Genomic DNA, 72,089 nt, shown 5'->3' on the forward strand with positions numbered 1-72,089 from the left:
TCCTCGTGGGGGAACACGTCCTCAAAGTATGAGGTTGCGAAACAGAAAGGAGGGGTCAGGCTTAGCTCGGGCTTCCTAGTTTCTAGGGTCATTACAACTCGGGTGTAACGTTTTCAGCTAGATGCTGAGGTCCCTCCTCCAAAGAATCCACCGACAATCATATTGAAATCTCACAGGATTGGCACCTCGTGATTTTTATCTTCCACCACGCCCCTTTTCTTTTCTTTTTCCCTTTCCTCGACGATATACCTAGTCAGGAATCCCTCGCTTATCAACTTTGTCAACTGGTAGGATAATGTGAGGCACTGCTTAGTATCATGGGCTCGAAGGCGATGGAATTCATACCAGTCATCTTTTCGCCCACCCAATATTCGGTTTGTCTTCTTCGGGAAACACAATATTTTCTCCACATTTTCTTTGGTGATGAACGATTTGTACAAGACTTAGAACTTGGGATTGGGCACTGTCTATGGCAAGTGCACCGTGTTGTCAGAAGTAATAATTTTTCCCTACGGACGGATATCGATCTCACAAGGAACAACGAATTATCAAGTAAAATGTTTGTTAAATATAAACAACACAATAAAAAGGGTGTTGATGGTGATTGTGTTGGCATTGATTAATAAGAAAACAAACAAAGAATTGGTTGCTTCAAGTTCAAAAAATAGGGATTAGGTTTCATCTTCCTCACTCCTATGTATTTTGATTAGCATGTTAATATTAAGTTCTTTGATTGAAATTGATGCCTATAGAAAATTCATTTATATCGATCTCTCAAATACTTATAAAAACAACATAGAATCACACTTAAATGTTAATGGGAATTAACATTTCAAGTCTATCTCTAGCACTCAAATATCTTATGTATTGTTGTTTAGGTAAAAACCCTAAAAATACCTGTCGATCAGATTTAAGATGCCCAATTTGTCACAAAAATTTAGAAATAAAACAACAATACCAATAATCAATCAAGAACATAATATTATAACATATTAAATATCACCTCAACTCATAAGAGTTTGAGCAGATTACTCTTAATCCCAAAGGGTAGAATTAGCCACGCATACTTCTAGCACCTTCCATTCTCCCAATTGGGTTACAATTCACTCAATGGTGTTTTCCACTCAATCTTGCACACTACGGTTGTGCCTCTAGCCCCCTATTTAACCTAATTTACTAGGGTTAGGTGACTTCCTGCGTCGCACTAATGGACTAAGTGATATAACATAAAAAAAGACCAATATGTCTAACGCATTCTCGTAATGGCAATGATTCTCTTGCTTGAGCGAGAAAGGCGTCGATTTTTTAAAATAGTCCTGAAGCATTATCGCTCAACCGAGAATATCTCGCTCAACCGAGAATATCTCGCTTGAGCGAGATAATTCTGTTGCAAAATTGGCTTTTCAGCGTTTTTCTCTATTTTGGGATTGCCAAACTTTATCTTTTTAGCTCAAATAATTCTTCTTTATTCCAAATCTTCAATATTCCTTAGAAACTTGCAATTAACACCAAATTTGGAAATAAAATGCTCTTATTCAAATAAGGAATCATCAATGGAGACAAAGCCTTCCAAAATGATGAACCAAACTCAATAAGAGTGTTATCTCTTTGTGAACAACAATTAGAACAACAATTACCGAACAGAATTCAAAGACAAACACAATTGACCGAACATAATTGAAGAAAAACAAAAGCTACCAATTGAAATGACTATGGAAGATGAAAGAAGATGAAACTTATGTGGTTGTAGCTTGGTTTGGGAATGAAAATGCCACTTGGATGGTGAAGCTCCAAGATAAGTGTTGGTAAGCCGCCACTTGAATGCTCCTAATGCATCACAAGATGAGACCAAGAAGAGGAGAACAAATCTCACACTAAACACTCACAATTTGAGCATAGTTTCTTTACTTCAAAATTCAACTTGTATTTACAAAGACCAAGCACCTCTATTTATAGCTTTAGAGGGCTGAAATGAAAGTGAAAAAAATTCAGAATTCCCTCCCAAATGTAATTCAAATTCGGCACCTAGCTAGACATGAGGAAGGTGTGACCAATTTTCTATTTTTGGCACCTCCTTAACTACTCCTACACCATCTCCTTAAGTCACATGGACAATGTGACTTTATTTTGTACATTAATAGTCTTTATTTAATATCCACACCTCCCTAAAACTATACAAGAGTAATTACAAATAAAGACATCCAATGATGCTCATTTATTTAATGCTTGGCCTTGCCCCTCATGGGTTGGACTTGAGCTTTTTGGGCTTGGCCTTCTTGGGCTTGGGCTTTGGGCTTGGGCCTCCATATTAAGAATACTAATAAGAAGAAATTCAAGTATTTTGGTCCTTGACCATTCCTCCTATTAATAGCATCTTTTTTATTCTCATCACTGTGGGACCCGGTAAAACCGATCCCACTAACTACTAACTCAAGATCCTCAAAGCCAACACACGAGATGAGAAAAACGAGGCAAGGAGCTCAGGTTCCTGACGGAGACGAGGTTCCCATCTTGCAAAAAATTATGGAGACGATGAGAGCCCTCCAACAAGCTAATGCGGATCATCTGCGGCAACAAGATCGCCTTCGGGAAGAAGCCCGAACTGAGCAAGAGTGTCTCCAAGAAGAGGCCCGAGCCGAACATGATCAACTTTGAGTGGAAGATTGTTCTCGCCAGTTGACTTGATTGTCGGTTGACTCGAACGGCAGCTTCAGGCCCTACCTATCTCCTCCTTCAGTCGAACTTCCTTGGGTCGAAGAACACTTTCCTGTAAAGACAAAAGGGCGCCCTTACGGCCGTTTTCACTCCGACGCTCAAGTCAATTAGGGCTAAAGAAACAGTAATGTGTGTAAAGCAGTTTCAGTCTTAGAAACGACGTACCTTGTTAGGGTTCTTACCACCCTCTTTATAGGTTGTATCTAGGGTTACTTCTGTGATCCTCCCACGTCTCTTAGTGGGCTTAGGGTTCCAGAGAGAATGTCCTTGTCCCGCTATTACACAATCTTAGCGTAATCTGGCACATAGGACTTCCCTTTTCTGGAGTGCATAGACCTAACAGTGTAGCCGCCAAGGTACCTACTCACGTACCAGCGCTGCGGCATCATCTATTTTATAAGTGCCCTAAGTATTCATGTGCCATGCATGCAGTCATTCCCTGGAAACCCTAACCCTAACGGGCCTTAGCGCCTCCAAGGAACACTTGCTTGTGTCGTACCCGAATGTACCATATGTTGATCAAGAGTGATCATGTGTTGTGAAAGAATCCAAATCCAAGGTGTTTGATGAAAGGCTGGTGTTGCTGCTGTGTTTGGGTGGGATCTGGGTAGAGTAAAGTGTTATCCACTCTTTTGTTGAATCTAAAACTCATGTGATTTAAAACCTTTTTGAAATCAAGTGTTTTTCCGACTAAGTGAAAAACAACCCCTTGTTTTGTCGAATCAACCGGTTGTTTTGCTTTTAGGAGTTTTGATAAAGGATGAAAACTGTTTTGGTTTGGTAAAGGTTGTTTCGTGGTTTCAACCGATTGTTTCTTTGAAAATCCTAACAGAATTCAATTTTGAATGGTGAATCTGTTTTAAATGCTTTCTAACTGAATACGCTCCTTCATTAATTGCTTTGACCAATCTTTGGAAAATATAAATGGTTTGTTTATGTTTTCAAATATGTAAGAAACAGTTTTGAGAAATTCAATTTGACAGATTTGATTCTAAGATTTCAAGATTCACATCAAGCTTTGGATTTTCAAGAGAGAGTGGAATAGGATTGCAATTGTATTCAATTCAAACTGTATTGTGATCAGGTGTAATCCTTTCTAAACCTACTGTATTTCTGGTGTTGTGTTGCCAAGGAGTGTTGTGTGTTCTTGAGGTGTTCAAGATCAATACTCTTGGTGTGGTTTGCCAAAGGTAGTGTGTTTCTTGAAGGGTTCAAGGTCACTACTTTGGTGGTTTGTGTTTTGTAATCTAGTTTAATTGCTTAGTGGATTACCCAGTGGTTTTTTGGGGACTGGATGTAGCTCTTGGCTTAAGAGTGAACCAGTATAAACTGTTTGTGTATTTCTCTCTTACCCTGAACTCTTTTAAATTTTGTTTTAAGCTTAACTGATATAAACAACCGATTGTTTCGAAGAAATAACTGATTGTTTTTCTGTGTATTGCTGTATAACTGCTTGAGTTCTTGGCTAACTTGATTCCTGTTCTGGATTTATACAAAGAATTTCATTAAACCTGAAAAACTTTTCAAAAACCCCTCTTAAACAATTCACACCCTCTTGTTTAAGGTCATATATTCTAACACCATACACACCCCATGCATGATTCTCTCGTGACTTAAGTCTTATTATGGTATCTGGCTATTAACATTATGTTAACTCATACTGTTTGTGGGACCCAGCTTACGTGGTGCCTCATTACTATCAGACCACCAATGTTCGGTGTCTTTCTCTCAGACTGATGACCGAGGTCTGGCCTGTACAAAGATCGAGCCAAACAGACACAGTTGAGGGAAGAAGCTCGAGCCGAGCAGGAACGACAGAGAGAGAAAGCCCGAGCCCACCAAGAGCACCTCCTGAGGGAAGTAGAAGCTTCTCGCAAAGGATGGAAGAGGCTACACGGATAAATGATGAGTTACAAAAAACTAATGAAGAGATGCGCAGAACCATGTACAGACAACAACAGCGTACCATCCGGGTTCTTTCCCAGGATCTGTCCTCAAGGGACAACCCTCAGCCTTTCTCTCGAAAAATCATGGATGAGCCCATCCCACTGCATTTTCTCACCCCAAAGATAACTCCTTTCTAAGGAGTGGAGGACCGTGAGAGTCACCTAAAGGGGTTTAGGGCCCAGATGATCATCTCAGCTAAATCGGATGTTATTCGCTGCAAAATGCTCAGGGGAACGTTAACGAGAACGACCCTTCATTGGTTTAGCATAATCTCAGATAGGCATATACCATCATTCCAACAGTTGTCCAAAATCTTCAAGGAGCAATTCTCAGCCAACAAGGTTGACCCTCCTCGCCTTCCTGGCCTTTTTGATGTCAGATAGAAGGAGAGAGAATCATTGAAAGATTATGTAAATCGCTATTGCGCATTCTCGTTCAGGCTCCCAACGCCCAACGAGGAGATGGTTGTTATCACGTTCGTAAAAGGTATATGGGCAAGTCTTTTTAGTGACTCACTCATTCGATATAGAGCCGAGTCCATGGCCGAGGTCAGAGAACAACCAATCGCCCATATAGAAGTAGAGGAGGCCATAGTAGTGAAGAATGGCAACTCACAGCCTTATGTAGCCAAAAAAGATGACACTAAAGGAGGACCGGAGGAAGAGGTGCCTGATAAGTACCTAATTTCAGTAATATTTCATATTAAATATAGGCACTTAGGAGGATTTATTACTAATTTACATATATAATAATTCTTAAGTTATGAATTTTTACTTTTTTACATTTTTGTGATCTTTATTTGAATAAGAGCATTTTATTTCCAAATTTGGTGTTAATTGCAAGTTTCTAAGGAATATTGAAGATTTGGAATAAAGAAGAATTATTTGAGCTAAAAATGAGACACACGTGCAAATAGCAATGGCAATGACAGTCACACACGCATGTAGCAATAACCGTTTGATCGAGCGAACGAGCAAGACGGAGACAAAACACAGAGAAGAGAGTGAAACGTGAGGAAGAGGAACGACGTGAGGAAGAGGAACGACACTGAGAGAGTGAGGAAGAGGAACGTGAGAGATTGAGATTGAGAGAGTGAAGAAGAGGAACGTGAGAGATTGAGATTGACAGAGTGAGGAATCAGAGCGCAACAGAGAGAGTCAGTGACTTAAAAGAAAACAAGATAACGACATTAACTTAGAACAAACAAGATTGAGATTGAGAAAGGAAAAAACGAGTGTGAGAGAATGAGTTGAAATTGAAAGAATAATTTTTATAAATTAAGATTATGTATAATATTTAAAATTTTTATTAAGTTGAAAAATTTAAAAGATAATACTAGTTTAAATTTACTAATTATAATATTTATTTATAAAATATTATTGTTTATTTTGTTTATAGTGATATTTATATAAAAATTGTTACTATAGTAATTAAAATTTATGTTTATTTTATTTATAGTCATTTATGTAAAAAAATGTTACTATAGTAATTAAAATTGATATATTTAAAATTGATATATTGTAACATTTTAAATAAATGTTACTATAAATACAAAATGGTATAGTGTATGGTTCTTGCATTCTTAGGTTTTTGTTTCTAATTAGATATTTATACTTTCATTGTTATAACAAGAACAAATGAGACAAATGATCTGTTAAACTATGGTTGATAGAAAGTCTGAACTTTAGAAAAAGTTAGTAAAATCAATTTTGTTTTGAACTTAGGTTGCTTTAATAGAATTTTACACTCATACGTTGCTTAATAGTCTAGCATAGTTTTATTTGAACTCTTTAATAGATACTTTATTTTAGTTTCATCACTGCAACACTTTTATATACCCATTTTAGTTTCAACTTTTGAATCATTTTATGCTTGAATTTCATTTGTATAGTTTTCATGAACATAATCAAGTTGTTCCGTTGAAATTAATTTATTCCTTTATGCAAGTCTAGGTTGTTTTAGATTTTTTATTTTTCTCAAATTAAAAATCTTAAGATGTTATTAATTGAAGCAAAAAGAATCCATAGTTTGTATTTGTTTTTAGTTGAATAAAATTCTAATATTTTTTATTGAAAACAGTTATAATAAAGATTAAGTGAAATGATAGATATTTAATGACCTAATAACAGCTAATGCTACAGACTTCAGAGGATGAACCCTGTGGAGACCTGGTCGACCTCAGCAGCGACATTGATATGTTCACACAAGTCCATCAATTTAGAACCTAATTTGATATTTTTGTCATGACGTGAGGTATGGGTATTGAAACGTAACAATATCGTGAAGAGCAAACAACTTTAAGGTCAAAGACTTATCTTTCATAGTATAGCGTAATGACACGGTTTTATCGGTGGGATTCGGACAAATTTTTGGGACATGCAGAAGATTTCCTTCCACTCTTTTCTAGGGTTTATCTGGCTAATTTTAGTCAATAGTTCAATAGAAATCTTATGTATCCAATCGGATTCCAATTTGCAGAAAATGCTAAGAGGGTGAGATATATATAACCACACAAATTGTAAGGCAGTAATGTTCAACTTAGTCTTCCATATGGAGCTTTATAGGAAGAAATGGTGGTTGGTGTTGTTGTTGAGTGCAATAGTTTTTGGTGATGTGTTGTGCACAAATGGTTGTTTCCAAGAAGAGAAGAGGGCACTGTTAGATTTCAAAGCTAGTTATGGCAATGAGTCACATTTGCTACCTTCGTGGTTGAATGACCCAAAGAGCAATTGTTGTGCCTGGGAAAGAGTCACATGCAATTCCTCTTCTGGCCACATCATTCATCTGGCACTTGGGAATCTTCATAGAATTAATGAAATTACTGAAACGGTAATCGGGCCCATTTGTTTAAATCCCACACGTAGCTTAAACTGGTCATTCTTCCTTCCCTTGAGGGAATTAAGAAGTCTTGGTTTGTCCAATTATTGTTTTCTGGAAATCATTTGGAATGCAGGTACAATCTGTCCTAATATTCTCTCGTTATTTACTTTTATATTCTTTATTTTTAGCAATTGTTATAAGGTTTCTTAACTGGATATATGGAAAGATTGGGTATATATATAATTTAGGAGATATGCATTTAGTGACATATATAGAAAGTTCTGACCTTACATCTAAAAATGGCATGTGGAAGTAAACTTCAGATCAATTTTTTTATACAAATAATAGTATAAATAATAGACAAAGCAATATTTGAACCAAATGGGAAACAGAGAAATCAGCATACACCGAAATTTTAATGTGAAAAAATCTCTAGTAAGGAAAAAATCTAGTAGACTTAATCTAGTAAAAACTTCGAGTAATAATAATTAATGGATAAACTACAAATTCTCTTAGAAATATTCAATTATCCACATAAAATACTCTTTTCACCAACAAGCTAGATAACAATACAAGAAAATAGTATCTAGTTAGACAATATAGAGAACCAAGTATATGTGATAATTGACATAAAACTTTTTCTTCAAGCTAGTTTCTCTCTACAAATTTGTCAAAAATACACTAATATATGCTACAAGAAAATCATTAAATACAAACTAATGTTAGAGACAAAAAGTAATTAGTTATTATCACTAGAAGAAAATCATTAAATAGAGACTAATTCTAGAGACAAAAACTAATTACTTATTATATTAACAAAATTAGATATTATTTTAGAAACTTAGAAAAATTACTGGTATCTAAAGTAGTTTTTATTAAAAATTTATAAAATAATTTTTAAATTGGTATCTAATCAATTAGCTAATTGTATACCAATCTAAAAACTAGTTTATAAAATATCTTGACGACCATGAGGTATAAAATTACCTTGGGTGCTTTGCTCAACCAATGAATCCTGCAAGAATCCAAAATTATATAAGTTTTTCATATAATTAATACTTTAAAATAGATGCAAAAGTAGTGAAAATAACTTACAATTTTTTTAGACTATCCGTGATTGCTCAAAACTATACGTATCCAATTTTTTCTTCTGGACCATCTTCCATTTTTGGCGGCGGGTAGGTGGAGATGGAGGTTCATTGGGTATCATTTTCAGAAGTAATTGTCTATCTTGATTTCTCCTTCTTATTTACCAAAGATTGTTCAAGCTTACGATACCCCACACAAGACAGTAGGTGCGGGGTCACATTATTGGATGCTATGTTTTGAGGTTTTTCCCTAACACCCTATGAGAAATGGAATAAACAAAGTAAACCAAATAATATTAAATAATTAGTACTATGATCACTGAATAAAATAATTAAGTAATTTCACTTGCCATCCACTGCTCAACTTCACAGCTTTCAATGAAATTACGCCACGTCTCCTCATCAATATTAAAGTACCTTAAACAGGATTTTGGCCTTTATAAGGTCCAAAAACATATTTTGACGTTAGTTGTGACTTAAACTAACGAAATTTAATGGTGACCGAAGATAGAACCTTCGATCTCATACTCTCCACGTTAGGGATATCAAAATGTGTCTGCAAAAAAATTCCATGAACTTAAAATTGATCAATTAATATTAAAAAGAAATATATGATAACAATAATAATGTATACATTACCACGATATCCTCCCAGATCATGGTCCGGTCGACCTCAGGCACATGATCTCACAAAGGTATCAATATGGAGATCCTCTAACGAGCACCGACTCCAGGATAGTTGTTGAACATATCAGCATTAGGACCAAAAGCCACCCCGGTGCTTACGTCAATGGTTATTGATCTCTTGTCGCCACTAGCACGTCTATATGAGAGACACCTAAGTCTAGTAGGTACTTTGGTGGATCTGCCGAAAGGGTGGTCAAAAGAAATCATAGTCTGATCGTCAGTCATATCTATGTTAAAAAAATAGGTAACAAACATCAGTTAAATTGCATCGAAGAAGTTCATATAAAACAAATGCATAAAATATTACCACAAATATTACTAAATTGCATAGTGGGTTTAATGTTCATATGTATATTTTCTCATTGTGGTCTTTACGGGTTGCATGTACATCATCAACCACATCGTCATCTTTATCCATTACATTGGTGTGAAAGAACAAGCGTCACCATTTTCAATATTAGATAAGTCATCATCAATAGTCTCCCTTTGTTTTTTCCCGTGTAAAACAACATACAAATGTTCTGAAGTAGGATCTTTGACATAGAAAACCGGAGATGCTTGCACTGGTGCAGAAAAGCAAAACGAGTGCGGCTATTTTACATTTATAAGGGTGGTTATATAACCGCATTTGATGAGCACACATTTGTAAATCGAAGAGATAAGAAGGCGGCTATATAGCCGCATTTGTAAATTCAATTTATAAATGTGGCTATTTACATAGCCTCATTTATAAATCGCATTTACGATAGGCGTTTAGGGTTTTCTTTTCTTTTTCGCTGTTGATTAGGTTTCTAATCAAAGTTCTCAACTTTGATATTTTCCAAAGAATATGGTCATTATTTTAGCATTTTTTTATCTCTTGGTGCATCCATATCATACCTCTTCGTCTCTCATCCCAATGGAATTCCAAAAAACGCAAATAAAAATTCCTCAATGAAACGCAAATATATGACAAAGCAAGGTGGCAACAACGACGAGGAAGGGACAGCAGAAAGCAAACAAAAACCTTCCGAATGAAGCATGACCTTAGCAATGGCATAAGACAAAACATAAGAGAAACGCAAAACATACAAAAATCAATGGTGAAGAAGAAGAGAGGAAGACAATGCTTACCAATGGCACGAACACAATGCTTAGAAGAGAGGAAAAAAAGAGGAAACACAGTTAATGGAGGAAGCACATAAAAGAAACGAAGCGCGAGCGAAAGGAGAGTATCAAGAAGGCGGCTACTTGTAAAGCCACAATCGTAAATCAAGAGTTTTGATTTACAAGGGCGGCTGTACAAATAGTCGCCCTTGTAAATCCAAACGCTTGATTTACAAGTGTGGCTTTACTAATAGCCGCACTTGTAAATGAACTTAATTACAAAACTGTCACCGCATTTTTAACGAAAGCGTTTGAGCGCAAAGCCGCACTAAATAAACCGTACTTGTTTATACATTTTGCACTAGTGTTGTTGAACCATTATAAATGGCTCATCCCGATAACCTATCTTTCGAAAGTCCACTAATGTGAATCCCGATCCATCGATAAAAAAACTTAGTATAATCAACTTCTCGTATCTCTTATATAACATCATGGTATGCCATTGATCCAACTACAAGATTTGTATGTGGAAAATTGCATTGAATCGGCTTCAAGACGATTGTTCACTTTGTAAATTGTACAAGAAATGGCATCAAACTTCAATCCAACAACCAACTAGGTCAAGGTCTTCGATTTCGTTGAATCCTTTAACACCTCATCTTTAAACCAAGGCATGGAAGTTGTATTATGTTCCATCAAGACCCATTTCTTTGGTTGTCTTGGGTTATTTTCCTTTACAATGGTTTTGTGAGCATATATGGAAGGTATAACTTCCTCAGTGTTTTAATATATATAAATGTGATTACAAGACTTCTGATAGAGATTTGCTTACCACATGTACACTATGTAAACATTTACTTATAAACGCATGTGGTGCCATGAGTTGGTTGGAAGACCTATTGGATTTGCGTTTCACACGTACTCTAAACAAAATTCAATTCAGTTATGTACCTTTCAATCATCGAAGCATCTGGACAAATGTTTTTTGACATACCATTTCAAAAATTTCATATACCGTTCAACATGATACATCCATCTTAAGTACAATTGTCCACACAATTTAACCTCTCTTTACCAGATGCACAACTAGATGAGCCATGATGTAAAAAAAAGATGGAGGAAAAACATCTCCAATTCACACAAGATAACAACAATTTCATCTTCAAGTTCATCTAACTTTTCTGGATCAATGACTTTACAACAGATGGATGAGAAGAATGAGCACAAATGAATTATGGTATGTCCAACATTTTTTGGTAAAATCTCGGGAATAGCTATCGGCAACAACTGTTGCATCAAGATGTGACAATCAGGAGACTTCAACCCAATTAGCTTCAAATCTTGCATTGATACTAGGCTCTTCACATTTGATGAATGTCCTTGTGGCACTTTCACACTCTTTAGACATTGGCAAAAATGTATTTTTTTTCATCTTTTGACATGGTGTAACAGGCTGGGGGCAAATATGTACACTTATCCACCTGTATTAGAGCCAACTCACCTCATACGTTCATTTCAATCAAATCTAAAAGAGCATTTATATCATCCTTCATCTTCCCGTTAATGTTAAGAAGTGTGCCAATTAAACTATCACACACATTCTTCTCAACATGCATTACATCAATAAAATATGACTTTTAACATCAATTAGGTGACTTAGATAAACACCTATGTCATTTCCTGACTGTCTTGGACCGAATATCATCATAGAGAACATCATGTATTTTCGCTTCATGCACAACCAGGAGGTAAATTGTAAATAACTAGTAAAACAGGCCATGAATTATGATTCATACTCATATTACCAAACAAATTCATTCTGTCTGTAGCTAAATTAAGTCGGATATTTCTTGACTCTTTGCCGAACTTAGGAAACTCATCATCAAATTTCTTCCATTGAATAGAATCAGCTGAATGGTGGTACATGCCATCACATTTTCCCTCATCTACATGTCATCTAAGATTCTTAACATCATTTGGGTTTGCAAACAAACGCTTCATCATTGGAATGATGGTAAGATACCACACAACTTTCATTAGGGGTCTATTCATTTTGGTCTGTTCAATAATATTATCGTCTTTTTGATTCAACTTATAACGTGATAACCCGTACCTCGAACAATTTTTCAACAATTTAAAATCCTTTCTATATAATATAAAATCATTAAGACATGCATGTATCTTTTTATACTCCATACCCATCGGAAAAAGAATCTTTTTGGCCTCATAATTACAATTAGGTAATGTATTTCCCTCTCGAAACATCTCCTTCAATAACTCAAGCAATGTCGTGAAGCTTTTACCAGTTCATCCATTTATTGCCTTCAAATTTATCAATCTTAACACCGCTGACAACTGTGTAAAGTTAGTTGATCCAAGATACAATGGAGTCTCCGCATCGGTTGACATACTTCCATATCCATGTGCTTCCGCAAAAGACTCAGCTCCAACATCACGAATCATGTCCTCCAATCGATCATCATGTACTTCATCATTTACTGCATCATCCATGGTGGATTGGACATATTCTTGGGATACGAACACTCTTGGTAAATTTAATAATTCACCATGCCATGTCCAAGTTGTATAAGATCATAAAAACCATGATTTTGTTAACATCCAATCTCCTCCCATCCAAATAATTAACGCACGGATACCTAAACTTTACTCCATCATGACCACTATTGTTGGAGTTACGTTGCACAAATTGTATAAATTCTTCTACTCCTCTTTCGTACTCATCACTTATGCGAATTGAGTTGATCAAATCTCGATCCATATGTATGTTTTGTAATGGTCATTGAGGTGTTCACTAATGCGTGTGAAAACTCACATTTTTATTATGGGTATGAACCTATCCCATTCGAGAAGATTCACTTTTATTATAACTCAATAGTACATACACTTTAATCAACATTCCTTATATTTAACAAAATCTCGACAACACTTTGCATTGTTTTCAGGTAACACGAAATGAAAATGGTACATGAAATCTCCACAATCAAATATGCACGTGAAGAACAACACGAAATATTATGAACCAAAATTACGTAAAATATATGACATGTTAATTAAGTTACGTACTAATGAACTAATAAAAAGTGATTACTTTTCTCAAACTGTCCACCTGGAAAATTCAAGACTCGATACAATTATTGTCACTACAACCTCCTCTGTTTTTAAAAAATGTTTAAAAGAAATTTACAATTGGAGGAGGAGTAGACAAATACATGTATTATATCTCAAACGAGAAACTAAGGGTCTCTCAAACGGTAAACAATTGTCGAGACGATGGGGGCAAAAAAACGATGAAACGGAGATGACGATAAAACACAATAACGACGAGCAAAATGCGTGGCGGAAAAGCAATGAAGGGAAAACAGAATGATGAGAACCTTAAAAAAAACCAAAAAAATTAGGAAAAGAAGCAATGAGTGTGGAGGAACAATAACCAATGGTGGAAGAACTTACGTTGGCGAAGAACAAGTGCAAGGAAGACGAAGAGTGCAACGCGAGAGTGGGAAGCAAAGAGGGCAAGGAAGAGTGCATAACACAAAAGTGAATGAAAGTTGAAGCGTAAGTATGGCGGGCTCAAAATTAGGGTAAATAAAAAGCTCATAGACGATAATTCTTACTCATAAACATCGTCTATGACTAAATTTGCAAACATAGACAGCAGTTTTATTAAAACCTATATGATGCTCATATAAGGTGGTTCCTACCAAGAACCGCCATTTGAGTGCAGTCATTGAATTATATGGAGAGTACCATGAATCGTCATCAATATGTTCGTTTTAGTTTAAAAATGGCCACCACGTCTTAATGGACAACATTTGGCACTTAACCAGTGTGTATAGGACATGTAAATTTTCTAGACTAGTATGACTTCTTTTCTTTTCTTATAACACTCAAAATCTCTATCATTTTATATTCCTACAAAAATCTTGATAAAAAAATACATTCTTTTAATTGCATAATGGGTTGTTATTCCATAAAGAAAATCACCTCCTTTTATTTTTCTTAATTAAGTCCCAGCATTAACATAGTAAGTCAGTGACCCACCTAAGATATATGTCAATGTTTTGAACTTTAAAAGGGTTAAAACAAAAACTAAAAAGTAAGTTTATAACAAACACATAATAAAACTTACCCTTAATTAGTTAAGCCTATTTAACACAAAGATGAAGTAATACAGTGAATGGTTATAGTGAATGATGACGAAGTGATATATCTTTCAGATGATAGCAAGTCAATGTTAAAGAAGTTAGAGACATTAGATCTGAGTTTCAATAATCTCAATGAGAGCATACTGGAATTTGTGGGTGCTCTTCCATCTATCAAGAATTTAAATCTTTCTGCTAATTTTATTCGTGGACCCTTTATGAAAGGTATGAATGCGACTATGTAAGTACTTATATGTTTCACACTTGGAAATCATGAACGTTCTAATTTGCTTTATTTTTTTCTTCAAAGAATTATCACATTTACCAAACTTGGAAGTGCTGAACTTGAGCATGAATTTTATTGGCCATGGAAGCTTTCTTGCATCTCAAGGTACATGTGTGTGTGTTGCATTGCTTTTGGTATCATTTCATTGTGTGAAACCAGTGGTTAACGAAGTGATGAACACATGAGAAGTAAGACTTCTACCAAAAACAGAAATTATTATTTGAGGTGATTAAGAAACTAGGTTAGAGAAGTGTTCAAATCTTGGATTTAAACTGCTTTACTAAACTTTTCTATTGATATGAATGATGTTTCTTGTTTTATTTTCAAAATAAAAAAACTTAAAAGAAGTGCTTAATTATAAATATGAAAAGATTAAACTATTATCTAAGTCTATACGCAATAATTTAATTAAGAAGATTGTGTTTATATTTATATATGTTCTTAGAAGAGGTTGCGGAGATGAGGATGAAATTGAAACTAATTTAAAAGGATATAATATATTAGTATTTTTTTTTTATTACTTATCAATCATTGAAGTGAATTTTAAAATCTTTCAGATTATCAAAGCAAATCAAGATTGAAAAAGTTGGGGACATTAGATCTGAGTTTCAATTCACTGAATGAGAGCATAATGGAACTGGTTGGTGCTCTTCCATCCATCAAGAATTTGACTATGACTAATAATCAAATTGGTGGACCCTTTCCTATGAAAGGTATGAAACACAAGACGTAAGCAATTATTAATTATTGCATGTTTAACATTTTGGAGACCTTCTGAACATTCTGATTTGTTTTATTTTTTCTTCTTCCAAGAATTGACACTTTTACCAAACTTGGAAATGTTGGATTTGAGTGGGAATCGTTTTGTTAGCCACGTTCCAACCCAAGGTATGTACGTGCGTGTCGCTGCTAAGGGTATTATTTGTTGATCATTGTTTGATGAGCCATTTTCAAGTTTTACAAGTTAAACTTAATATTTCTTTTCTCTTAAAAAAAACTGATAGCAAAGACCATTTATATAGTATTACACTAATGTGTAACAAATGAATGATGATAAATGAAAGTTATATAGCATTTACATTCAGAGCTCATTTCATAGATCTTTCTAGCGAAGAAAACTATCTCTATTTTTTTGAAAAAAAAAATTGAATGTTTTGATATTCTCTCATTTTTTAAATCTTTTTATATTGTCTATTTGCATTATAAGAAAATGGACATTAGCATCGACCATTATTTAGTATAGGAACAACTGATTTTCATTAATGAGTTTGAATGGAGTCTAAACTCAGTTTGTGTAATTGAAAAATAAAACAAATATAACATCTAATAAGTAAAAGCTAGAGATAAGTAGTCACAAGATATATATTAGTTCACCCGACAACTTGGACCACGTTTAGTTCCCTTAAGCAAACAACTTAAGAGTCTTTCACTAAACGAGTTTTAACATCTCTTTAGTACAAGTATTCTTACACCTTTTCAATTATACCGAGTTTAACACCTCTTCAGGAACGAGTATTCAACACCTCTCTAGACACACCGTCTTAATCTCCCTTTGAGATTAAAATCTCTCAAAGATATAAGAAAACACTCTTTATAAAGAGAACAATAAAAGCTCACAAGATATTCATCACAGAATGAAGTTTGACTCGATACCCAACTTACTAGGCCCTCTACTAAATAAATACACTAACCAAAAAAATTACAAAAAGAATTTAAAAAAATATTCACATAAATAAAACAAAAACTTTAAAAATATTCACATCTAAATAAATAAAAAAACTTTAAAAAACAATTTATACTTTCAAATTTTAAACAAAATTGTTCATCATCAACCATGCCAAAAACTTGATGACTCTGTTTTACGGCAAATGTACCGAGTCAGAAGTAATAATTTGTCTCTAAGAACGAACATCGAATCCACAAGGAAAAATTATTTAAAATCCTAATAGTAGCATTCACGGAGTATAAGAATATGTATAATAATTTGATTTGATTTAATATTGACAATAGTTTTCATGAAAATTAAATAAAAGCAAAGTAAATGAGTAAAAGATTTCAATTAAGAAAAATGGGGATGGGATTTATCTTCTCACTCGTATGTAGTTTTAAACATCTAACATTCCATCTTGATTGACATGCACATATAAAAATCATTCATATTGATTCATCGCATATAAAATTATTAAGAGAGGCCCCTAAATATCGATGTCTCACATATTTATTAAAACTTCTTATTATTACGAAAAAATGTCATAAAGAAATTAATTTAAATTTCAAATCTATTCCTAGCATTCAAATATGTTAAGCATTATCATTTAGGTCAGATGCTTAGAAGTACTTTCCAGTCAAATCTAAGGATCAAAATCATGAATAGTTTCAAGCTTTGAAAATAAAATTATAATACCAATCATCAATCAATAATTGAATATTATAGATAAATATCATCTCAATACATAAGATTTTGAATATATTACTCTCAATCCCAAAGAAAAAGAATTAGCAACTCATGATGGCTATTACAAACATGGACAACAAGAAAAGAAACATTTAGGGTTTCCTTCCTTTGGTTCCTTCTAATGATGTCTAGAGTTATGCCTTCTATTTAACCTAATTGGACTTGTGCTAAGTGATATCTTTATTCATAATATATGCATATGTTTCATCTTTTCTTAAATTCCTGAAAATAACACAAAATTGGGAATAAATCATTCTTATTCATCTCATAATCTAAAAATATGTTAAAAGGTTAAAATTCCTAAATTAGAGTTTCAATTATAACTATTTTATCAATTAAAATCCATAAGTGTCTATCTTTTTGTATGAAATATTACTAAAGTATGAAATTTATCAACAAGCTATAGTGTCTGTCTAGTTTGCCCATGAGCACTGCATTGTTAAGCTTTTCTCTTGCTTTGGATTCGTCTGACTTGTTGTGCGTTACAAACCATTTGAAGACAATGTTTAGCATGTCCTTGCACTATAAACCTTCTATCACATCTATTCATAGTTGCACTATCTAAATGGTCAACATTTTCTACTTTTGCTATTATTTCATAAACATAGAGATTGTCTACTGAGCTTAACACTGAGAGAAAGTCTATCAATTTTAAAAATACAGGATCGTCTAACAAGTTTCACCTTTATAGATAGTTGATAAGGGTTAAACTATTGTAAAAATCATAGTAAGCTAGACATGCATAATGTGTAAAATGTATAGAAAAACAACCTAAAAAACATGCAAAACCTCATAAAGCAAGACTTGACTCAAAAGGAGAAGAGAAGAAGAAGAAATTACAAAAATCATGCAGAAAAAGAGGAAAAACATAAACAAACAAAAATATCAGAAAGACCAATTTGCCCAGCGCATGAAGAAAGGCTAAGAGGATTGTTGCCAGAGAGCAATCATTAATGAACTTCCTAATCACTTCGTGCTGAAGACATGCGTTGAGCATATTGAGGCTAGATGAATCAAGAAGGCTGAGTGAATTTCAAATGGGCTGAGGAAAAAGAGTCATCCACTGTGAAGAAATCTTAGATTCGCGCAACAAAGGCTTAGAGCCAACCTGAATGAAAGAGATGAGGATTTATATTTGCTAAGGTTTGGCTTGAAGAAAATCCCAAACATAAGAAAACTTCACAGTTAAGGAATGATTGTACTGGGCTTAACTGAGAGTGAATCCCTTCCAAATCTCTAAATATTTGAATCTGATGAATCCTAGGAAGGGGTTTGAAGCCAAAAGGATTTGTTTAACACAGAAAGCTTATTCGCTGAGCAGATTGGTATGTGTTGAGAGGAAGTTGAATTTGTTGAAGACCCTCACTAAACTCAATAAATAGAGGCATTTGTGCCTCATTCTAAGCATCGAGGGTTCAGGTAAACAAAGTTTTGAATAAAAAGTTCAAAGCATCAAGGCTTAATAGAGGTTGAATTACAATGTCATATCATGTCATAAGACCAAAGCCCTAAGGTTGGAACAGAGACAAACTTTGTAGTAAATGATCAAATCCTAAGTTGGCCAACAACATTCAGGGAGTTATGTTTGTTGTTCTTAGCTTCTCATTCTTGTGCTTCATTGTAAGATTTATGGGATTGAAAAACCATGAGATATTTCTTAACTTATCGTTATTTATCAATGCATGTTTTTTATTGGAGATTCAAGTTCTATTGGTTTGATAATAAACTTAATGTTTAATGGTGAGGAACAACCATTGATGCCTTTGGAGTATGAATGAGGCCTGAAGGAGATTTCATGTATCTGAACCCTTTCAAATCAACCATATATGTCAACTACCAAGAGTGGAGTTGTGTATATGACTTGAACTATTCCATCTTAATGCAAAAATAAATTATTATGATGCTAGAAATTGATTATGCTAGTTTATGGTTCTAAATAACCTCGTGCAAGGAATTCATTTGGTTTTGACCATAATTAAGGAATAAGGAACTTGAACAAACATAGCATTTATAAGTGACAATAAAAAAAGAGATTCACAAAATTATTTCAATACCAACACCTGTGTTGTATTGTTATCCTTCTATTTCATTAGTTTGTCAAAGTTTCATCCTTAATATTATATTAGGATTATTATTGTTATTTACAAAAATATATGAACCAGCTTTTATCCTTGTCTCACTTCATTTTGAGAGTTATTACTATGTTTGGTAAACTTCAATTCCCTGTGGATACGATAACCCTCAGTTGTTTACAATTGACTTGCTCCGCTTGCCAGGAAAAGGATTTTAAATCCGCCCCCAATAATCGTCTGACGTGTCTTTGCAATGTTATGCACATGAGTGAGCTTCGTTAAAATTCATAACACATCTTATAATGTTTGTTATCATCAAAACTAATAGACTATCGTATCACGAGATTGTTTAATGGGTGATAATCCATTTAGAAATTACTGGATCGTCTAGCATTTTAATATTTATTTAATAGTGTTAGATTTGCATTGCATATACAACTAATTCTAAAACCATGGATTCTAATTCATTAGTATTGGCTTTTGAAGGTCAACTGTAGTGTTAATTAAGTCAACTCTAAATAATATCAACTAAGTCGAGGTTAATTCATCACTAATTTTTAAATTGATTATTAATTAAAGCAGGTTATCGTCAACTAAGCTGATGCTAATGCATTCTTATATTAAAATTTATTTAATTTAGCATTGGTAAGATGATGCTAATTGAAACACATTTTTAATGTTAATTTAATTTGTACAGGTGTAGCCCATGGTAATGACAACAATTTAAAAAAATATTTCTCCTACAATGCCTTTATTCTCATCTTCAACAAAAAACAAAGCTTATAAAAAGAAAATAGACAAAAAAAGGCAATGAATTGAATTGAAAGAAAAAGATGAATGTGAGATGAGTGTGGAGGACAAAAAGATGAGTCTGGGTGAAAATATAAGTTGGATGAAGGAGATGATGGTGAGTGAAGGAGATGATTGTGAGGTGATGAGTGTGGGTGACAAGGATGAATGGGAGGAGAGGAGTGTGGATGAAGGGAATGAATGTGAGAAGATTTATATAGAAAAGTGAGAGAAATGATGTGTTTTGATTGATTAAATGAGTTTTTGGATTAAGAATAATCTACACTTCATATTCTATCTCATAAGGACACATGTATTCCTAACATATAAATAAAATCAACGTAGATAAAACCGACACTAAAAAATATTAAAATATGTTATATTAGTATTTGCCTAATTGATATTAACTTAAATAAATAAAATTAATGTTGACCTAGCCAGCACTAACTTAATATAAATACAAAAAATAAAGAAGATTAGCATCAACTAGGTCGACACTTATAGGGACAATTGACTCCAAAAGGGTGGGGGTTGAATGGAGTTTGAACTCAAATCACTAATATAAAGACAAAAAGAAAACAACATCTAACAAAAAATAGAAGAGAAAAAAGAGACACATATTTATACTGACCCTACCACTTGGCCTACGTCTAGTCCCCTTAAGTAGACCACTTAAGCTTTTCACTAAGGAGTTTGAATACCTCTCTAGGAAAAGTATTCTACACCTCTCCAGGGACAAGTATTATACACATTGTTGCTTTTCCTTTGTGTCATTAGATGCTCTAGAAAGAAACTTCTGCTTTGATGATCTCTTGTGCGCCTTAACCAATGAATATCACCCACATTTGGACCTTGAAATGTTTCTTTACTTGTAGATAATTTGAATGTTGAAGTTTGAAACTTCTGCATTTAAACTTCCCATAAATCTTGTATTTCTCTTTCATCTTTCTCATATTTGATTTGAAGGTTTCAAAACATGTTGATTATTTTTTGAACTTCTGAATCTTCTTATATTTGTATATCTTTAATCATTGAAGCTTAGTTTTTCTTTTCTCACAGTCTAGGCAAATCTCGAACTATAGCTCCTTCATTTTCCCATTAAACACTCTAAAAGAAAACTTTGACTTTGATTTATTTAGATTCTAAAGTTGGTAGCTAAACCCTTGGTAGATTATTTTTATCAGCAAAGAATTAAATAAATAAAACTGAGCATTTTAGGGATGCTCCAACCCTTATACAAAACTAGGCAACGTCCTTGCTTTATCAGAAACATTTCACCTGCTGAAATTTAGGCTTTTCCAGCTAAGCCTTTCAACAAAATAAGCACAAGAAACAAAAATCTAAACTGCTCAATATTATCACAGACACTAGCTGTATGAAGCCTAAATCCTTAGGACAAAACAAAATCAAAACACAATCAAAAGATTAACCCAAATTGCAGCAAACAAAAGTGCAGATTTAGTTATTGTGCAGTATTCCTCATTCATAAATTTATCAGGTCGATCTTTACACTAGGTGCATTGCCTAAGTACACCAAACCATTCTTCTTTTCTTTCGCTCTGCTTTGTCTGAATTCTGCAATTTCTTGCACCAGTCTATACATGCTTCCTTCATTGCACTCTCTTTCTTTTTTTGTCTTATCTTCCTTACACTTTCCAGCTTGGGCACCTTTCGAAAAAAAAACCCATACCTGCATCCTTCCTTTTATTGGGTTCCAGAAAATCTCTTCTCTTTACTTGCCACCACAACATGCATTCATACTTCTCCATTACTTCAAATCTGCATCACAACAATACCTTAAGCAACACTTATTTGAGCTTTATTAACTTAATGTAAACAATTTAAGGGGTACAACACCAATAAGAGTAAGAAAAATTATAGTTTATTATTTTTCTCCTCATCCACGACCAAACTTTGTAATTGTGCAAGACTAAATATTTCTTTTGCATCCACCTTCCTATTGAACACCACTCCATTCCTATGATTCCACTATTTGATTCCACAAAAACCTTGGTAGCTAATTAGATACCAATTTGGAAACTATTTATTAATAATAGAAACAACTTTAAATACCAATAATTTTTAGTCTCTACAATAGTACCTAATCTAGTCAATAATAACTAATTATTTTTTGTTTCTAAAATTAATTTTTATTTAATGATTTTCTTGTAGTGCATCATCTAATCCGTATTAGAGTGAGTTAGCTTAGATTGAGTCAAGTTTAATCCAATCATAAATGAAACTCAACTCAATCCAATTAAGTTTATCAAATCGAGTTAGATGATTGAGTAACCTAATCAAATAAACATCCCTAAAGAATTATCGACATCTTTGAAGGTTTGTTTATAATGCTAAAATAAAATTAACTCCTACGATAAAAAAAAAGGTACAGAAAAGTTACATAGATTTAGCAATCAAAACTAAAGGTTTGTACCATAGAAACGCTAAGTCAGTTATAAATATATTTACAAACTACAATTTAATTATAATTTTATCTGCTTACCGTTTCTTTTATAGGGTGATCCATTAATTTGCAATCCTATAGAGACATATTGCTAATTCATATACATTATAGAAAAAAAATTAAAGGAATTTTATATGAACTTCCAAAAAGTTGTCATAAGAGTGGAAAAATATATGAAAAGTATGGAGAAATATCAATAACTTTTGCTTTATGGACACACAAATTTCTGCATTTTTTTTCTAGCTGCAATAGTCTTGTAATTTAATTATAATTTTTTTATTATATATTTATTTTTTGTTAAAATTGTCATATCAAAATTTCATGATGAGTCGCCAATGTATACTTTTTTTCTTATGATAATAAACTAACACAATATTTCAGATGCGCATAGCACTGAGTCCTATGTATTAAAGAAGTTGAAGACACTGAAATTAGCTGGCAATAATTTTGACAAGGGAATACTCAAGTCCTTATTAGTTGCTTTCCCCAATCTTAAATCTTTGAACCTAGGTTATAATCCAATCAAAGGGGATCTTGATAAAGGTAAGTGCAGTCTACTTGGTTGTCCTATGATATTTCATTCCTTAACTTTGATTGCTCTGAATTTTTGAAGTCTGAATTAAGAGTATATATAAGCTAATAACGTTGCTAAATAATCTCTTTTATTCTTTTCTGAAGTTTTGTCTGATCTAAGCATACTGGAAGTTCTTGAACTAAGAAGCGCAGATATCAGTGGAACTTTTCCAAACCAAGGTGAGCAAGTACGAGATATTTTATATTATCTCTCTATGATATGTGATTATGTCATTATTGTAGATGTATAATGGATTAGTTTTTAGGAAAATGATGATGTGATAATTCTTAAAGAGTTATATATAATTTTTCATGTGATACATCGAAAAATAAATATTTATAATTAAATGATATGAAAAAAATATTAAATTAATAATATTGAGATTTGTAATGTGATTAAATAAAAAATATAGAGTGTCAATGTATCATTATTCAGAGAGAATATTGTTTTGACAAGTGCAAAATAAAATATATCAATTTATAATTATACCGTGGCATCATACAATTTCAATCAGAAGTTAATTCTTTTTCTAATTGTAAATTGATGTAGAGTTGTCAACCTATCATTACTTCTTATATACTTCTTATATAATTTTTAAGTTATAAAATAGTTAAAATATTTGGAGTATTCACATTTAATATATTTTTTATCCTATTAAAAGAAATATGGAATATTAAATATATGTACATATTAGGTAGCATATACTCTTTAAGGGCATTATTATTTTAAATAAGTTTAGTAACTATATTTGTTGCATTATCAATCAAAAATCACTCATGAATTTAAGGAAGTTTTGGTAAAAATAAATAAATTTACAATGCATACTTGTTTTTCTCATTTTCAATACCATAACTTGTCACTATTTTGAATGTAGGTTTATGTAAAATGAAGAAACTTCAGAAGCTAGATTTGTCATTCAATAATCTGAGAGGAACTTTGGATAAATGCTTTGAGAATTTGACATCACTTCGCTATCTTGATTTCTCCTTCAACTACTTAAGTGGGAATGCGACATCTTTCGTTGCTCATATAACATCTATCGAGTATCTTTCCATTGCATTCAATAAATTTGATGGTATATTCTCATTCAGCATTTTTGCCAACCATTCGAAGCTTAAGGAATTGCTAATTGCCGATATGACAGTGGAAACAGAAAATCCGCCTTGGGTTCCATCATTTCAGTTGGAACAACTTTCAATTGCCGATTGTGAGTTGAAGTCACCAACAAAAATTCCAACTTTCATTTCAAATCAAAGTAGCTTGAGAGTTCTTGATTTATCAGGAAATAACTTAGTTGGTAAGTTTCCTAGCTGGTTGCTCATGAACAACCCAAATTTAGAAGAGGTCTACTTATTTGATAATTCTTTCACTGGACCTATTGAACTACCCTTTGATCAAAATCATCACATGCATCAAATGAAAGTGTTAGCCATATCAAACAACAAATTGCAAGGGAAGCTCCCCAACAGCGTTGGATTCTTCTTCCCACGTTTAGTGACTTTGGATGTCTCAAACAATTCGCTTGATGGTCCTATTCCAGCTTCAATTGGTGAGATGTCAAACTTAATGGGATTGTTTCTAGGGAACAATAACTTTTCTGGCAATGTACCTGAGCGCATTCTTAACAGATGCTTCTCATTACAAACATTGACGATGGACAATAACCAGTTCAATGGAACACTATTGAGTATGATCAGAATGCTTAGGCTTACCTTCTTAACTGCATCAGGGAACAACATTGAAGGAGAAATAACAGATGAATGGTGCCAACATGAGTTCCTTACATTAGACATATCTCACAATAAATTCTCTGGTTCCCTGCCCTCTTGCTTCAAAATGGCAGCATACTTGTTCCTGCGGGGAAACAATTTTAGTGGCTCGATACCTGAATTATTCATGAGCAACCACTCTCCTGCAACAGTCATTGATTTTAGTGACAACAAGTTTACTGGAACAATTCCTGATAGTGTATACAAGCTTAGGTCTTTAAGACTTCTTTTATTGGCAGGTAATAACTTGCAAGGCCAAATTTCCAGTCAAATATGCCAATTAAAACTAATCAATATCTTAGACCTTTCTCAAAATAATTTCAGTGGGTCCATACCTGCTTGCTTCAGTAATATGTCATTTGGAAATGTTATCCCTCCCTTTTATAGTACTGATAGGGCTCAACCATTTGGCCCTAGGCCTTATTTTACAGTAGTGCAACTCACAACAAAAAATTTGTGTCTTTCCTATGGAGTTTATATATTTGAATTCTTGTCAGAATTAGATTTGTCATGCAATCAATTGACAGGAGAGATTCCACACCAAATAGGAGATCTACATGGCCTTCGTTCTCTCAACTTATCTCATAACCATCTAAATGGTCTGATCCCAGAGAGCTTCCACAAGCTAGAAACCATTGAGAGTTTAGATATTTCAAATAACAACCTGAGTGGACAAATCCCTCTTCAATTACAGGACTTGCACTTTTTGGCTGTCTTCAATGTTTCCTACAACAATTTATCAGGCAAAGCACTTGATAAGGGACAGTTTTGTACCTTTGATTGGAGTAGTTACAAAGGAAATCCATATCTTACTTGGCCTAGCTGTAAAAGTGACAGTTTAAAGCCACCACTACTACCAACTCTATTGGGTGATGATGATGAAGAAGAAGACGACTCTGAAATTGATTTCAATGTCTTCTGTTTGGGTTTTGCTACATGTTATGTCATGGTACTCGTAGCGTTGGTGACAGTCCTTTGGATCAATCCTCATTGGCGGAGAGTGTGGTTTTATTTTGTCCAAGTGTGCCTTCATCAATGTTTTGGTCAATTTCTTCATGGTTTACAGAAAGTAGAGAAATAAATGGCTCATGTTAGATATGTTACTTTTAATAATAAATGGTGGATTGTATGATACCGTATGAGAAGATTGTAGTTTGTTTGTGACATTTCATTAAGTTTCTCAAATTCTGGTAATGTATATTATGAGTTTTCATGTGGTTGTTTTTATACAATACATCAACAATATAATATTCTTGTGAGAATTTGCACCTTTTTTTTAGAAGAACCCACTTATATTAAGTTTGGGACTTTTCATTAAGTTCCTCACATTTCAATATTATTAAAACAAAAGAAAGCCATTGTCAAATAAGGATACGTCTTTACATCTTTTAGGGGTTATGGTACAATCACAGGATCAGGTGTTTTATACTTAGAAAATGTAAATTCTTAATATTACAAATAAATGTGACACATTATAGTTGGTAAAATTTATAAGAATTTATTAATCTTTGTAGGATAACGAAGCTTTGTAAACAAGTGCGCGTGCGCGCACGTGTGCGTGTGCGTGTGCGTGTGCGTGTGTCCAGTGGGAATCTTCTACTATTTTCTGCTTAAAACAAAAACTCATAAACAAAGTGCCACCATAACATGTCAAATCCTAAAATCAACTCACATCAAGATAGAAGCATTGACGAAACAGATATTTAGTCTACCACAACAACTACAAGTAAAATTTAATCAATGAAGTGTGATTTTTGTGGAGGTGATCATCCCAATGGTCACTGTTCTTTTCAAAATAATTCATCAGAAGAAAAGGCTCATTATATTGGAAATCAAGGAAGACAAGGTGAGGAAGGCCCCTTTCAACAACAACAACCACTATATCCTTCATCCCAAGAGAGAACAGGAAAATTGGATGATGCCTTGGAGAAATTTATGCAAGCATCACTGTCCAACAACGTTGTTATTCAAAGTTTGGAGACACAAATGGGACAGATTGCACAATAGCTGAAGGAATCTCAGAATGCTCAATCTATAGCCAACACACACATAAAGCCCAAGGAGCAATGTGAGTCAATTACTACTAGAAGTGAAATAGTTATAGAAGAGGGGATTGGAGACAATTTGATTGTTTGTGAGGAGAAAAAAGATGAAGAAATAAAATTTGAGTGTGAAGGGGAAGAAAAAGAGAAAAAAAGAAAAAGAGAGTGTACATATAGAAAAGAAAAAAGAGAAAAAGTAAATAGAGAATGTAAAGAAGAGTGCTTCAATTCTAGATTTATCTTACCCACATGCTCCCTCAAGAAAAAATATAGTATGACACCTTATTAGATTTTGTGAAATTCTTAAGTAATAGAGATCAATATCCCTTTTACTAAAGCTTTGGAACAGATGCCCACTTATGCCAAATTTATGAAGAATCTGTTGACAAAAAATAGAAGATTAAAGGAGCAAGAGACTGTGGAATTAGAAGCGGGTTGTAGTGAAATGATTCATAAATCTTTGCCAGAGAAATCTACAGATCCAGGGAGTTTTACTTTTCTAGTCAAACTAGGAAATTTTACAGTGGAAAAAGCATTATTAGTTCTTGGAGTAAGTATTAATCTCATGCCTCTATCTATGTTGAAGAAAATTGGAGATGTTGAAATACTACCTACAAGGATGACTGATGCAATCCTAGCTTGCATTGCTATGAGTCTTTTGTTTTGTATTTTAGGGTGCGAAATTTGATGGGATTGGACGGCTAAAATGAGTAAAATAAATTGTGTATGGAGAATGATAATGAAGCCTAAGAGAGGTTAGGCCAACTCCCAAGAGGTTCCTTGCTAAAACACTTAGAAATAAAGAGACTAGTTGAGGTTAAAACTTTACCAACAATTCAATAGTCTATTCAAAGCTAATTTACAAGGGGGTAGCACTTGTATTTATAGTGCCATGACCAGCCAAGGCGCAATTTAACCCTAAAAACTCTTCACTCATAGAAGGACAAATGACTCTCTCTAATTGGTGCAAATCCTCTCAAATTAGAGGTTGACAAGTGTCATCCTCTAATTAGAGAGAATCCTCTCCATTCCCATGAAGACAAATTTCCTTTTGGCATTGGTAGGAATCCTCTACATTAAGGGGATGACATGTGGACCTTCATGCCTTCCTTGTCACTCTATGCTTTCTATTTGGACTCTAGTAACTTATTTGTGCACCCTAGATGTTCTAGAGTTGCATTGGGTCCAAGGAGGCCCAATTGTAACTCTAGTTAGACTCTTTCTTTATCTATTTACACCCTACTCTAATTGGCCAATACATGTCCCATGAAATTTGGCCCAAAACATAGCCCAATGAAATGACCCAAATACAAGCCCAAAATAAAACCTACACAACTTTATACAATGTTTATAAAACTAGAGAAAAAATGGAGGAGTAGACTGTTGGGTTCAATAGTGTCAAAGTTCAAGAGGGGGGGTGAATTGACCTTTTAAAACATTCGCACAGAATCAGATATTGTCACAGTACACAAAAAATAAATCGATTTATTTAGCAATGAACAAATTTATTTTTATACTGTTTATGTACTTTAAGGCATTTATCCCAGTTGAATAATCTTTGATTTTAAGATTGAGTTAGATGATCTGCATGCAAAGTTCAAATTGATTTTTGCAGAATTAAAACAGTGAGCTTCAGCAGTTAATCACAACCTTTGAATACAAAGCTAATGTTTGGTTTTTCAAAACACTTGACAGATTGTATTAACCTTCACAGAGCATGAAATTCACTGATGTTTCACCACATATGGATTTATGCAGAAGTTCTTTAGAAAATCAAGAACAGTATATACGTGCCCAGAAAGAACAAATTCAATTATAATTGAACAGATTTATTTCTTAACAGTTTAGTTTATTCAGCAGTTATTGAGTGCAGAGATTAGGAGAGAATGAACACAAAGCAATTATACTGGTTCACTCCAATGAGCTACATTCAGTCTTCACCTAATCCAAGGTGAAATTCACTAAATCACAATTCAAACAATTACAAACACCACTGTTCTTGAACCCTACAAGAACATGACAAACCTTTGCTGAAAAACACTATTCCAGCACACACAACACTTCAAGAAACCCTATCAAGAAGAGTTTACAACCACACTTTTACAAGGAATGAAATATGAAACGAATACACCTGATAGAGGATGCAGAAATCTGCCTTAGACCAGTAGAACAGATTGCTCACACAGTAGCAACACCTCTAACCAAGCCTTAGAGCCAACCAAGAACAAGCACACTTTTTGATTTGGAAAATCTTTCAAAAACACATGCTAATTCTCTAAAAATCCTTAGTTCTTTGTTGTAAAACTTGTTTTCTCAATTGTATGATTAAACTTTAAACACAGAAACGAGCTCTCCTTTTATAGAAAAGCAACTTATAACAGATTTTCAAAAAACAGTTAAAGCTGTTATAAAAATAACAGATTGAAAATAAAATGAACATATTTATTTTCAAAAATAGTTAGAGAATCTGTTATGTGAAGGAGACTTAGTCAAACACACTGGTGCAAGGATAAAATGTAAAAAGCCTTTTAAGGTAAACTTGGCACCAGACTAAAAAGAATCCATTCATTTACAGATGAACAAATTTAATTTCAAAACGATAACAGAAACTTCTTAACAAGTAAAACACAGTTGTTTTGATAGATTGAATATTTAGTTAAAATACTTGATGCACAAACCATGATTTTCAAAAACACTTAATCAAAGCATCAGCTTAAGAAAAATAATCTATTCATTTAGAAAAGAACAGATTCATTTTTTTTATGCAGTAAGGATATTTTTGCAAAATATGTGAAAAACAGTTTCATAAAACTTTGCTTGCTCTTATCACATGGTATGGGGTTAAGAGGTGAGTTACCTAGCAAAAAGCCTACTCAAAACAACCTCTAAACAATACCTAAGACATTCTTAAAGCAAAAGCAAATACAAATGAAATTTAAATGGCTTCATCAAACACATTTCTTGAAGGGGCAGCAACCATCTTCAAAACAGACAACAATTAATTCTCCCTGAGATGATAGTCTCTTGAGCTCCTTTTTCTGGTTTCAATCTTCTTAGCCAAGGTCCTTTATTTTTATAAAAGGTTTGAAAAATACAATCCTTTTCAAATATATTTTTGTTCTCTTTGTTTTGTTCTTTGCCTAAACTAGGCAACAACATCACAAAGTGTTGTTTTTTAGATTTTTGTGAAGAAGAATTAACATTATATAGTTTAAAAGAATAGTTGAAAGTATTGAAATCCCCCTTTAAGTATTCTTTCTTGGCTATGTTTGCAAAGGGTGTCTTAAAATAGTCTTCTTCTTTGTTGGTTTCCTCTTCTTCTTCCTTTTCAATCAAACCTGCATTTGTTTTTTTTTTTGTGGAGGAAGAGTTTATTTCTATATCTGGTTCAGCTACAAACATAAATTTTTCTTCAAGCACCTCCTCACAAGGTTTTGTAATTGAAGGGAAAATGTTATCAATATTTGGCTCAACTCCAGAAAAAGACTTTTCTATTTTTCTCTCCTTTTCATCCTCTTGTGACGCTTCATACCTGGATTTGGAGAGGTAACCCTCTGATGGAGTACCATTCAAAGCCATCATACACACTAAATAAGGAACTAAAGCACTATTTGAATAAATAAAGTAGAATATAATTGAAATAGAAGTTGTATTTGTAGATATTCTTTTGAAAAGGCATGTTGTAAGAGATATTAAAAGACACTCTAGGAGATCTGCACTTGTCACACAAACAAGGATCTCTAGAGCGTCTTAAAAGGATACTAGCCACTTCTTAAGCCACCAACCCTACCATGGTTAAGCTAGCTTACCTAGGGTTAGACTAGCTTGAGGAGCAATCTACTTCCTTTCCTATAAATACCTTGCTTAAACACTTTGCTTAGATTTGACATAATTGTGAATGAAGCTTTCTGAATACATAAATCATTTTCTCTCAAATCTCCTCTTGTTTGCAAGCCTAAAAGGCCTAGTGAACTCTTGGAAGGTTGGCCTCACCAACTTCCTCTTCACGCATACACAATTGCCAACACTTGTTCATCTTTTCAGTTTCCTTCACACTTCAATCATATCTTCCTCTGCCTCTTATTCCTCACTTCCACAAGTATGAACCATGATTCACATCAGGTAGATCAGAGCATCTAAGATCCTTTGGCCAAGCTAAGTAAATTCTCTAATTTTTTTTCTTCTATCAAGTGTGTTCTTCACGGTTCATACTTGTTCTTGCTTGATTATATCTTTTTCTTGTATTTCCACCGATTAAATCTTGTTTTTCACCGCTTATTCTTGTTTTCCACCGATTATATTCAGTTTCCACCGTTTCTTTTTCGTTCTCATATTCATCAAACAAATTTTCTTGTACTTCGTTGCACAACCTCTGTTTTTCTTTTCTGTTTTTCACTTGTGCTTGTTGTTTTCTTCATTTTAATCAGTGAATTATGTGTTTTCTTGGATGTTTCACCATTTAATATCGTTTCTATACAATTTAAATGGAATACTTGCCTTGGAACATTCATTAAACATTTTCCATTGCCAAGCCTCTCTGTTTTCGCTGTTGCTGTAATTTCTTGTTGCTTTCTTGATTCTGCTTGGGTTCCTTGTTGTTTCATGTGTTTAATCTTGTATTTGTCTTCGTCTAGGTGTTGTTTAAGTTTTCCAATCTTTGCATGTCAATTGTCACATTACATTTTCGCTTAATCTTGTCATCATTCCTTCTATGTTGTTGTATGATCACTGTGTGAGTTTCTCTATACATGCACACAACCTGTTTGATTCAAATCTTGGTGCTGTTTTGTTTCTGTTTCGATGTGATTTGCTTTGTGTATCCTAGCCTGAGTATCATCACTTACTCTTCATTCTTTGGTGCGTTTCTTTCGTCATTTATACTGTTTCATTGTGGTTTTGACATCCTTTGCTTCCTTTAGGAGTTTTCTGCCAGTTTTCCAGAATTTCATACTTGCTATCTGCTTTGCAAAATTTATTTTTACCAAAATTTGTATCTAAAGTTTCTGAAAATTTTGTGTAACACCATTTACATGTTACTAAACCTCAGTAAAAGAGGCACGTCCTAGTTCTAACTACAAAAAAAGTTATAAATTTCAAAAGTCAGGACATTTTTCAATGTGCTAAATTGTTTTAGTGCCAGATTGCTCTCGATTTTAATTTTGTTGCACCTATTTCCCTTGGTGTTTTTGGCTGAAAATCACCTCTTGTGTCATGTGTTACCTTGACCTGGTTAAATTTTTAGCTTAAAATTCGCTATAGAAAATTTACCATAACTTGTACAATCCAATCTGCCAGTTCTAAAACCAGTTTTTCCTATGCTACTAAACTATTTGTGTTGTTTACAAGTTTGGTTGATTTGTTTCTCGATGTATACAACTCTTTTTGCCCTCAATTCCATGGCATTTTTTACATAATTGATTTTATCATATACCATAAAAAAATTTAGCATAAAATTCGTTGTTTACAAAATACCTTAATTCTTACACGTTTGGTGCTCTGCGCTAAACCTAGTTTTCTAGTTTTAATCCTTGTGGCTGACGTTGAGCGCATTTTGTACCTTTTATTTCTCCATGCTTACTGCGCCTTTTAGCATCATATTTGTGCCATATTCTTTGTCTTTGAGTGTAGTTTTTAACATAAAAATTTTAGAATTATCTGTTTTGCAAATCGTTTTGTATAAATTCTGGAACAACCAATGCCAATTACTCTAGATTTTTGGTTTTTGAAATATTTTCTAGAGCTCTTCTTAGGTCCTTTTGCTTGTGCTTCCTTTTCTTGGTTGCTTTAATTTTTTTATTGTCTTTGTTGGATTTCTATTTTGTTTTGTCATCTTTATTCCTCTTTGGTTTAGCTAATTTTGTTGACATTGCGCTTTTCTTGCTTTATTCTTTGTTTTCCTCTGTTGTGTTGGATTTTGGTGGTGTTTGAAGGGTGCCTTAAGAAGTGACGTGTTGCCCCCTTCCAGTGGGTTTACATGGCTATCTGGACTTAATCTCAAGCGGAGACAACCAAATAAGAAGAGATAATTTAGTTTCCTTCATTTCACAAGCCTCAAATCCCAAACACTTTTTTTATTGTTTCATATCCATGTGCCTTTCTCTTTATCACAAACTTTTGGGTTTTGTTTTTCTTTTCTCTATAGTTTTACGAATTTGCTAGTTGCAAGTGATACGATCATTCCAAGCATTCTTTGCAGTTATTACTGTCAGTTGTCATATAGCATGCTAAGGCATTCTTTGCTATTTGTCTTCTTTCACTCTTGTTTTCTTTTCTTACCTTTTATGTCTCTGTGATACATTAGGTGTTGTCTTTTTGCATTTAGCCTCACCCTTTTTTTTTGGGGGGTTCTAAGAGCATTTGCATACATATATCAGTTTTCTTTTGTTTTGGTTTGCCTTTTGGAATTTTGGACATCTTTGTGCCTTGTTCGTGTGGTAAGCTTTACCTATGCAAGTTTCAGTCCTATTTTTACTTTCTTGGGCGATCACTTGTTCTTTATAATTTGTTGATTACTTTCCCTTTTTCTATTACGATATTTTCTTTAAATGTTTTCTAACCCTTTTCTTTTTAGTTTTATTTTTGTATCAACATGAGTGATCCATCTCATCGTTCCAATGTGCATGGCCATGTACAGTCTCTTTCTTCCATTGATATCACTGTGATACGACCCAAGACCACAAGAAGATGACCAAGGATACTATGAAGGGTCATCTCAAGAAACAAGGGAAAACTTCATCCGTAGGAGGAATGAACAAGGTTCAGAGCACTTGAAGTTCTTCCTACTAGTCTTCTTAAATATTTAGAAAAATGTTGTAAATAAGTTGGGCTCACATGAGGGGTCCAAACAGTAGAATAAGCATGAAGTAGGTTTAAATAGCATAATTAGGAGGTGAAGACATAAAGATGGGCCCATAAGAAGTCCATTACGGTAGAAAAGAAACCTAGTTTCTAGAATGTGTGTGATGGTGCGGCTTTGACCAAAGTCAAGACCTAAAACCGCACCACATTTTCTTTTACCTTTCTATCCTTTAAGCCTGCTCTCCAAAGCTCCTAAATCTATACATAGTGAGGCCTACCTCATGTATTGATAAGTTGAATTAAGAGTAAAGTTACTATACACAATTTGTGTTAGAGTATGTGACCATTATCTCCATAAACTTTTGTCTTATCTTGTGAGAAATTGAGAGCTCTCAAGTGGCGGCATTCACACTTATCTTGAAGCAAATCACCAATCCAAGTGGCGTGTTTCACCTTCTCAAGCTCATCTTCTAAGTTTCCTTTCACTCATCTTTTTCCATTCCATTTCCATTCTAATTTTCAATTCCAAAATATGTCTTGTTCTTGTTTTTGCTCCTTTTAATTCCATTCGGTGCATATTCTTGCTCACCTTGTGTGTTGTTAAAATTCTGCACCATATTTGGCATTCATCTTCATCTTTAATTTGTGTTTTTGCTTTGGCCTTATGGAAATGAACCTTCACATCTACTTAACACTTGTTAACTTAATGTCCAATGGGAATTTTCCTTAGGCTTTCACCTATAATTGTCTTAAAATCCAAATCTAAGTAAAGTGTCACCATATAAATGAACAATCCTAAAATCAACTCACATCACACGACTACTCTTCAGAATCATGATGCTCAATTACAGGAAATTAAAACTCTGCTTCATCAACTTGTTATTGCTCGTGACCATAAGTCGCATCACTCTCGTAGTCACCACAGGGATTCACCAGGGCCAATGTTCATCACCCTAGCTCTCCGTCTAGTCCTGAGGCCTGTAGTTGTTATTACAATCATGATGCTGAAAATAAAAAGGCCAAGTTTGATTGCATTGCCAAGAATATCATAACCTCTACTTTGAATTCGGATGAAATTTTCAGGATCTCACAATGTGCATCGACTAAGGAAATGTGGGATACTCTAGAAGTCATCCATGAAAGAACAAATGATGTGAAGAGAGCTAGGAAACATACTCTAATACAAGAGTATGAGATGTTTAGAATGCTCAAGGGAGAATCAATTGCTGAAGTACAAAAGAGATTCACTCACATCATCAACCATTTAATGAGCCTTGGAAAAACCTTTGATAAAGAGGAGCTAAACATCAAGATTCTCAAGTGTCTTGATAGATCTTGGCAACCTAAGGTAACGACAATCTCTGAATCAAAGGACTTAACATCCTTGACTACGGCTTCCTTGTTTGGTAAGCTTAGAGAACATGAGTTGGAGATGAATAGACTCAATGTTCAAGAAAGTGAGGACAAGCATGTAAGGAACATTTCCTTGAAAGCTGCCAAGCACAAGAAGAAGCAAGATTCAAGTGATGAAAGTGAGGAAGAAAATCTAAGCTTGCTGTCCAAAAAGTTCAGCAAATTCTTAAAGAGAAATCGGAAGAAAGAATCCAACAAAGAAAGGTATGGAAACAAGAAAACTAGTGATTTCAATTCTAACAATTATACTTGCTTTGGTTGTGGTGAACAAGGGCATATAAAAGTTGATTGCCCAAATAAAGAAGACAATGAATAGAAGTCAAGCAATAAGGAAAAGAGAGGGAAATAAAAAAGAGCATATATTGCTTGGGATGAAAACGAAGTCTCCTCATCAAGTGAAGATGAAAAATCCAATCTTTGTTTAATGGCAGAAAGGAGATGATGATTCTGTTGATCAAGAGTGATCAAAGGCTTTGAAGAATCCAAATCCAAGTGTTTGATGCAAGGCTGGAGTTGCTGCTGTGTTTAGGATAGGATCTGGGAAGTTTATTTGTGTAATCCACTCTTTGTTGAATCTAAAGCTAATGTGTTTTAAAGCCTTTTTAAGTTTAAAGTATTTTTCAAACTAAGTGAAAAACAACCTGTTGTTTTTTCGAAACAACCGATTGTTTTACTCTTAGGTGTTTTTGAAAAGGTTGAAAACTGTTTTGGTTGGTTGACTTGCTGTCACACCAAAACAATCGATGTTTTGTGATTTCAATCGATTTTTTCTTTGAAAATCCTAACAGAATTTTGTTTTGTTAGTTGAGTGTGCTTTAAATGATTTCCAACTGAATACACTCCTTTATTAAATGCTTTGACCAATCTTTGAAAGATATAAATAGTTTGTTTATGTTTTATAACAAAAAAAAAAGAAAAAAAGATTTGAGTTTTTCAGTTGTGAAAGATTGCTTTCAAGTTTTGAACATTCACATCAAGCTTTGGGTTTTCTCAAGAGAGAGTGGAATAGGATTACATTTGTATTGATTTCAGATTGTTCTGTAAACAAGTGTAATTTGTTCTGATTTTTCTATAAATTCTGGTGCTGTTGCCAAGGATGTTGTGTGTTCTTGAGGTGGTCAAGATCAACATTCTTGGTGTGTGTTGTGCCAAAGAGAGTGTGTTTCTTGAAGGGTTCAAGGTCACTTCTTTGGTGGTTTGTGTGTAATCTGTTTTGATTGCTTAGGGGATTGCCAGTGGCTTCTGGGGACTAGATGTAGCTCTTGGTTTAAGAGTAAACCAGTATAAACTGTTTGTGTATCTCTTTCTTCCCTTAAAACTCATTTAAATTCAGTGGTTATTGCTTTGCTGGTATAAACAACCGATTGTTTCGAAGAAACAACTAATTGTTTTTCTGGTGCTTTGCTGTTTTGTGCTTTATATCTTGGCTAACTGAATTTCTGATTGAGTTTCATACAAAGGATTTTGTTCTAGCTGAATTTTTTTTCAAAAACCCCTCTTAAACAATTCACCCCCCCCCCCCTCTTGTTTAAGGCCATGTATTCTAACATATTCAAGCAGCTCAAGCAGTGTAAGTTTTTGTGCTTCCGTAAGTGCTGAGAATTATACCCAACTACTTCAAGCTTTTAAAGAAACTCATGAAGAAGCTAACCGATTGGCTCTCTCAAACAACTGATTGAAAGGGTTGAATAACTGGCTTGAAAATAGAGTCAAGACACTTGAAGAAGAATTGGAAAAGTCAAAAAATGATTTTGAAAATCTTGAAATGCATTGCAAAAGCTCTTGTCATTTGTGTAACTCTAAAGTTTGTGAAAATTGTAAAACTCTTGAGAGTAAAGTCCACTACCTTGTAAAAACTGTGGATAAACTTTCAAAGGGTAAATCCAACTTTGAAACTGTCTTAGCATCCCAAAAATGTGTTTTTGTAAAATCTGGTTTGGGGTTTTATCCTCAAAACAAGAAAAATGGGATTTCAAAGCCTTTTTCAAAAGTGCCAGAAAAACAACCGATTGAAAGATCGAAACAACTGATTGTTACATGCTTTTATTGCATGAAAAGACGGCACTCAGTTAGATTCTGTAAAATTAGGAAATATTTTGTTCCTAAAGGTATTTTACAATGGATTCCCAAAGGTTGTGAGGTTTCAAATGATAAAGATAAATCAAAAGGACCCACATTGGTAAGGGGACCAAATCTTGTTGCTTGAAATCATTATGATACAGGGATACTAGAGAAACATGAAGTCCTGAGTTATCTGATCAAGTCCTTAGAAGAAAAGAAGTATGACTGGAACTGAATTAAGGGTATGTACCAGTCCAAGATATCTTGAAAGGCAAAAGAAGCATTCTTGATCACAAGCAATGACTCATTGAAGGAACTTCATAACAAAAGGATAAGACCTTCCCTATCTTTGCTTTTCAATTATAAATTCATATCAAATTCTTCATCTACATAAGAGAAATTGCATCTGTTTTAAACTCTTCTTAGTTTTTTTTTAAAAATTCAAACTCTGTTATTGCTGCAAAAAAACAACCGATTGTTTCTTCGAAACAACCGATTGTTTCTTCGAAACAACCGATTGTTTCTTCGAAACAACCGATTGTTTCTTCTCTGTCAGCACTCCATAAATAGATTTAATTTCTTTATGCATTTTATCTTTTGCGGATTCAAATCTTGATGATTCTTTAAGTCAATAAAGCAGTCATGAAATGCTGATTTGGTTCTGAAGGAAGTTACATCTTGTCATAAAGGAATATATTCCATATCTTGGAAATTCAAGTGCCTTTATGTCTAGTCAAAGTCACATGTGTTGACCATGTGTTTTTCTGCTCTAAGCTGACATCTTTTTCTGTGCAAAAGCTGGACCAAATTTCTTCCTTGAAGACTGAAACCCACTTCAACCAAAGGTTCAAAGAGGGATTCTGTTTTGCTATAAAACCCTCTGCAACTTTTTTCCTACACAAAAACAACCCATTGGCTCATCTCTTGCTACATTTGTTTCTCTCCTTGTGTGTGTGCCTTTTTCTCATTTTGTTTTCATGGATTCCACTCCTCCTACATAAAAAAGGATTAAAACCAGGGTTGTGAGATCAGGAGGACATCTTGAGGGCTGGTTTTCAGGAGATAATGAATTGATTGAGAAGTATCGCTTTGAAACAAGTAGAAAAGTGATAAACAACCCAAAAGTTGTCTCCTTTGATTGGTTGAAAAGCAAAAGGCTGGACAATGTGAGGAGGCTTCTCAAAGACAGTTGTTGAAGAGGTTCTTGGAGATGAAAGGAAACATCTATCCAGATCTTATTCAGGTTTCTACACCAACTTGAAATTTGAAGGTAACAATCTTGTTTCTCATGTCAAGGGTGTGGATATGGAGATCACTCATGAGGTGTGGGCTGTTGTGGCTGGCCTAAAGTATGTGGGGTTGAGAATCTACAAAGGAAACATTGGTGTGGTGGAAGACTTCAACAAGATTCAATATTACAAAAGTTGTTTGAAGAATCCACATGCACAAGTAAGGAGTTGTTCGATTGGAGGGCTGAAATTAGATGAAAGGTTGTTGGCTCTCTTTGTCACTTGGATTCTAACACCAAGAGGAAGCAATCATTCTCTTCTAAATGAGGAAGATCTTGTCTACATCTACTGCATTATGAACAAAGTCAAGATTAATTGGATTCATATCATCAAGGAGCATATGCAAAAGTCTATGAGGTTAAGTGATTATCATTACCCTTATGCTATCTTGATTTCTAAATTCTTACACTATTTTAAAGTAAATCTTGAGGGTGAAACATCTGAGTTGGTGAAGTCAACATTTGAAGTGAACAATGTTGAAGATGGTTGCTGCCCCTTCAAGATTGTGTTTGATGAAGACCTATATGTAGTGTTTGATGAAGTCTTATATGTACTTTTCATGTAATTTTGCTTTGCTTTAAGTATGTCTTAGTTAGTGCTTAGAGGTTGTCTAAGAGTGGACTTTTTGCTGAGTAACTCACCTCACAACCACTGGCCATGTGATAAGAACAAGCATAAGTTTTCTTAAACTGTTTTTCACATGTTTTACACAAAAACACGTTTACTGCATAAAAATAAATCTGTTCTTTTCTAAATAAACAGATTCTTTTTTTCACTGATCCCTTGGCTAAAGTCTTGTAAAAATTTGATTTTGTGCATCAGGTATTTTGACTAAGTCCTCCTCTTTTCAAAACGACTGAGTTTTAAATTGTTAAACTTTCTCTGTTTTCGTTTTGAAAAATAAATCTGTTCATCTGTAAATGAATAGATTCTTTTTGCCTCTGGTGCCATGTCAAGCTTAAACGTTTTTCAGTTTTATCTCAGCACCAGAATGGTTGACTAAGTCTCCTCACTTAACAAATTCTCTAACTGCTTTTGAAAATAAATCAGTTCATTTTGTTTTCAATCTGTTCATTTTATAACAGCTTTAACTGTTTTTCAAAATTCTGTTATAAGCTGACTTTCTATAAAATGCAAACTTGTTTTCTGAGTTTAAAAACGATTAAAAACAGTTCATACCTTTGCAAAAAACAAGTTTTGACAGCAGAGAGTTAAGTGTTTTCAAGGATTAGCATTTGTTCTTCAAAGATTTCAAAAATCACAAAGTGCTTGTTCTTGGTTTGGTTCCAAAAGCTTGGTGTGAGGTGCAGCTACTGTTCTAGCAATCTTGCCTACTGGTTTAAGGCAGATCTGTGTATCCTCAATCAGGTGTAGTCGTTTCACATCTCTTTCTTGTAATAGTTTGGTTGAACACTCTTCTTGATAGGTGTTCTTGAAGAGTGGGTGTGTGTGTATGCTGAAATAGGTTTTTTCAGCAAGAGTACCTAAGTTCTTGTAGGTTTCAAGAACAGTGGGAATTGTACTTGGTTGTACTGTGTGTTAGTGATTTCCACCTGTTGTTGGTGAAGACTGGATGTAGCTCAGGTTGAGTGAACCAGTATAATTGCTTGTGTTCATTCTCTCTCTCTCTCTGCAATTTCGTTTTCTGCATAACTGATAAAACAGCAAAGAAATAAATCTGTTCAATTGAAAATAAATCTGTTCTTTCTGGGCACTGTGCATACTGTTCTTGGTTTCTGAAAAAGTTGTTTTAATCTGATAAGAACATATAAAATCTGCTAAAAGCCATTGGAACAGATTGACTGTGATAGGTTGCTCAAGAAACTGTCAAAGCCATTAATTGAACCTTAAACAATTGCTTAAAGTTGAAGCCTGCTGTTCTGTGATTCATTGTTCTTAATTTCTGGAAAATTGCTTGACATCAAGAAGAACACTCATAGTCTGTTAAAAGCCACTGGAACAGCTTGTTTGCAAAGGTCACTCAATTAATTAGCATGCTATCAATTGAACCTTAATCACTTGCTTGAAATTGAAGCTTGCTGTTTTGTGTTTCACTGTTTTTCAAATCTGATATTTGTGTGTGTGCTGCTGGAAATTCTCACTGCATAATCTTGTGATTAACCTTGCTGAATTAAAAGCTTTTCAAACAAAAACAGTGCTGAAATAAATCTGTTCATTTTCACATAAATCGACTTATTTTCTGTAAAACTGTGTTAAACACTGTTTCTGCGAGAAAGTTTTAAAAGGTCAATTCACCCCCCTCTTGAACTTTGGCACTATTAAACCCAACAAACAATGGATCATTAAGCAAGATGGGTTTTACCAAGATCAATGGAAAATGGGTAAGTAAGGATGATGGACAAGGTGGATCCTCAAGTGGTCTTCATGCTGAACATGGTGAAGAAGATCAAGTGGATGTTGAAGGTGCTGATATGGAGATTCCAGATGTAGAACAACCTGCAACTGATTTTGGTGGTGGGACAAGTGCTGGACATCAAGGAGATGGGACTCCTTCAATGACTTCCTTTGAGAACTACATGGTGAATAGGCTAGATGGCTTTGCGGAAAATCAAAGGAATTTTCATGATCTTTTTGTTTCAAACTTTCAGAACTTTGATAATAGATTCCAAAGCATGGATACAAGGTTTCAAACGCTTGATGAACATATTGAAGCTGTTCAGAATCAAATTTTTGAGTTGTAGTATGGAAAGGAAGATTGAAGAAAAACAATTGGTTGATCTTTCGAAACAACCGATTGTTAAGCTAGTTTGTCAAGGCTTTATTGTTTACTATCTTTGTATTTCCTTTTTCTGAACTATTTTGTTTTATCTCTTCCTAAAGTCTATTTGTGAAGACAAATAGGGGGAGAATATTTTGTTTGGTGTTGCCAGACTCTGATCTATTTGAATGTTGTTTTAAATTCGGTTGCTACTGTTGTTGTTTATAACTTGGTTTTTGGCTGGCTTTTCTACTCTAAGGTTTATGTAGAAAACCAGTTAATGTGCTATTCTAACCTGCTATTAAAGATGCTCTGGTTTGCATAAGTTTTGCTTTGCAGGTGCTGCTTCAGATTCAAACAAAGACCAACACAAGCAACCAGGGATTTGTCTTCATCAAATAGGGGGAGATTGTTGATCAAGAGTGATCAAGTGCTTTGAAGAATTCAAATTGTGCTTTAAAGAATCCAAATCCTATGTGTTTGATGCAAGGCTAAGTTGCTGCTGTGTTTTGGGAGGGATCTGGGTAGTTTTATTTGTAATCCACTCCTTTGTTGAATCTAAAGTTAATGTGTTTTAAATCCTTTTTGAAATAAAGTGTTTTTCCAACTAAGTGAAAAACAACCTGGTGTTTTGTCAAATCAACCAGTTGTTTTACTCTTAGGAGTTTTTGAAAAGGTTGAAAACTGTTTAAGTTTGGTTGACTTAACTGCCAAACCAAACAATCAGTTGTTTCGTGGTTTCAACCGATTGTTTCTTTGAAAATCCTAACAAAATTTTGTTTTGGTGGTTGAATGTGCTTTAAATGATTTCCAACTGAATACGCTCCTTCATTAAATGCTTTGACCATTCTTTGGAAAATATAAATAGTTTGTTTATGTTTTCAAACAAGAAAGAGAAACAAATTTGATTTTTTCAGTTGTGAAAGAGTTGATTCAAGATTTGAACATTCACATCAAAGCTTTGGGTTTTTTAAGAGAGTGGAATGTGATTGCATTTGTATTGATTTCAGATTGTTCTGTAAATAAGTGTAATCTCTTCTCAACCTTCTGTATTTCTGGTGTTGTGTTACCAAGGAGTGTTGTGTGCTCTTGAGGTGGTCAAGATCAATACTCTTGGTGTGTGATTTGCCAAAGTGAGTGTGTTTCTTGAAGGGTTCAAGGTCACTGCTTTGGTGGATTGTGTGTTGTAATCTGGTTTGATTACTTAGTGGATTACCCAGTGGTTTTCTGGGGACTAGATGTAGCTCTTAATTGAAGAGTGAACCAGTATAAACTCTTGGTGTATCTTTCTCTTACCCTTAAACTCATTTAAATTATGTTTTTAGTTTTACTGGTATAAACAATCGATTGTTTTTCTGATGCTTTACTGTTTTATTGCTCTTGTTTTTGGCTAACCTGATTTATGTTCTAGATTCATACAAAGAATTTTGTTAAACTTTAAAAAGATTTCAAAAACCTCCCTTAAACAATTCACCCCCCTTTCGTTTAAGGCCATATATTCTAACAGTTCTAAGTTAAAATTTCAACCTAGATGGTTGAAAACGAAAGGGTCAAGATTATGGTTTGTAAAAGAAATCAAGACTGATGGAACTATTGAACTTGAAAGCCCATACTCAAGAAGAACTAAAGTTGTAATCGGGAAATTGTTGCAACAAAGGGGTCATCCACCTTGAAAGAAACAAGAATCAACCATATGACATCAAACAAGCGTTTTCTGGGAGGCAACCCACTATACATATTTTTTTATTTTTCATTTTTTATTTTTATTATTGTGATTTGTTTTTAAATTTCTGTTTTGATATTTTTGTTAATAAATCCACATTTTTGCGTAAATTCAAGATTTTTTATGCTGGGAAACTCGTCCAGACGTGATATAGCTCGCTTAGGCGAATTAGGAATTTTAATAGGGATGCTCTATGGATAATATACAACAAGTTTGAGTGAGTGTGAGGATCCAAAAGTACGAAATTCAGGGCAAGTTAACCCCTATATGCTTCCAGATCAATTTAGAGCTTATGTACCTTGGCCTAGGAAAAAGTTCTATTACTCAGGGGTAGATCCAACAGATGAAGCAGGACCATCTACATTTGTAGATGAGCACTTTAATACAGAGCTGGATGAATTCCTAGGAAGAAAAGAATGATCATAAAGAACAAAAACATGGTTTTATCTTTCTAGTTTTCTTTTCTTTTCAGTTATTTAAATTTTTTATCTTTCTAGTTATTTTTTCAGTTGTTTATTTTTTTATTTAATTTGCTTATTTTTTTTATTTTTTGCTTTCAGTTGTTTAATTTGCTTATATTGTTATTTTTTAATTATTTTCAGTTTTAATTTAATTGATGAGTTTTTTTATATTTTTATTTTTTTCTTAAATAATAAGAACTACAATATTAAATTTGAATTGCGGAATGAATTAGACTGAAAAAAGAAAATATATGTTTTTGCATGAAAGAGCAAAGAAAAGTGAAAAGAAAGTGGGAAGTAGGGTACATTATTTAAAATGATAATTTTAAGAAAAAAAAGAAGTTATTAATCCATTATATGTTAGTGTTAGAGATAGTGGTGTGAAGAGGATTGATGTTTATGCCTAGTGGAGAGGATTAGATCTAATAGAAGCAAGTAAAGAGGAATAGAGGAATAAAAAAAACTGTTTCTTAAATCAATTTGAAAACTGTTACAATAGTTACAAGTAACAAGAATAATAATTGTTCCATGGGAAGAATAATGACTAAATGATTATTTTGATAATTTTAAATGAGATATATTAAATGGATAAAATGGGAAAAAAATTGTGTACATCAAAATTGCGATTACCAAATAGTTTAAAGAGAAATCTTCTTTATATATAGGTATAGATAACTAAAATAATATTAATTATAAATCCTACAATTAATTATAAAATCTCAAGTACCCTTTATCTATCATGTGTTATTTTAAATGAAATTATTCTCTAATTATATTTTGATTTGTTTGTACCAACCTTTATTGAAAATAGTTTTGAATTAGTTTCTTAAATAAATTTGAAGCAAAAACAAATTGAAACATTGTAAATCTAGGCTTTTTATTTTAAGCGTCTAGCACGAAAATGATGAAGATATGAAGAAGCTAAAATATCCAAACTTAACTATTTCAGGTGCCCAAATGCATATATAAGGAGATTGAAGGAGGGAAGAAAAACTAAGGCAATATATATATATATATATATATATATATATATATATATATTGTGATCTTGTTAAAAATATTGAGAGTTGCAATGAAAGTCTAGTCTTTACAGCATTTAGTCTTCTGAATTGAGCCTGAAACCATTGTAATTCTTCACTTTGTAAAGTTATAACCATGTAAGATTTCTTTGTCCTCTATCTAAAAGTGTTTTTTTATTTCTATTGAGAGTTCTTAATCTCAATGGGAGGTTAAGAAGGTGTAACCTAGAGAGGTGTGAATACTCATTGTAACCTAGAAAGGGGAGGATACTCGTTGTAACTTGGAGAGGTGAGAATACTCATGTAAAAAGTTGGCTAGTTGAAGCTCTTAAGTACATGCTTAAGGGGTTGGATGTACCCCAGGTTTGGGTAAATCCGAATAAACTCTTTTGTGTTAATCTCTCTTTACTCTTGTTATTACTCATATTTTGTTATTTATTCTATTCTTCTAGTTAGAAGATCAATTAGTTGGTTTAACTAGACGATTATGCTAGACAAACTAATTTATTCTTATTACATGGTTTATTGGGCAATCTAACATTTTCCACTGCAAAAAGAGTCTAAGTGATGGAGGACCATCCTCACTCTTCTAGCCACCAAGAATACAGCTAAGAGAAGGGGAAACTTCTAAGCTTTACAGAAGATATCATAGCTCTTAGACTGTAAAATTCTACAAATGTAAAATAGGATTTCTGTTAGGACTTGTATTTTTGGGCCATTTCTATAATAGAATAGAAATAACCTAGAGAAATTCTAGAAACCCCCACTTGAAAATTAAAGTAAGGGTTCTTAGAAGACACTCAATAAGTGATTAGAGTTTCCTAAACCGTTACCATAACGTGCCATGCAAGTTAGGGTTTGGTAGGTTACTCCACATGCTACCTTAGCCTATAAATATGTATCCACACTCATTTGTATTCAAATTTGGATGCTTAATGAATGAATTTTCTAAACAATAACTCATTTTCTTCCTATCTCTTCTATCCTAGAGTTCCATAGAACCTAGTGAGGAGCTCTCAAAGGAGTTGACCTAACCTCTTCCTTAAACCTTAGCACCTCACCATATTTTCCTCATTCCGTCACAACTCCAACCAGTGCACACTTCTTCATTCCATTTCCACTGCCAATCCACACAAGTTCGCATGGTGCAAGCTAAACTAAATCATGCAAGAATCAACTTGCATCATGTGGTAATAAGAGCACAAGTGATTCACGACTACTACAACTTGTTCCAGCTAAGTTCATTCGGTAATTTTTTTTCTTGCTTGATCCATGTTGTATTGATTTGTTCTTCTATTGTTCTTCAATTTCAAAGTTTGTAATTTCCATAGTTTAAACTTGATTTCTACCATTTAAAACCAATTTCTATCGTTTGTGTTGTTCATCACTATTTTACTCAATTGGACCGTTTAAATCAAAGTTTCACCTTGTTTTAATAGTTTTATTTCATTTTTAAATCGTTTAATCTTCATTCCATAGATTTTGATTGGTTTTAATAGTATTTTAATTGGTCAAAACAGTTCCAAATATTTGTATCTTATTTTCTCTATGTTATTGCATGTTTTTGTGTTGTTCTTACTGTTTTCCGTAGTAATTTTGTGTTTCTTTGTTTGTTTTTTTTATCGGCAATAAAAATTAAATAAATAGGAACCACTTCAGGGGTGGTTCAACCCTTATACACGTACCTACCTAAAACCTCCAGAACTAACTAAAACATACCTTGCCTTTGCTACATCTTACAAACTCAAGAGAATAACCTCATGCATACCAAAGGTTCTAAACACCAGTCAGAAAAGGAAAACAAAGCTGACCTAAAATTTAAAGAGACCCACAACCAGACCTTTACTTGTACCAAAGAGAAAACTTCAGACGCACCCGCCACTCCTCTTTTGAAAATTAAGTTATTCCTGTGATTCCAAAATTCGCTAACCACCCCGACCCAAATTGTGTTCCACACAATATTAACCGTCTCTGAAGCAAGGCTCATCCTAAATTGATCAAAGTTACTCTTTGGCTCAATGTGTAACACGACCAGAACCCCAAGCCATCTATGACGTAAACTCCAAACTCGCCTAGCAAATTTGCAGTCGAAGAACAAATGCCTACAAGATTCTTCTTCCATCCCACACAAACTACACATCGAGCTATCCACCTGTACCCCTATTCTACTCAGATTTACCCTAGTAGCGAGCTTGTTTTCCAGCAACCTCCAAGCCATAAGCACTGCAGAGGGTACTGCTTTGCACCTCCACAGTTTACAAAAAATCAGCGAAGAAATCGTCTCTTTATCCTTCCTAACACAATTGTAGGCAGAATTAACTGTAAAAGTTTGGAAACCCCCTTCCTTCCAAATCCAACCATCCACCTCTCCTGGGACAACCCGAGCCTCAAGCAAAAGCTGGCTCAACTGATCTGCCATCGGCTTCTCCCACTCAAAAAAAGGTCTTCTCCAAGATAACTGCTAATCCCAAACTCCGTTCGACTAAAAACCATGCTCCGAAAGCTTTGCATCTTTGGTAGAACTAATAGAAAACAATCTTGGGAAGGAATTCTTCAACGACTCGCCATTCAACCAACTATCCTTCCAGAAATATATATCCTTCCCGTCACTGGTTTTCCACTTGAAACCATCTGCGAAATTTCTCCCCCAACCCTCCGAAGACCACACCTGTTTCAAATCTTTCTACCAAAGAGAGCACCTCCTACCTTTTCCTTCCTCTCCCAAACTTCTCCACCCTCCGTATTTAGAAAGGAGAATCTCCTTCCAAAGGCCGCCCTCAACCGAACCCAACCTCCAAATCCACTTCCCCAATAAAGCCAAGTTGAACAATTTTAAATCAATAATCCCAAGCTCCCCTAACTCACGAGGCTTACAGACCAGTCTCCAAGAAGCCTAAGCAATCTTCCTTCCTTCTGCACCCCACCCCCAGAGGAAATTTCTTTGTATCCTAATCAGCTTTCCTGCCACCCCCGAAGGCAGCTTGAATAATGACATATAGAATAGAGGGATAGAAGAGAGCACAGACTTAATCAGACAGATCCTCCCAGCCATCGTCAAACATTTTCCCTTCCATTTGCTTAATCTAGCCTGTACTTTCTCAATCACCCCATTTCAAAAGTTGCCTCTTTTATGACTCCCGCCGACAAGCATACCCAAGTAGATAAAAGGAACACCCATCGTATCACAGTTAAGAATAGATGCGAACCACTGGAGCACGACCTGGTCCATCCCCATCCCCCCAATCCTACTCTTCCCGAAATTTACCCTTAACCCGGAGGGGAGCTCAAAACATTGCAAAATCGCCTTAATGTTAAAAACACTTTTGGCATTTGCTTCGCAGAAGAACAAAGTATCGTCTGCGTATTGTAACATATTTACCTTTACTTTATCCTTTCCAACCTCCAAACTGTCAATCCACTTCTTTTCTTCTGCTACCCTTATCACCCCAACTAACCTTTCTACCACAATGAGGAATAGAAACAGAGCAAGCGGATCTCCCTGGCGAAGACCTTTTCTAGGGAAGAACTCCCTAGTTGGGCTCCCATTTACAAGGACGGAAACCGAAGCTAACTCTAAACAATCTTTTATCCACCGAATCCATCGGTCGCAGAATCCCAACCTCCTTAGCATATAATATAGAAAATCCCAATTCACCGAGTCGTAAGCCTTCTCATAATCGACCTTTTTCTCTTGTACTCTTCCAGAACCTCATTCGCAACTAGCACACTGTCCGATAAACCTCTTCCTTCAAGAAAAGTCGATTGTCTAGCGTTTATAATTTTTCCAATCACCTTTTTCAAACGCAAGGAAAGCGCTTTAGAGATGATCTTGTACAAGCAGCCTACTAATGAAATAGGTCTAAACTCCCCTAGCTGTTAAGGATTTTCTACTTTTGGTATCAAATAAAGAAATTACGCATTCGAACCTCTTGGCCAACTGCCGTAACCTGCAAAATCCTTTACTTCCGACACCACGTCCTTCTTTAAGATGTCCCAACAAGATTTTATAAAACCAAAGTTAAAACCATCAAGGTCGGGACTCTTTGAACTATCACACCCCCAAATCGCTGCTTTCACCTCTTCTTCCGAAAAATCGCCAATTAGCATCTTATTGTCGACTTCTGAAATGGAATTAAATTCAACCTTATCCAGTCTGGCCTGGTAGGCGTCATTCCTAGCGAACCTTTCTTCAAAAAGCTCACATACCTTATTCTTCACCTCCTCCTTATTGTCACTCCATTTGTTATTAACAAAAATCCCGTGCAATTGATTCCTTGCCCTCCTCCATTTTACCGAAGAATGGAAGAATTTTGTATTTAGATCCCCCTGCTTAATCCAACTTTGTCTTGCTTTCTGAAATAAAATCGCCTCTTGTTTAGACTTGGAAACTGAAAGCTTAGCAAAGAGAGACTTTCTTTCTTCCCTTTCTGACTCATCTAACCCGTCTTCGTCATCATACAAGTCTAATTCATCTAACCTCTGTTGAATTACCTTACTAGTCTGATTCACATCACCGAAGACTTCCTTGTTCCACACCTTTAAATCTGCTTTTAACTTTTTCAACTTTTCTTTAAACACAAAGATTTCTCTTCCTACCACCTTGTAAGAAGACCAACTCGATCTCACGAACTCTTTAAATCCGTTATCTCTCTGCCACACATCCAAACACCTAAAAGGTTTCGGACCCCAATCCACTGAGACTTCCTTCAGGATAACTGCACAATGATCCGAGATCGATCTACTTAAAACAAACTGTTGGCTGTTAGGCCAAATATCCAACCATTCTTTTGAAACTAATACCCTGTCTATTCTGCTTTTTACCAAACTGTTGGGTTTGAACCATGTATACTTCCTGCCCACCAAAGGGATGTCCACCAATTTTGAACTTTCAATAAAGTCATTGAAACCCTTTATTTCTCTAGAATAGTTAGAATTCGACATCACGCTCTTCCTTTCCTCCTGCCTTCTTATGGAATTAAAATCCCCAATGATACACCACGCCTTTGAGAGTTGACCCTGTCTGAAACCACCAACCTCGTTCCATAGCTCTTTCTTTTCCCTTAGAGAGCCAGAACTATAGATATTCACAATAGTTACATGTGCTCCATTTTCTCTCTTCCAAAACCCTTCTACCACAGTATAGTTTCTCCCATTTACAAATTTGGATAACTGGAACGACTTGTTACTCCACATCGTAAGCACACCCCCTGCGTTATTTAAAGCTTTGTTTTCCACCCATTCTACTTCATTGGTTCCCCAAAGTAAACACACCTTCTCCCTACTAAACTCCGAACACTTTGTCTCTTGTAAACACACCATATCCACTTGTTCCCTGTTAATCAGATCCCTTATATAATTCCTTTTTAAGGCACCTCCTACCCCTCTAATATTCAGACTAATTATCTTCATTGACGACCTTTCTCCTTTCCTTCCACATCTTTCTCGTAGTTACTCCACCCTGATTAGACAGCGAACAAATACTATTTAAAACTATTTATTCTCGGCCTGGGAACGAAAACCCTGCTTCTTTCCCTACTCCCCAAACACTGGAAGCCACTTTCTTATCAGTCTTCACCCAGAAAATTCTATTGCAGTTCTCAATTGCACTTTCAGAAGCAAATAAGGAATTCGACTCACTGCCTGATTGATGAACCAAAAAAACTTGGACCACCGTAAGCTGCTTTCTAACTTTCTCTCCAACTAACATCGACATCCTTCCCTTCGGAGAGCCTCCTTCACCTCCAACTTCCTCACAATACTCCAAATCCGCCACCAATCCCAACACCTTCCCTTCAAGGGAGAACGACCTCCCGCTCACCCTCATAGGTGACTCCTCAAACCTCTGTGCTTCCTCCGCTTCTTCCATCTTATCACCGTCTGACAGCCCACTACCCGCCGAACCATGGATAACTACATTTGTGTTTCTTTGTTGAATTGTTCATTTTAATCAGTCAAAGTGTGCATATAGATGTTAATTTTTGTTTTGAATCTTGCATGTAATTTCTAATGTCACGTTCATTGTCTAATTGTTGATTTATTCTCGTTTTCGGCTTAGTTTACAAAGTGTTTGATCAATTGCTTCTTAGATTGCACACCAAGTGTTTGTGAATTTTTTTGCATTTGTATAAGCCTTTGAACCTTTTTCCCTTTATGATATTTAGGTCTCTAACTTGCTATTTGTTCAATATTAAGAATCTAATTCAAATATTATGTTGTCTTGCTGTATTGTTCTTTAATTCCTTGGATTCTTAGGTTTCCAAATTGTGTGACCTAGATTCACAATTTTATTCTGACTTCTTTTCACGTTAAAAATTCATGAAAAATTGTGTGTGTGAGTTTTGATACGTTTTCAATATCCAGTTAAAAAGTCATGTCAAAAAACAAAATACCGAAAAAGAATTAAATCGTAAAAGCTTGGTCGTTCAGTGTTCGTAAAAAAAGAGATTAAGTGTATTGTATTGCTCTCAGTTTGGAATTTGTTGCGCTTTATTTCATGACCATTTGGTACTGAAATTTTTTCTAGAGTTTTCTTTTTTGTTATCTCATTGTGGTTAAAATTTGAGACTCATTCTCGATACAAAACTTGTAATAAATTTTACAAATAACATTATTAGCGTTGAAATTGTGTATTACACACTACTAATCCGGCTTGCGTTTTTCCCTGTATTCTCTGATTTGTTTCTCAAAATATACACATCTGGTTTATGTCAAATTTATTGATTTTGATTGCATATTGAGTTGTTATCTTACCATAAAAATTTAATACCAAATTCCTTCTGGAAAATTACTATAAATTTTGGAATAGTTAGTGTCAGGGTCACTCTAGATTTTTGTTTTCTTTGTCTATTCTAGAGCTATTGTTAGGTTCATTTTGTTGTGCTAGCCTTTTATTTTATCTTTAATTTTTTATTGTCATTCTTGGCTTTCCTTTTCTCTTTGTCTCATTAATTCCTCTTGAGCTTAACATTTTCAAATTTTAGTTTTTCTTGTTTTCACTTTCTTGACTTCCTTTTGGTGCAAATTGTTGGTGTTGTGGATTTAACTTGGTTCTTGTGGAAAAGGGTCCAAAATTCTACTTTTTGGTGCCTTAAACATTGTTTTTATGGAGCTCTACCAAAGAAGAGAGAAGGCACAAAGAGAATTTAAACTAGAAGTTCATTCATTTGATCACAAAGCAAGCCTAAACACAAGCCTACATCAAAGGACTTTCATCAAACACCTTACATGCAAAATTCATTGGGTATCCTGTAAATTTGTTTACTTTTATTTCTTTTTTTATTGTTTACCATTCGTTTGGAAAAATTCTCCAAAGGAAATCTCAATAAACTTTGTAATAGTAATATGTGCATTAGTGTGAAAGTTTGTCAAAGTTCTAAAAAAAATTGTTCAATCATTGTGGATAGTGGTTCTTGTTGCAACTGTTATAGTTCTATATTAGTTGACAAATCAGCCTTAAAAAAGTTACCCCATCCTCAACCTTTTAAATTGGATTGGATTAGTCATGATGGTGGTGTTCTCGTGCAAAACCAACTAAGTGTTCCCATTGCCATATTAAGCTATAGAGAAAACATCAGGTGTGACATTGTTCCTATGAAAATAGAACACATTATCCTTAGTAGACCTTTGCAATATGATCATAGAACATCTCATGAGGGTCACACTAATCAAATTACTTTCTTCTTTCAAGGCCATAAATTTATTTTATGCCCTCTTACACTCAAACAAGTAAGAGAGGATGAAATTTAATTAAAAAAATAATAATGAAAACCTAAATATTGAAAAAAAAAATAGAATAGAAGAAAGCCTGAGAACACCTCGTCCAAATATCTTTATATGCCCTTGTCATCTTACACATGTACTTCATTTTTTCGTTATACTACTTCTTCCACACTTCATTCTTCTTTTGTGTCTCAGTTACCGTCATTAGGTAACCAGAAACACAATAAATTTCCACACATACATGTTACCTTTACTCATCCACCACCCTCTTATATACACCATACATATTTCTTATGTTTGTTGTTTTTTACAGGTGGATTCATGGATTAGGAGGAACGTGATCACCACCTTTCACAAATAAGGTGGCATCCCTTACCATAATCTGGATCTAAGTTCAAATCCTTTTAAAGAAGGGGGCATGATTGATACAAACCGACAAATGACTAAGGACACAACAAGAACTTCTCAAAAGGGTCATTCATCTCAGTATACATCAGCAGAAGAAGAAGCTATAAACCTCGAGAAAACATCAGTAGAAGAAGAAGCTATAAACCAGAGCACCTAAAGTTCTTCTTGCTAGTCTTCTTAGATGTTTAGAAATATGTTGTAAATAATTAGGCTCACTTTGGGGGTCCAAATAGCAAATATAGGCTAGAATAAGGTACCTTTAGTATAATAAGGGGTGTGGGTAGCATTTTAGCTTGTTCCTAACCCATTTGAAGGCATTTTGACCTAGTTTCTAGAAGGACAAGCCTAGGATGCGGGATTGACTTAGTCAAACCCTGAGGCTGCCCATTTTTTTCCCTTTTCCCATGCTACCCCTTTATCTTGTTCTCCAAGGCTCATTCACCTATAAATAGGAGGCCTACCTAGTGTATTTTACAAGTTGAAATTATAGTAAAGAAATTATGCACAATTTTTGTGTGAGTTGTGAGTGAGTGAGTCTCCTCCTAAATTGGTCTTATCTTGTGAGATATGAAGCTCTCAAGTGGCGGCCTCCTTTCACTCATCTTGGTGATTCCACCCCATCAAGTGGCGTGATTCATCCTTGTTTCACCATCCATAAGTTCTTCTTTCATCATCTCTTCCATTAATCCATTTCCATTCCATTCTTTCATAAACATGTTCTTAGTTATGCTTCTTTGAATCAATTCGGTCTTATCTTTTGGTTCCTTTGTTGCTTGTTCATTTTCGCACCATAATTGTCATCATATTCACCATATAATTGTGTTTTCCTTTTGCCTTTGTGAAATGAACTTTCACGTCTACTTAACCACTTGGTTAAGTTAATGTCTAGTGGGGATTTTTCGTAGGTTTTCACTATTTATTTGTCCTAAAATCTCAATCATAAATATAAAAGTGTCACCTAATGATCAATCCTAAAATCAACTCACATCAATGATGGAGGACCATCCTCACTCTTCCAACCACCAAGCATACAGCTAAGAGCATAGGCAACTTCCAGGCTTTACAAAAGACATCATAGCTTTTAAACTTTAAAATCTGTATAAAAATGTAAAATAGGATTTCTCTTACGCCTCGTATTTTTGTGTCATTTTTAGAATAGAATAGAAATAACCCAAAGGACTTCTAGAAACCCTCACTTAAAAATTCAAGCAAGGGTTCTTAGAAGACATTCAAGAGGTGACTAGGGTTTCCTAAACCCTAACCCAAATATGTCATGCAAGTTAAGGTTTGGTAGCTTACTCCACACGCTACCTTAGCCTATAAATAGGTGGTCACACTCATTTGTATTCAGATTTGGATGATTAATGAATGAATTTTCTGAATAATAACTCATTCTCTCCCAATCTCTTCTTTGCTGGAGTTCTATAGAACCTAGTGAAGAGCTCTCAAAGGAATTGGACTAACCTCTTCCTTGAACCTTAGCACCTCACCATATTTTCCTCATTCCTTCACAATTCCAACCGATACACACTTCTTCACTCCATTTTCGCTGCCAATCCACACAACTTCTCACGATACAAGTTGGACCAAATCATGCAAGAATCAACTTGCATAACTAAGGCTCTATACAAGAAAAATTGGAATTACATACAACCAAAATCCATATGTAAGACAGGTTTACATACGGATTACATACGGGCAAAAATCTATATGTAAAACTGTCGTAGGTAAGCGTTACATACGGATCCAGAAAAAAATTTAATTTTTTCATTATTATTTTTACCCTTTTTAATTATTTTCGATTATTATTTATTATTATTAATGTTGGAAGCAAACTGCACTGGATTGGACTCGAACCAGGTCCCTAATTAATATTGGAAGCAAACTGCAGCAGGCAGGACTAGAACCCAAGTCCTTTTAGAGACTTATTCTTTGGTCATATTACCAATTTTATTGTACTTATTGTTATTAATATAATTTATAGTTATTATTATTAATATAATTTATAATATTATTATTAATATAATTTATACTTATTATTAATAATATAATTTATACGTATTATTATTAATATAATTTGTAATATTATTATAAATATAATTTATACATATTAATAATAATTATTATTATTATATTAATAATAATAATAATAATATAAATTACATTAATAATAATAATAATATAAATTATGTTAATAATAATAATAATATAAATTATATTCATATTATTAATATTATATTCATATTATTAACATTATTCATATTATTAATATTTATTCATATTATTAATAATATTAATAATATTGTTAATATTATTAATATTATATTCATATTATTAATATTATTAGTATTATTAGTATTATTAATATTATTACTATTATTAATATTATTAGTATTATTAATATTATTAGTATTATTAATATTATTAGTATTATTAATAATAATAAGTATAATAAAAATCATAATAATACTAAAGAATTTTTCTGTTGTAGTGGTTAAATTTTCCTTGGTCACTGAAGGAATCTGGGCGGAAAAAGTTCGTATGTAATACCTGTTTACATACGAAATTTAATTCCCGCTTCATGACGCCAAAATTACATACGGAATAGAATCCGTATGTAATGTTGATTTTACATATGGATTTTGATCTGTATGTAATAATCCGTATATAATTTGCGTTTTTCTTGTAGTGATTCACACCCCCTCTTTTCTAGAGCCAACTGTACCTACAACCACTGCCTTAAATCCACTGGGAGCAGCCGCTGTGCGCTGAGCGAATTCACTTCTGAGATCAAGGTTGGAAAAAAGGTATTCATTCGGGAAAATTTCGCTGAGTGTAACCTCTATGCGCTGAGGGAATTTGCAAGGTAAATTTGGTGCATTGTTGAAAAAATGGTTGAACCAAACTGAAAAATGGTTCAGCTAAGTTGGCATGCACTGAGTAGATTGAAAATGGTTTAGCTAAGTTGGCATGCGCTTAGTAGATTGAAAATGGTTGAGATAATTAGGAAATGGATGAGCAAAATTATGCAAAAAAAAATACTTTTAAAGCTCTCTTAACATAATTTCGTTGAGCAAAGCCTACTATAGTGCATTAGGCAGTTGTTCTTCACATTCTTCGTTACCTTCGTGGTACTCAGTTTCAGGGTCTTCTCTTTCCCTCGTGATCTTCCTTAGAGGTGTGAGCTTATTATGATGTCAATTGGGCTAGTGACCTTACTGTTCATAACTCTACTACATGTTTTTTGCATTTTTCTAGGAGACTCTCTTATCTCTTAGAAGAGCAAGAAATAAAATATTATTTCATTGCTCTACTAAAGTTGAATATTGTGTCATGACTCTTTAATCATTGTTGAGGTAGTTTGGTTGTGTTGGTTTCTTTGTGACATTGGTGTTTCTCTTTTTAGACTAACTCCAATGTATTGTAACAACAAGAATACTATTCAAATTTCTCATAATTTGATGAGTGTTTGAAGCATATTGAAATTGCATGTCATTTCACTTGTTGTCATCTTCAACTTGGACTTGGACGCATTACATTACATTTCATCTTTGGTTAGGCAAATTATTTGATTTATTCACTAGCGCAGAAATGCTAATCAAATGCGGTTATTTTACATTTACAAATGCGGTTATAGAGCCGCATTTGATCAGCACGCAGTTGTAAATCAGAGAAATACAAATGCGGCTATAGAGCCGCATTTGTAAATGCGATTTACGAATGCGGTTATTTGAAATAACCGCATTTGTATATTCTTTTGAATGAGCTCGCATTTGTATATTCTTCTGAATGAGCTGGGGTTTTAGGGGCACGTTGTTGGTGAAGAGTGGAAGGGGAGAAGAGGAAACACGGCAACTGCGGCGAGTGCGGCGGCGGAGCGGCGAGAGCGAAATGCGACAGCGGCGGAAGCCATGGAAGAGTACACCTTCAAAATGCAGAGCGAAACCCATTAAAAACGAAAGCAATATGGAAAGCGAAAGCCATTGGAGTTCAATGCAGTTGTTAGGAGCAATGGAAACAAGAAAATAAGGGGCAATGCAGTTACGTACCTTCGAAAATGAAGAACTTCGCAACCAGAGAAAACGAAGAACAGATATGAGCGCAAACGAAGAATGAACGAAACTGTTGAGGGCCTAAAATTTTTAGGGTAAAAACCATTTACAAATGCGGCTAAACTTAAAAACCGCATTTGTAAATCAAATTTTTGATTTACAAATGCGGTTATTCAAATAACCGCATTTGTAAATGGAAGCTCTTGATTTACAAATGCGGTTATTTAAATAACCGCATTTGTAAATCAAAATAATTTCAAAAATGCCACCGCGTTTTTTACGAATGCGTTTCGCTGAACCGCATTAAATAAGGAGCGTTCTTTTCTTATTTTTGTACTAGTGATTACAAAATATTGCTCTATTAAGCGATTTATTTTATTATTGACAAACTCATGCTTTGTGTTATGCATAATGAGTGTGAGGAAAATGTTAAATATATATATATATATATATATATATATATATATATTTTATTTTAAAGCAGTTTAGTCTTTATGCTTTGTCATGTTTATACATTTACATTTTTATTATCTCTTGTATTTTTAGACTCTCTACTTAAGTTAATATTGGAAATCTTATTTATTTTTCTTTTTATGTGCTCATCCTTTGTTTTATTGTTAACACTTTGATAGGTCATAAATATAAATATTTTAACCTGTAACTATTATTGTACATTCTTATTAAAAAAAATTAGCTTTGGTCAACAAAATTTAAGGAAAAACATATAGATTCATGCATTAAGGTCTATTATTACAAAGGCTATTGAAAATGTTAGGCGTAAAAAGGAACCAATTCAAAATATTTATATTAAATTTCAATCCTTTAATTAATAGTTTTATTAATATAATATATTTCTATTGTACATTTGGATTTAAAATAATAAAAATAATAATAATAAAATTATGAAACTGAGTAAAACCAATTTTGTGTCATAAAAGTAAGATGTGAATAATTGAAAAAATATATATATCACTATAAGAAAATCATCAAATTACAACTAATTATAGAGACAAAAAATGGTAGTTATTATTGGACTAAATTAAAAATCATTTGAGACTAAAAAAATTATTGATATAAAAAGTAGTTTTTATTATTAATAACAATTTGTAAAATGATTTTTAAATTAATATATAACAATTAGCTACTAAGATTAAAAGATTAATTGAGATCAATTTAAAATATAAAATATTAGTAGCTAAAATTTTGGTATCTAATATACCAATTTAAAAATTATTTTATAAATTTTTATTAATAATATAAATAATTTATATATAAATAATTTTTTAATCTCTAAAATAATATTTAATTTAATTAATATAGTAACTAATTATTTTTATTTTTAAATTTAATTATTATTTATTGGATATACCTATGCTTATTCCTGTGTAGTGAATTGGTTCAAAAGGTCTAAATTTTCTACCTTACATTTAATAACCACGTTCATTCCTTTGACTATAACTAGTCGTCCTTTCACTATAACCATGTTAGACCATTCATTTTATGAACTTCATGTATCTCAAATTGTAACTTTTCATCGGAGAGAAATAAAAAAAAAATAATATATATATATATATATTCTAGGCGAGTGTATTCTCGTATTATAAGAGATAAAGTGCAATTACTTTCTCTGTATATTTAGAGAGATATTGTAATTTCAATTTCACTTAATGAAAATATTTTTTTGAATTTGTTTTTGCAATTTTTCCCTTTTCGGATTTTCCACGCAAAACTATTGTGTATCAAATTTTATTTTCTTATTTATAATTTTAGATTTTACATGTTATCTTGGTACTTTGATATCCAACAAAAATCAACTAGTGACACTTGATTTTTCAAGTTTTGTTTCCTTCAATTACTGTTTTGGATTAGCCCAAGTTATAACAAAACTGATGACATCTACAGTTTCTCAATAAGCTATGGGAGGCCTACTTCCTCAAGGGCAATAATAATGCAAGACTCTTTCAAATTTAAGGGAGCCCTATTTCTTCCATGGCAATAAATAATCAAGAGTAAGATGAATCAAGGAGAAATAGGAAGAAGGTACTAATTTCCAAGTAGAAGAGCATACAAAATTTCATTCCAAGAATCAGGAACACCAGCCAAACACCAATGACTGCAGTCATCAAAAGAAGTGCCACGCCCTGTGTAGATAGAGGGGTGACCATCCCTTCGCAGTTGTGTGAGCATAGTGATGTCTAGCAATTCTACAGCCTTTTCCATGTTACTTATAACTGTCTTCACAATGTCCACACCAGGATATGCTGCCATTGATCCTTCCTCTGGTTGAGTTTGCCTCAGGCAACCCTTTTTGCTGTGATGATCCAAATGAGTAAGTGCATGAATACAAATTTATAGTTACTACTAATCAAAATTACATTTGGGGTAGAGATTTCATACTCATTTAAAAGATGTCCACAATAGTTAGAAGAATGGCATGCATGAAAATTTTGCTAGCACTTATTTTCTTAACTAGATTTTTGGTCAAGTTATGGATTGATCTATTGGTAGAGTCGAAGTAAAATTGATAAAGGATTGGACAATTTTCACTTGATAAGCTAGTAATGGCAGAGATTGAGTTAAGCCAAGCTTAAATTCAAAGTTATACAAGTGAAATCACCACTCAAGAAACTTACTCAACATGGGAAGCAGCAATGCCCTGAAACAAAACTCTAGTCTTTGAAGGGTCAATGTTAGAATCAACCCATTTAGCCCAAGTTGTTAGCCCAATCTTGAAAGCTTCCATGTGATCCATGTCCTTGATTAGTTCACTCCCTACTTGAAAGTAATCCCACCTACAAAACATTAAAGTGAAGTCATTAGCTCCTCTCACAAAACACCAAAAAGGTAGCTCAAATCAAAGGTTTTATTACGCTTGAGAGTGTCCTGTGTGAGTCCACCAATGGTAAGAATTGAAAATCAAAACATCAACTCCTTTCCACTGGTCCCCAGAGCTAATGGTGTCCAACTTCAAAATCCTGCCTTTTTCTTTATCAATAACCAAATCCACGAGGAACCCATTTTTCAACCACATGATTGAGGCTTTATATTCCTACAATGCCCCAAAAATTGAACCAAATTATTACCCAATCAAACAACTACAAAGGTTCAACACTTTCCTGTAGTGAAAATGTATACAGAAAAAAGAGCACTACCGGAAATGAAAACACAGAAAGTTGCTGTGTTTGACTTGTTGAAGTGTAGGTTGAGTTTGGGACTGCAATGTGAAGCAAACAAGTGAGTGACTGCCACATGTTGTTACTTATGGAGTCCCCCACAAACATTATCTTCTTTCCTGTGTTTTTCTCCAAGAACTTCTTACCATCAAACCTGTTCACCAATGACACCATTTGGGGAGGGAAGAAAAAAATTCAAATTTTGAACTTCAAGATGCCAGCTTGCAAGTCAGAAAGAAAAAATGCTGCCATTCAAAATGTATGGTAAACTTTGGACATTAAATGTTTAATGCAACTCAACATTAAAAAGTTTGAACTCACAACTACAAATTAAACTAAAACAATTTGATGAATGAGAACCCCAAACTACTAACAAAACTAAAACAAATTGATATAAAACAAAGGTAGAGTTAAGCATCACATTACCTTGGAAGGTCACAACCAGAGGGCTTCCATCTATACTTGAGATACTCCTCATCTGTTCTGCCATTTCTTAAGCAATCAAATCCTTGGCCAATGAAAGGACAGTCCCTTGAAGCATCATAGAGAGGGTGGAAAGAGGGTTCATCAATGACCCATTTTCCCTCTGAAAAATCACATCCTTGGTATGGTACTGCCCATACAAAAGCTGAGGCTAGTACCAGAGGACACAACCACAATGAGAACACCATTTCAAATTGCACACAATGTGTTGAGAGCGCGTGAATGTTAATATATAAATAAAATAAAAACATGTGGGGTTGGTCCTATGGGCATATCTAGGCGTAGCTTTAATGAAAGTAATGCAGAGACAAACTATTTCTGTATATAGTTGCTGCATCAAATAAAAGTTAATGTTGGCCTTTAATTTGATCACGTGATGTGATTTACGTTTAATTTCTCTAAAGAAAAGGGTGCTACTTATTGTTGAAAGTACTCGTTTATTTATCAATGTCAAAGTTCTATATTATTATTATTATTATCTGTGTGGAAAGTTTCGGTTTCCCAAATCTGGGTTAATCATAATTGCTAAATTTAATAATCTGTCGAATCACCTCTTCGTTATTAACTCTCTGTCTTTATAACAGTAGTTCATTTTTTTTTCAGAGAAATAGCACAGTGCCGTTTTTTTGTTTAAATACCATACCGTGTGTTTTATATACACAAATATTATGAAAGTTCAAAATTGGGTCATCGGATACTCCAATTTTGGACGTGAAAAGAAGGAAGAATTGGTAGAAAAATCAATTACAATTCGGTTTTCTGAAAATCAAATTTTTATTTTTATTTCCTTTTAGATTTAAAAGTAAAAGAAGAGGAAAAATTAATAAAGGAAAAGAAACAATGATAGTTTTAAAATTAAATAATTTGATAAATAAATATTTTAAATAAAAGTGTAGAGTATAAAAAAATTTAATTGAGAAAGGTAATTAAAATTGAGAAAGGTAATGATATTAAGTAATGATAGAATATTTTAGAGAGAAAAATAAATTAAAGAACAACAATTTATAAAAGGAAATTTAGTAAAAAAATTAATTTAGAATTAATATAAAAATTAATAATTTATAAAAGTAATTATTTTAAGAATAATTAATTGGAAGAATAAAAATGTTGAAAAAGTATTTCTTTTTAGAAAATTGAATATATTTAGAAGTTCTTATATAGTATTATATTGAATTAAATAATTGGAAGAATAAAAATGTTGAAAAAGTATTTCTTTTTAGAAAATTGAATATATTTAGAAGTACTTATATAGTATTATATTGAATTAAATAATTGGAAGAATAAAAATGTTGAAAAAGTATTTCTTTTTAGAAAATTGAATATATTTAGAAGTACTTATATAGTATTACATTGAATTAAAAAAATATAATATTAATACGTGTTTATTTATAATTAAATTTCAAATAATGTAAAAAGTGCAAAATATAAATTATTTGTGTACTAATCGGACGTGTTTGGGTCCTCGACCTAAGCACTTCAAAGTAGTAAGCTAGCTCGGTTGGACATGTTATGTGCGAAATACACAGTTCGGCTTGGGGTAATCTACACGAAAAAGATAATTAGAGTAAAAATAACAGAAGGAGTAGCTGAATTAGTAAAAGTGTATATATATTTTAAATACAAATAAAAGCTGCTAGGAATGATGTGGCATTGCACCCGAAAATAAAGGTGCCCGTTAACAGAATGTTCTTACTGTTGAAATTATATTCTTGGTGTTGAGATTATATTCTTGTTATTGAAACAATATTCTGGTTGATGAAAATCGTTGAAAAAATGTTTATAAAAGGGGATTAAGATCCCGAGTAAAGGTAAGCTTTTCTGAACCCTAGACTGATAAGGATTTATAGTTTGAATTCTCTCACTGACTTGATCGTCGAAGTGTGATCAACAGGTGGAGCCCCCTTCGTCATAAAGCGTGTTTAGCTCGGTTCAACACCCAAGAAAAACCGCTTCAGCCTGGAGCTCATTTCCATGTTCAACCGAGGTCAGCCGATGAGAACATTTGGCGCCCATCATGAGGCCCGATAAAACCTGATCCAACCCACGACTGAGCATTCCACGTAATGAGAAACACGAGTCAAGGACCGTTGGGATCTTAAAGAAGCACGACCCCCGCCTTGCAGCAAATTATGGAGACCATGAGGGCTCTCTAGGAGGCAAACGAAGAATATCGACGTGAGCATGAGTGAATTCGGGAAAAGCCAAGGTCGAGTAAGAACGACTACAAGCAGAGGCTCGAGCTGACCAAGAGCGCCTTCGAGAGGAAACGCGGTTGAGTCAAGCTCACCTTATGGCAGTGAGGCATCTCGAATAACTATGGAGGAGCACGCGCAAGCCATTGAGGAATTGCGCAAGACCAACGAGGAGCTACAGAGGAGCTTGCACCAATAGGGTCGACGTCCCACCCGGGAACGTTCCCCAGACTTGTCATCAAGAGATGGCCCTAAGCCATTCTCTCAGCAAATCATGGAAGAGCCTGTGCCGCCCCATTATATCATACCCAAGATCGCTTTTTTCTCTAGGGTGGAAGACCCTGAGAACCATCTAAAGGCGTTTAGGTCTCAAAAGATCATCTCTAGGGGGTAGGACACAATCCGATGTAAGATGCTCATGGGTACCTTCACGGGAACAGCTCTGCAATGGTTTAGTGGAATCCCGGATGGTCACATTACCTCTTTCCCTCAGTTCTCTAGAATGTTAAAGGAACAATTCTCGGCTAATAAGGTTAACCCTCCACAATTGTATGATCTTTTCAATGTCAAACAGAGGGAAGGGGAGTTTCTTAAAGAATACTTGAATAGATTCTGCATTGTCTCAATAAGACTTCAAACTCAGGATGAAGAGATGGTGGTCGCTGCTTTCATGCAAGGGATGATAGCAAGCGCGTTCAGTGATTCAGTAATCAGGAATCCTGCAGAGACATTAGTCGAGGTGCGTGAACGAGCTACAACCCATATCGAGGCCGAGGAAGTCGTGCTCAGGAAAAACGACAACTCATGTTTGAAACAACCTAAGTACAAGGAGAATAGCCGAGATCGTTCTATCAGGAGTGTTGAAGTATCCATCGAGAAAAGAGCGAACCAGAGGTATGTCCTGTATGTCGCCAAAAAGGATGAACCTAAGGCAAAGGCCAAGGAAGAGACAACAATCAGACCTAAATTTCGGGTATCTTGCAATGAACTCGTAGGCATGCCCAAGGTGTCGGACAAATTGAAGTTTCGCCAAATGATGGAAACCAAGCCAACAAGGAGATACCCAAGGATGCTAATTTACACAATGAGAAATCATCTCAAAGTGGAGACCTCACCAGAGGGAGAATTGGACAAAGACCAGAGCATCTAAAGTTCTTCCTGCTGGTCTTCTTAATGATTAGAATATGTTATACATAATTTTGGCTCACTTGAGGAGTATAAATAGTAGAATAAGCAAGAGTAGGTCCATATAGCATAAATATGAGGTGAAGTTATAAAATTGGGCCTATGAGAAGTCCATTAGGGAAGGAAGGAAACCCTAGCTTTTAAAAGGCTAAGGAAGGGGCGACATTGACCAAAAGTCCAACCCTAGGCCGCCCCCTTTCATGGACATTCCTAGCCCTCTCCCTTCTTATTCTCCAAGGCTCCTCTTCTTATAAATAGGAGGTCTCCCTCATTGTATTTACAAGTTGAATTGAATAGAAGAAAAGTTACTCTGCACAATTTGTGTGTGATGCAAGTGAGGCTTGTTCCTCTTAGTCTTTAGTCTTATCTTGTGAGAATTTGAGACCTCTCAAGTGGCGGCTTCCAACACTTATCTTGGAGTAAATTCATCCTCCAAGTGGTGTGCTCATCATCTCAAGTCCATTCTCATAAGCTTCCTTATTCCTTCATCTTTTCCTTCCATTGTCATTCCATTTAATTCATAAATATGTTCTTCTTTTGGTTTCCTTTTGTCATTCGATTATTGTCTTTGTAATTGCTTTCCATGCTTAATTCCACACCTTATCTTGGCATCATTGTCACTTTATAATTGTCTTTTTCCTTTTGCCTTTGGAAATGAACCTTCACATCTACTTAACCACTTGGTTAAGTTAATATCCAGTGGGGATTTTCCTTAAGTTTCACTCATAATTGCCTAAAAATATCAATTCTAAAAGTAAAGTGTCACCTAAATAAAAACTCTTAAAATCAACTCACATCACCAAAAGAAAAACTGATTTTTAGGGTCACAAAGGGATATTTGGTGTGATTTTCACCGATCTTGTGGACATGGAATTGAGCGATGCATCGCCCTAAGTTACCAGTTGGCAAACTTAGTCAAAGAGGGTTTCTTGACAGAATATCTCGAGGTCGGCTAAGAAGGGTCAAAGGCGGAAACCACATCATTGGAGCAAAAGCACAAAGCTCCAGTCATTGGAGAGTTAAGCACCATCGCAGGAGGATTCTCTGGAGGGGGTAGCTCAGTCTTTAAGCGTAAACGTTATGCTCGAGCGGTAATGTCTCTCGGTACAAGGGAGCTCGAATAATCCACCGAGCTTTCCCTTTGTTTCATAAGGGCCAACTTGGAGGATATGTTTCCCCATGAAGACAATCCAGTGGTGATATCTATTATCACTGTAGGACGTAAGGAGCACAAAGTCCTAACTGATCAAGGGAGCTTAGCAGATGTAATGTTCTAGGGATTTTTTTACCAGTTTACAGATATCCCCTAACCAATTAAGGCCATATGATGGTTGTCTAGTTCGTTTCCCAAGCGACTAGGTGGAGGTGCGAGGATACGCGTCAACGTGTTTTCTACATACAACCTGCTCCTGGGCCGACCTTCCTAATAGGTTAGGTGCAGTGGCCTCAACCACCCACATGAAGATGAAGTTGCCTTTGGTTGAAGGGAAGGTGATTACGATAAAGGCCGATCAAAAGATGGCATGAAAGTGCTACGAGAGCGGTTTGAAAAATCGTAGGGGAACCTACATAGTCACCATCCAAGAAGGATAGCCATGATGGATAGTAGAGGCAGACATCCGCTATGACAGACGACCTGGGCCTGCTGGAGAGGTTCAGGAGAGGGAGATAAAGGGGAAGAAATTCAAGCTCGGCACCTCGTTGGGCAAAGAGTTAGAGGATAAAATAGTCGACGTCATCTCGAAGAATATGAACGCTTTCGCATGGTCGTCTGCAAACATGCCTGGAATAGATCCAGATTTTTTATGCCACCGGCTTACCATGGATGAAAAGGTCAAGCCCGTGGTCCAGAGACAAAAGAAATTCAATGAAGAAAAATGTCTCGTCATCCGAGAAGAAACTCAGAAACTTTTCGTTGTTGGCCACATAAGGGAGATCCAATACCCCGAGTGGTTGGCGAATGTCGTATTGGTGAAGAAGGAAAATGGGAAGTGGAGGATGTGTGTTGACTTCACCGATTTAAATAAGGCTTGTCTTAAGGATTCTTACCCTCTACCGGGCATAGACTCCTTGGTAAACAGCGTCTCAGAAGATCGTCTGTTAAGTTTTTTAGATGCATTGTCGGGGTACAATCAGATTCGTATGCACCCGAAGGACGAGAGTAAGACAAATTTTATGGTTGAGGTCGCTAGTTACTGCTACAAGGTCATGCCCTTTGACCTAAAAAATGCTGGAGCGACCTATCAAAGGCTCATGGACCAGATCTTTTCACCTATGCTCGGACGCAACGTTCAAGCATATCTGGATGACATGGTCGTCACGTCAGAAAGGGAAGACCAGCATGTTGTCGACCGAGAAGAATTATTTGTCGCTATAGCAAGGTACAATCTAAAGCTTAATCCTAATAAATGCACGTTTGGAGTAGAAGCTGAGGAATTTCTTGGATTCCTGCTAACCGAAAGAGGTATAGAGGCGAACCTCGACAAATGCGCAACAATTATAAAGATGAAAAGCCCAGGTAATGTGAAAGAAGTGCAACAGCTAACTGGGCGCATGGTCGCCCTGTCTCGTTTCTAGATCAGGAAAAGATCTGTATGCCAATTTATTTCATAAGCAAGTGATGCAGGGACCAGAGACTTGGTATCAAGCTTTTGAGAAAGTTGCTCTAGCTGTGGTGTTCACAGCTCGGCGACTGCAGCATTATTTTTAAAGCTTCATTGTGGTTGCAATGACCAACTTGCCCATCTGTAAGGTCTTCCAAACGCCCGATATTGTAGGTTGGATGGTCCGTTGGGCGGTTGAGTTGTCCAAGTTCGACATACAGTATGAACCACGAGGGTCAATTAAAGACCAAGTATACACAAACATTATGGTAGAGCTTTCATCCAAGGACTCCCAGCTCGATCCTAACAATTTTCAATGTGTCATTTCGGTTGATTGGTCCTCCAACAAACAAGGGAGCGGAGCTGGAGTCATTCTAGAAGGAAGAAATGGGCTCTTAATCAAACAAGCCCTCAAGTTTGCATTCAAGACGAGCAACGATCAAGTTGAGTATGAGAGCTTGATAGCTAGAATGTTGTTGGCAAAGGAATTGAGAGCTCAACGGTTGTTGGTGAAAAGTGACTCACTGCTCGTAATCGAGCAAGTCACAGGCCAGTATCAGGCCAAGGACCCGTAGCTAGCCTTATACCTCAGGTATGTGAGGATCTTAAGAGCAGCTTTCTTTGTGTCTGGTCTTGTTCATTTTCCTAGAGAACAAAACCTATTGTCTAAGTTAGCTAGCTCGGGGAAAAGAGGTCGGCAAAGGTCGGTAATCCAAGAGACTTTGAAATCACCCAGGACAGCTGCAAAAGGGTTGTCTGAGGTTGACCATATGGAAGTCTTAAAGATCAGCCTAGATAAAGGGAGAAAGCATCGATCGATGATTCAAGAAACCATGAAAGTCCCAAGTATAACCATTCATCAGGTATGAGGCAAATCAAGTCAACAAGGAGATACCCAAGGATGCTAATTTACACAATGAGAAGTCATCTCAAAATGGAGAGCTCACCAGAGGGAGAATTGGACATAGACCAGAGCATCTAAAGTTCTTCTTGCTGGTCTTCTTAATGATTAGAAAAATGTTGTAAATAAGTGGGGCTCACTTTAGGTGTCCAAATAGCAAAGATAGGCTAGAATAAGGTGCCATTAGCATAATAGGAGGTGTGGGTAGCATTTTAGCTTGTTCTTAGCCCTTTTGGAAGGCATTTTAACCTAGTTTCTAGAAGGACAAGCCTAGGATGCGGGATTGACTTAGTCAAACCCTAAGGCTGCCCATTTTTCCCATTTTCCCATCCTACCCCTTTAGCTTGTTCTCCAAGGCTCCTTCACCTATAAATAGGAGGCTTACCTAGTGTATTTGAGAAGTTGAATGAAATAGAGAAAAGTTACTCTGCACATTTTTGTGTGTGAATGATTGGTGAGGCTTGTCCTCTTAGTTTTAGTCTTTATCTTGTGAGTTTTGAGAGCTCTCAAGTGGCGGCATCCTACACTTATCTTGGAGTCATTTCACCATCCAAGTGGCGTGCAACCATTCTCAATTCAATTTCTCATAAGCTTCATTTTCCTTCATCTTTTCTATTCCATTGTCATTCCATTTCAATTCATAAATATGTTCTTATTTTTTTGTCATGATTACATTCGGTCATTGTCTTTTGTTATTGTTTTTTATGCTTAAATTTTGCTCCATATCTTGTCATCATTCATCTCATAATTGTGTTTTTCTTTTGCCTTTGTGAAATGAACCTTCACATCTACTTAACCACTTGGTTGAGTTAATGTCCAGTGGGGATTTTCCTTAGGTTTTCACTCCTTAATTGTTTTAAAATCTCAATCATAAATCTAAAGTGTCACCTAAATGAACAGTCTTAAAATCAACTCATATCAAGGTACTTGAAGATGAATCTTTTGAGGTCTTGCAAATTAGCACGATAGATACTTTGGTAACACCTTATAAGCATTATCTTACCGATGGATTACTTCCTACCGAGCCCGCTGAGGCAAAGATTTTCAAAAGGAACTCAGGTCGGTATACCCTGATAGACGGGAACCTATTTCGTCATGGTTATACTCACCCACTTCTCACCTGTGTAAGCAAACACCAATGCACCTGGATAATGGTCGAGCTTCATGAGGGTGTTGGTGGTAGTCACATTTGGTGGGCGATCTCTCTCGTTGAAAGTCATTCGAGCAGGGTATTATTGGCCGACGATGATGGAAGATTGCAGGAAGCATGTCCAACGATGTGAGCAGTGTCACAGGAACGCCGACTGGCACCATACACCAACCGAAGAACTAAAATCGATCTACAGCCCATAGCCTTTCCATATATAGGGAATAGATATTTTGGGCCCTTTCCCTCTGGCCATACGTTAGATGAGTACCTCATTGTTGCCATTGAATACTTTACCAAATGAATTGAATTTGAGTCGGTTGCACAAATTGTTGGATTTGATGGCTACAACAAGAAGGGGGTGGATTGTTTTCAAACTATTTTCACAAATACTTGGCTTAGAATAAAACTTTTTCAATCAACTCAAAAGCAATTCAGAAAGCTAATCAAATTACCAAACAAAAATAGAAGCAGAAAATTAATTGGTTAAAATAGCGGTTTAACCGGTTGTTTATGACAGCAGAAAATACAAACAGATATAGAGAGAAGGGATAGAGAGAATTACACACAGAAATTATACTGGTTCACTCTATCACAGAGCTACATCCAGTCCTCAGTCAAACCACTGAGTTTTCACTATGCAATCAATAACAGATTACACAAACACCACACACAAAGAGGTGACTTTGAATCCCACAAAGCCTACTCACCCTCCTTGCACACAACAACCACCTCAAGCCAGAATCTCACTGACTTTACAGGATTTTACACAGTTATACAGAATGTTATATGAACAATTACAAGAAGCTGAACAGGATTAGAAAACACCTGGTAAAACACAATACACCAGCACCCTATTGATTAGTTCTTTGAAAGATAGCAAAGCACAAGACAATCTTGCTAAAACTTGATGAAAAACCTTTTCACAAATAGTTTTGGTAATCACTCAAATCAATCTCAGCTCAGAGTATTAAAAGTTTATGTTTCAATCAATCTTTTAACGTTTGAATCAAAAACATATTTATAAACCTTGAAATGCTAACGTTAAAGAAAATCTAAACAATCAAATCAGTTAAAACAGATTTTCAAAAAGTTGTTACAAGGACACACATTTAATCGGTTAAAACCACGAATTAACCGGTTGAATGCTCTTGTCAGTTATAAAATAGTTTTAAAACCTTCTTTGTCAGTTAAGTTACAAACAACCGATTATCTTAACATTTTAATCGGTTGTTTTTTCCTTTGCATGGAAAAACACTTTAATCCTTAAAACTGATTGAAATGAGCTTTGTTTGAGATTCAAAATTGATCTTACAAAGATTCTAAACCCCAAACCAAAACCTAAACCTAAAACAACACAGAGCTTCAGGCTTCACTTGGATTTGGCACATCAAAGTTTCCCATCTTCAACAATCTCCCTCTATTTGATGGAGACAAATCCCTGAGAGCTTTTAGGAATATTCTTTGTTTAGAATCTGTTAAAACCTGCAAACACTGAACAAACACAGAATAGACTAGTCCAAACATATATGCACTATATGTCAAATTTCAAAATAAGAAAAAACTGCATAAGAACAATCGGTTATAATACAGGGATAACCGGTTGAAATTCTGCTGAAAACCAGAAAACAATAGCAGAAGAACATTACAGCAGCTCCAGCAGCCCTTCTCAACTCTTCTCCCCCTATTTGTCTCATCAAATAGACAAAACTCAATAGAATATAACAAGGATAAAGCATGCATATCAAGAATTCCCAATTCATTTCGTAAAGAGTAGAACCTATCCTTGGATAAAGGCTTGGTAAAGATATCAGTCAGTTGTCTTTCTGTGGAAACAAACTTGATCTCACAGTCTCCATTCGCTATATGATCACGAATGAAATGGTGTCTTATTTCAATGTGATTGGTCCTCAAGTGTTGAATATGATTCTTTGTCAGGTTAATGACACTTGTATTGTCACATAGAAGAAGAACTTTCCTCATCTTTACTCCAAAATCCTCAAGTTGTTGTTTGATCCATAGAATCTGCGCACAACAGCTACCAGCTGCTATGTATTCAGGTTTAGCAGTGGATAAGGCTACACACGCTTGTTTCTTACTATGCCATGAAATGAGACTTGAACCAAGCAAGTGGCATGTTCCAGTTGTACTCTTCCTGTCTAATTTGCAACCTACAAAATTCGAATCAGAATAACCTACTAAATGTATAGGAGAAAGATAGGGATACCATAAGCCCATGGATATTGTGCCTTTCAGATATTTCAGGATCCTCTTTGCAGCCTTGAGATGTGGTTCCTTGGGGCAAGACTGAAATCTAGCACATAGACACACAACAAACATGATGTATGGCCTGTTTGCAGTTAGATAAAGAAGTGAACCTATTAAACCCTTGTACATGGTTTGATTAACCTCTGGTCCAACTTCATCAGCTTCTAAGTAGCAGTTAGTTGACATTGGAGTTGTTGCTGCTTTGCAAGCTTCCATCTCGAACTTCTTAAGGATTTCTTTGCAATACTTTGGTTGGTATATGAAGATTCCTTCTTTGGAGTGCTTAACTTGTAGGCCGAGAAAGAATGAGAGTTCTCCCATCATTGACATTTCGAACTCCCCCTGCATAGCTTTGACAAATTCCTAAAAAAGTTTCACATTAGATGAGACAAATACAATATCATCTACGTATATTTGTACCAAAATAATATGAGTTCCAGCCTTTTTAATAAACAAAGTCTTTTCTACTTTACCTCTTTCATACTCATGAGATAAAAGAAAAAGACTTAGTCTCTCATACCATTGACGTGGAGCTTGTTTGAGGCCATACAATGCCTTCTTGAGCTTGTACACACACTCTAGATGTTTGTGATCTTCAAAGCCAGGTGGTTGTGAGACATATATCTCCTCATTCACGAACCCATTGAGAAATGCACTCTTCACATCCATCTGAAACAATTTAGAGCCACTCATACAAGCAAAAGCTAATAACAACCTTACCGCTTCCAACCTTGCAACAGGTGCGAAGGTTTCATCATAATTGATGCCTTCAACTTGATTGTATCCTTTGGCCACTAGTCTCGCTTTGTTTCTTGAAATGATGCCCGAGTCATCAGATTTGTTTCTGAAAACCCAATTGGTACCTATCACATTCATTTGATTGGTTCTCGGAACAAGAGTCCAAACTTCATTCCTTACAAATTGATTTAACTCTTCTTGCATATCTGCTGTCCAGAATTCATCCTTCAAAGCTTCACACACTGATTGAGGTTCAATCTTTGAAACAAAAGCAGAGTGATTGCAGAACTCTGCTACATGCCTTCTGGTTGAAACTCCTCTATGAATTTGACCTATGATGTTGTCAATGGACAAATCCTTAGGAACCTTCCAATCTTTTAGCAGATCTTCCCGCTGCAGAGTTTCAATCAGCTGAATCGAGGATTCAATCGATTGAATTTCTGTGTTGCTGTCAAGATTCTTTAAAAAGATGTTTTGATCATCTTCCTCTGTATTAATCTTAGTTGCAGCTTGTTCACAATTGTTAGTCTCATAAAAAATAACATGAATGGATTCTTCCACAGTCATAAGCTTTTTATTGAAGACTCTATAAGCATGGTTATTAAGAGAGTAACCCAGAAATATACCTTTATCTGATTTAGCATCAAACTTACCTAAGCTTTCTTTGCCATTGTTAAGCACATAGCACTTACAACCAAAGACTTTTAGGTGGCTCACATTTGGCTTTCTCCCATTCAGCAACTCATAAGGTGTTTTCTTCAATATAGATCGAATCAACAC

General features: G+C 34.7%; 3 protein-coding genes across 3 annotated transcripts; 1 reads left to right on the plus strand and 2 right to left on the minus strand.

The window, feature by feature from the left end:
* The first annotated feature begins 7,150 nt into the window (after positions 1-7,150).
* Positions 7,151-26,141, plus strand: LOC137835240 (receptor-like protein 56). Its single transcript, XM_068643643.1, has 8 exons — positions 7,151-7,615; positions 14,582-14,731; positions 14,817-14,897; positions 15,350-15,505; positions 15,606-15,680; positions 22,954-23,115; positions 23,251-23,325; positions 24,021-26,141. Exons 1-8 carry the CDS (start codon positions 7,192-7,194, stop codon positions 25,994-25,996), a joined length of 3,099 nt encoding a protein of 1,032 aa, XP_068499744.1. The 5' UTR covers positions 7,151-7,191; the 3' UTR covers positions 25,997-26,141.
* A 22,211-nt stretch (positions 26,142-48,352) lies between these two features.
* LOC137834075 (uncharacterized) lies at positions 48,353-49,849 on the minus strand. The gene has a single exon (XM_068642141.1). It carries the CDS (start codon positions 49,847-49,849, stop codon positions 48,353-48,355), a length of 1,497 nt encoding a protein of 498 aa, XP_068498242.1.
* Positions 49,850-58,565: 8,716 nt separating this feature from the next.
* LOC137835241 (protein trichome birefringence-like 42) lies at positions 58,566-60,494 on the minus strand. Its single transcript, XM_068643644.1, has 5 exons — positions 60,219-60,494; positions 59,772-59,946; positions 59,490-59,668; positions 59,253-59,411; positions 58,566-58,930 (listed from the first exon to the last, which is right to left on the minus strand). The coding sequence occupies exons 1-5, from the start codon at positions 60,461-60,463 to the stop codon at positions 58,663-58,665; spliced, it is 1,026 nt and encodes a 341-aa protein (XP_068499745.1). The 5' UTR covers positions 60,464-60,494; the 3' UTR covers positions 58,566-58,662.
* Between the last annotated feature and the right edge of the window lie 11,595 nt (positions 60,495-72,089).

Source organism: Phaseolus vulgaris, chromosome 5 (genome assembly GCF_000499845.2).
Source record: "Phaseolus vulgaris cultivar G19833 chromosome 5, P. vulgaris v2.0, whole genome shotgun sequence".
Taxonomy (NCBI): Eukaryota; Viridiplantae; Streptophyta; class Magnoliopsida; order Fabales; family Fabaceae; genus Phaseolus; species Phaseolus vulgaris.

What these genes read in the sequence shown, in the direction of transcription:
- LOC137835240 (XM_068643643.1), top strand. Translation starts at nt 7,192, where the DNA reads ATGTTCAACTTAGTCTTCCATATGGAGCTTTATAGGAAGAAATGGTGG. An exon ending in TGGACCCTTTCCTATGAAAG is followed by an intron (nt 15,506 to 15,605) that starts GTATGAAACACA and finishes TCTTCTTCCAAG; the next exon opens with AATTGACACTTTTACCAAAC. An exon ending in CAAAGGGGATCTTGATAAAG is followed by an intron (nt 23,116 to 23,250) that starts GTAAGTGCAGTC and finishes TCTTTTCTGAAG; the next exon opens with TTTTGTCTGATCTAAGCATA.
- LOC137835241 (XM_068643644.1), bottom strand. Translation starts at nt 60,463, where the DNA reads ATGGTGTTCTCATTGTGGTTGTGTCCTCTGGTACTAGCCTCAGCTTTT. An exon ending in TTTCTGTGTTTTCATTTCCG is followed by an intron (nt 59,669 to 59,771) that starts GTAGTGCTCTTT and finishes GGGGCATTGTAG; the next exon opens with GAATATAAAGCCTCAATCAT. An exon ending in ATTGCTGCTTCCCATGTTGA is followed by an intron (nt 58,931 to 59,252) that starts GTAAGTTTCTTG and finishes GGATCATCACAG; the next exon opens with CAAAAAGGGTTGCCTGAGGC.
- LOC137834075 (XM_068642141.1), bottom strand. Translation starts at nt 49,849, where the DNA reads ATGAAGATAATTAGTCTGAATATTAGAGGGGTAGGAGGTGCCTTAAAA.